This window comes from Lemur catta, chromosome 12 (genome assembly GCF_020740605.2).
Source record: "Lemur catta isolate mLemCat1 chromosome 12, mLemCat1.pri, whole genome shotgun sequence".
Taxonomy (NCBI): Eukaryota; Metazoa; Chordata; class Mammalia; order Primates; family Lemuridae; genus Lemur; species Lemur catta.
Genome location: NC_059139.1, coordinates 13,663,454 through 13,735,542, shown reverse-complemented (window position 1 = coordinate 13,735,542; position 72,089 = coordinate 13,663,454).

Sequence of the window (72,089 nt, the reverse complement as noted above, 5' to 3'; positions counted from 1 at the left end):
CCTTGTGAGAAACCCTGAGCTAGAGGACCTAATTAATCTCTCTGTGAGTTTTGACCCAGAGAAGATGACATGCTGAATATTTATTGTTTTAATCCACTAAATTTGGAGGTACTATGTTAAGTGGCAATAGATAACTAACAAAACGGGTGATCCTGAGAGAGAAAGGCTTAAGTGGAGGGAAAATAAAGCACAACTGGTTTATGAACATAATCCTGTAAAACTGCAAGGATTGTAGCTTTGGAGGTGGGAATAGAAAAAAATAATCTGTAAATTTGTTGCTAACAATGTGACTAAAAACACTTATTATCCAGGAGGCCATGTGCCTCAGAGAATAGGTGTTTTTATTCCTGGGTGGAGAAATAAAATTTCCCAAAAGCAAGGGGATCAAATAAGATGAAGTTTCCACCATTGAATTATGACATGCAGGACATGGGATGATGATGGGCCCTGGAGGGACTGAATTTGCGGCACAATCAAGCCCATGATGGAAGCCTTTATGTGGTATAGAGGGAGAGCATATCAGCTCTCTTGAATGATTGATAGATGGATTGATTGATTTGGAGGAGGTGTGGGTATTTTGTCTTGTTTTGGTGAGTACTTTGGAAATGTTCATCTTTTCTCCCAGATTTCCTGCAATATAGTTGAGGTAAAAGTAAATTTTTACTTGTTTCAGAAAGCATACTGAGCACGCTTTAATGTTATTATTAAATTGATAGAGAAAATAACCAATTTTATAAACCCAAGTTTTCAGCCTATTCTTTCAATACTTTCAGAATGATTCAAGAAGAAACTTAAAAAAATTGGATATTTATATTCGTTTTATGTTCTTTTATTGTGATTTTATAAGAGATTTTTTGATTAATATTGGAAGTTAATATTCTATAGTTTAGAAAAGCAATTTTGAACATCCAACTAGTGAGCCCATATAAAATACATAACACCACAGAATATAGGAAAAGAATAATGCAATGAACTTGAGAAACAAACTGTGTACTTTGTGCCAAGCTTATCAAGGAAGATACGATTTCAATACCAATGAAATAAACTCTCACGAATTGATTTTTCTTTGTGTGCACTCATCAGTGTAAATACAATTAAATTATAAAGCCTGTATTTGTTCAGGAAAGATGCTTTCTATTCATACTATGCTAACTGGCTGCTTCAGCTTCTGATATTTTGTTATGTAAAAACCTTGCAAAGTGTAGAATTATTTTTTCTAGATCTGTAAAGAATGATGATGGTATTTTGATAGGGATTGCCTTAATTCTGTAGATCACTTTCGATAGTATGGACATTTTAACAATAAACCACAATGAGATATCACTCACCTCCAGTGAGAATGGCCTTTATCAAAAAGTCCCCAAACAACAAATGCTGGCATGGATGTGGAGAGATTGGAACACTCTTATACTGCTGGTGGGACTGCAAATTAGTGTAACGCTTACGGAAAAAAATTTAGAGATATCTCAAAAAGCTAAAAACAGAAATGCCATTTGATCCAGCAACAGCACTACTAGGCATCTACCCAAACAAAAAGAAGACATTCTATAATAAAGACATCTTTACTTGAATGTTTATGGCAGTACAATTCACAATTGCAAAGATGTGGAAAAAACTCAAGCACCCATCAATATATGTATGAGTGGAATACTACTCAACTAAAAAAAGCAATGGTGATCTAGCACCTCTTATATTATCCTGGATAGAGCTTGGGCCCATCCTTCAAAGTGAGGTATCACAAGAATGGAAAAACAAACACCACATGTACTCACCATCAAATTGGTACTAACTGATCAACACTAAGGTGCTCGCATGGTAGTAATATTCACTGGGTGCCAGTCAGGTGAGGGATGGGTTGGGGTGAGTAAATTCACAACTAATGGATGTGGAGTGCACTGTATGGGGGAAGGGCACCCTTGTAGCCCTGATTTGGGCAAGGCAAAGGCATTATATGTAACCAAAATGTTTGTACCCCCATAATATTCTGAAATTTAAAAAAATCTTGCAAAGTGAAAAAAAATCCAACAATCCTAAATTTGTGGGCCCTTATCACAGAGGATTGAAACCTGTGCATTTTCTTTAAACTAAGAATAGTATTACAGTTTTTAAATCACGTGATAATATCATGAATATTTTTTTAAATAATTCAAAATAATTATGACCTAAAAGTTTTAAATTTGCATGTGCTGTGATTTAAATATGAGTTTATTTGCATTACAATAACATATAAAACAAGAAGATCAAGGGTTGCAACTCTAAGTTTTTTATTTCAAAACATAAATTGATTTTCATTTACCACTTTTTTGAGGACTGGAGATTCCAAGCACCATGTAAGTTTATAAACTGCTTTCAACAATTTAATAATTTTAATAATAATAAATTTAAGAATTTAATATTAACTTCAAGAATTTAATAATTTCTATAATTTAAATGTCATCAATATCTTCTAAATAACTATTAGTATCTCTGATTTACTATTAGTATCTCTGATTTACTATTAGTATCTCTCATTTACTGATGAGAAAACTGTGGCTCAAAGATTATCATCTTGCCCCAAATCATGCAGCTAGTCAGTTGTGGTTTGAAATTCAACTTTTACTGACATCATAGCTCATATTATTAACCAAGTAATTGGTTATGTTCAGGTGAGGGAAGGTAGTGCTTCCTGCTGGCTATGGAAGGCAGAAGGTGAGTTAACTCGCACATGTGAAGATGGAGAGAGCAAGATGGCACAGGAGCAGGCTATGGTCTCTGTATATGGCAGGCAAATAAGCTTGGGTTATAGTTTACCAAGTGAAAAACTACAGGCCATGGACAAGTTTTCAGGGACCTTGAGAGGGTTGGGCATTTGATATATTTTGAAAGTCCCCTATAATTCTTATGTGCATTCAAATCTGGTTACTCACTTAAACAATATAATATAGACATTTTTTCCTCTCAGATATATGCAGACACCCCAGATCAAACATCTTGATGATCATCAGAAATCCAGACTCAAGACTTGTTGCTTTGCCACCCCCAAGTGCTGCTGTTTCTCATGCTCTCATATGGTTGCTCCAGATCCAGCCATCACAGCTGCCTTTCCAAGAAGGAAGAAATCACAGGAATAGGACATGCTTCCTCCCTTTAAAGCAACTTCTCAGAAGTTACACACATCACTTTCCTTTATACTCCACGGGCAAGAATTGGTCACATGCGTCATGCCAAGTGCCAAGAAAGGATTGGGGATACAATATTTATTCCTGGTGCTCATGTGTCTAGCTGAGCATTAGAGATCTTTATTTACTGATGGAGAAAGGGTGAGTGGATATTTCAGTTAACTAGCTCTGTCTGTCAAAATAAGTACCTTATTTGATGACAATTAGTACAGGAAATGTGGCACCAGGCAGTTTTAATTCATTAAAATTAGAGTCTTATTTATTTACTTGTTTGCTCATTTTTTCCCCTCAAAGAAACACTGGAAATTTTGTAATGTAATTAAAGCAAATACCTCATTGAACACAAAACCATAAAATCGTGGAAAAGAATCACTGCTATTGTTTCCACTCATATACATAAAATTTATGTGTATTATTTATGCTGACTAACCTTTCCAACAGAGAGATAACATTTATAAGTTCTATTATTGGCAGGCATGGCATTTGGATTATTTCTTAAGAAGAGTGAAAATTAGGTTAACTCAATATCTGTTTAGGAATTGAGCATATCCAGAAACCCTATGCTCCCTTCACACAAATTCCCAACTATTTGAATACCTGTAATTCTTAACCTTGGCCAGCTTCTAAATACTATTCCTCAATCTCACAGTCTGCCTGATCTACTCGGCTTTAGGTGATTCCAGTATATAGTCAGTGTTGTAAAGTACTGATTGTCCTAACTTCTAATAGAAAAGTGTTACTATTATTAAAAAAAAAAGAAATGTTACTTAATACATTTGTAGGAACAAAAAAACCTTTTTACCTAGAAGTAAAAAATGATACAGTCTTGCATTATAGCTCAGTCATGGCCAAATATAATTTATAACTAAATACATATTTTTCAAATATTTATATAAGCAAATAAATTTTGACAAAAGACTTAATAAACCAGGTTAAATAATTATTACTAGAGTTGAATAAAGGCAGTTGGTAAACTAGCACTCCAAATAACAAAAGCCTTGATATAAAGTGTTTATCGATTTTCAAAGTATAAATACTTCTACCATGGCTGATTTTGATCTATCAACATGGTACCATTGAATGTGAAGTTAGGAAAAGATGTGCAAATGTACTAACAGGATGAATAGGTGGTTGAAATCTTCAAATTAGAGGAAATAGCAAAAAAAAAAAAAAAAAAAGCTCAAGGGAGGAATGTTTCTGGGGTTTTGGCTGAACAAAAGAGATATTGGGTGGAATGAAAAAGAGGAATCAGCTATTGAAGCAATTTTTGTCAATGGTAGGGAGATGGGGTTGTAGTCTAAAGGTTATGGAAAGCCTTTTTTAAAAAATAACTCAGGTGCATTGAATTACGGTTTATATATGGTCAAAGTCATTCTTTTAAGTATACAGTCTGATATAAACATAGATGATTATATAATAAATACCATAATCAAGATATAGAAGAGTACTGTCACCTACAAAAATTGCCTTTTGTGCTCTTTGAGTCAATACTTCTGTTGGCCCCAGGCTCTGGAAATCTCTGATCTGTTTTCTGTTCCTACAGTTTTACATTTTCCAGAATTTTTTATGCTCAGGAACAAACAGTATACTGTACAAGCTTTTGAGTCTGGCTTCTTCAACTTAGCACAGTAAATCTGGGACACATGCATGTTGCTATGTGAATCAGATTTGTTTCTTTTTATGCCTAAGTCATATGCTGTTGAACATATGACAGTATGACTTTTTCTGTTCACGAGTTTTTGAAATTGTGAATAATATGGTTATAAATATCCACTTACAGAATTTTTTTGTGAGGAGATATGCTTCCATTTCTCTTGAGTTAACAAAAGAAGCCAGATTCCTGGTCTTATAATTAGTATACCTCTAAATTTATATGAAAATACTTTTTTAAAATGGTTTTATCATTTTGCATTCCACTAGCACTGCAATATTTCTAGTTGTTTCATGTTTTGACTAGCACTTCTTAGTGTCATGCATTTTACATTTACTTAATGTTAGTCATTCTTATTGGTATATAATAGTATTACATTAGTTTTTATTGTCCTAACGAGTATTGATGTTGAAAATCTTTTCAAATGTCTGTTTGCCTTGTACATATTTTTTTATAGTGTCTTTTCAAATATTTTGTCCATTTTTAGTGTTTTCTTTTTGTGACTTTTATAGTTTCTGAAAAGTTATGGATAAAATAATTATATTAAACACGTATTGTAGAAGTATATTCTTCCAGTCCGTGGCTTGTCTTTTGATTTCCATAACAATGGCTTTCAAATAGAAGTTTTTAATTTTGATGCAATCCAATTTGGCAAAATTTTCTTTTAGATTATGCTTTTGATTTCAAAACTTTTCCTTATTTTTTTCTATAGTTTAAAATTTACATTTATGTCTTTGATCCATTTTGAGTTAATTTTTTGAAGGATGTGATACATGAGATAAAAATCTTTATTTTTTGCATATGGATATTCCATTGTTCCAATATGATTTCTTTGAAAGTCTATTTTTTTCCATTGAATTGTCATTGCACTTTTGTCCAAAGTCAACTGACCATATACATTAATTTCCTATAACAAACTACTACACACTTTGTTGCTTAAAACAACAGAAATATATTTTTTCACACTTCAGGATTGAGTCTACAGTCCTCAAATCGAGTTGTTGGTAGGGCTGCACTTCCTCCAGAACTCCTTGGGAAAAATCCTTCTATTGCCTCTTCCAGTTTCTGGTGGCTACTAAACATTTCTTTGCTTGTGGCTGTATCACACTGATCTCTGCCTCAGTGGTCATCTTGTCTTCTACTCTTCTGTCTCTGTGGAATCTCCATTTGCATAGTTCTGATTAAATTAAAGCTCACATGGATAATTCAGGACAATATCTCTTCTCAAAATCCTTAATTTAATCATATCTGCAAAGTGATATGAGGTTAATGTCACAAATTCCAGGTATTAGGATTGGACTTCTTGGGTGGCCATTAGTCAGCACATCACACCATATTTATGTGAACCTATTTCCATACTCTTTAGTATATACCATTTATCCACATGTGTATGCTTTCATTGATACAAGTATTGATTATTGTAGCTTTGGAGCAAATTTTGAAATTAGTGTAATTCCTCCAAATTTCTTTTTATCAAAATGATTTGTCTATTACAATTTCTTTGCCTTTTTATTGAAAGTTTTAGAATGAATTTGTTGATTAATTTCAGATATCCTCCTAGGATTTTTGACTAAAATTGTATTAAATCTCTAGATTAGTTTGAACAGAATTGATTTGTTATCAATATTGTCTACCAACCTCTCTACTTACTTAGTTCTTCTTTGAGTTCTTTCACCAGTGTTTCCAGACTTGGGTAGCTGTATCTGGAAGAAGGGCTTCAGGCTCCTTCCATACAAGGCAGAAAGCAGAAGGGAACTGGGTGTGTTCAAAGAGATCACATGACGAGATAGGATGCAAAGGAACGAAACCCAGGAAGCCAGAATGTTAACAGCCTGCTCTCTTGGGAACTAATCCAATCCTGCATGAGCAATAACTCACTTGTCCCAGAGGGAGGGCATTAATCTATTCATGGCCCCTGACCCAAACACCTCCCACTAGACCCCACTTACCAACACTGCCACATTAGGGATCAACTTTCAAATGAGTTTTTGTGGGGACAAATAAACCATATACAAACCATAGCAGTCTCTAACTGTTATTGTGGAACTATTTCTCCCTTCCATTTTGTCAATTTTTGCTTCATATATTTTAATGGCCTGTTATTAGGTACACACACTATCTGTAATTGTTATATCTTCTTGCATTGAACCTTTTAAGAATATTAATATTCTTCATCTCTTGTAAATTTTTTGACTGAGAGTCTATTTTTCTTATATTAGTATAGCCACTCCTCACCTCTTTTGGATTTTGTTTGCATGGAATATATTTTTCCACCCTTTCACGTCCAACCTAAAGTGAGTCTCTTGTAGAAAGCATATAGTCAGATCATATTCTTTTAACCATCTGTCAATTTCTGTCTTTTGATTGGAGAGTTTAATCCATTTACATTTAAAGTAATTACTGATAAGGAAGGACTTCTGTCATTTTGCTATTTATTTCCTATATGACTTATATGTCTTTTGTCCCTGAATTACTTACTGTCTTCTTCTGTGTTTGGCTAATTTTTTTATATTTAAATATTTTAGTTCATTTTTTATTTCCTTTGGTTTTACATTCCATGACGATTTTCTTTGTGGTTACTGTGGGTATTACATTTAACATATTAAAGTTATAATAATTTAATTTGAATTTATACCAGCTGAATTTCATTGATATACAAAATCTCTGTTCCTTAACAGTTCCATCTCTACCCATTTCAATTAATGTCACAAAATTACATCTTTATACACTGTGTGTCTGTCCTGAAACATAAACTAGTTAATTTTTTTTTTTCCTAGAGATCAGGCCTCAGTATGGTGTCCAGACTGGAGTGCAGTGCCTCTTCACAGGCATAGCACACAACAGCCTCAAACTTCTGGCCTCGAACCTCCCACCTTGGCCTCAAAAAGTACTGGGATTATAGGCATGAGCCACTGTACCTAGCCCTGTATTTACCTTTACTGAGATCTTTATCTCTTTATATCATTTGAATTACTATCTAGGTCTTTTCATTTCAACCTACAGGACTCCGGGAATATCTTAATTTCTCCTTCATTTTTGAAGGACAGTTATGCTGGATATACGAATCTTCATTCACAATATTTTTTCTTTCAGCATTTTGAATATATTGGGTTTGCATAGATTTAAAGGATAAACTTTCCATATTTTTCTTTGTGCCTCTGTACATAATATATACAACTATATAATATATTCTACACCTAAATAGTTTTGTGTTTATTTTACTTTTTATCTTTTTATTTGTTAGTTTATATAACCTTTATATCTTTTGAGATTTTCTAAGCTTCTGGGATTTGTGATTTGATTTCCTTCATTTCTTTTGGAAAATTCTCAGTCATTATGTTATCAAATATTACTTTTGCCCTGTTTTCATTTGTGATTTCAATTACACATGAGACTTTAACCTCACACCTCTTTGATGTCACCTTCCACTGTTTAGCACTCTTTTTGTTCCTTATTTGTATTTCATTTGTCTAATGTCTATTGTTTTATCTCAAATTTTCCTGTTTCTTTCCTTAGGTGTGTCAAACCTTCAGATGAATCAATTTATTTATGTTTTCATTTTGAAACAGATAGAATAATTTACCCACTGTGACATTAATTTGTGCAACTAAACTTATATTTAACAAATTTGAAATAAAAATTTATCCTTCCAACACATAAAACTTGTAAAAAGTCACCAGAACTTAATACTGGCTGTTATGATAGGCAATAGGCACTGTAGTAGTACAGACATTCATTTAACTCCAAATTCTTATTTTAGTTAATGTCTTTTTTAATGATATTTTCACTTTTAATCACCTGCTGAGAGAGGCACGTACATAAAGGGAGATTATTTTTTGTTTCAATTTCTTTCTTTAATAGTTTGGGTGTTTAAATTTTGTTGACAAATATCTTAGCATTAACATTAGTGTATATTTGAAAGAGGTGCATTCTATGAATAATTCATTAGAAATACATTTGTTACTGAAATAAATAATATCTTTAATGGTTTCATTTTTTAATAATAAATGTATCATTTCTTCAAAAGAGAAAAACCATTTATTAATTTTTAAATCCAGGACACAGTAATAGTTCTTTTATTTAGTAAGTGATAATGTAAATAAAAAATAAATGAAACTTTCAAATAATTGTAATATTATTAATAATTTACTCTGATAGGTTTTAGAGCTCTAATATAAAGCCTGTTGTAAAATTTGACAAAGCATAATATTTTCTAGGATATTAGAAAAGTAATATGTTTTTCTCTCCCTCAGAGTTTGGTTTCTAATCTCTAAATAGTATATAAATTGATAGAATGATCTTTTAAAATTTAAAATAAAATGTAACTGTTTAGGTATGATCATTGAATTTTTTTTCCATTCCTTCATTTGATAGTTTTTGCCTAACTAAATTACTAAATGAAGTTATTGTTATATTGTATTCAAAAGATCCAGGATTCTGACAAACATTCCTAAACCATTTTTAGCTCCATATACAGAAATATGATGATAAAATGGAGAAAGGCTTATCATTGCCTCTGACCCAGACCGGATTCTTTACTGCAGAGATTTAAAACTGTTGTGAAATGGGATATCAGTACTTTATTTCCAACTTGTTTATGTTTGCTTACACATATCCTGCCTATAATGGAACCCCATATAATTAACATGTACATTATAAAACAATTTCTATTTTCCATTTCTAATAAAAAATATAATTTTAGAAGTAACAATCAAATCTTTATACGTTAAAGATTAATACACCACATTAATTTGTAATTAGATATTGAATACTGGATGGATGTTTTCAATCAATGGAATTTTGAATATGAAATGGTTAGTTCAGATCACATGAATTAAATTGCAAGACAGAGAGCCTGTTAATTAAAAAATAAGCTGGTTTTACAATTTTGAAAGCTGGATCATTTATAAAATCACTATGTACAAAGTTTTCAGATGCCTCTCAATATTGATATTTCAAAACATTTCTTCCTTTTCTGATATTTATTTATAAATGAAATAGAATAATCTGCCTTTAAAAAGAGAAACATAGACTTTTGACAGAAGAGTGACTAATAGGCATAGAAAACTAGACTTTAATATCTTGAAAAAATGTGAAATGGAAGGCATAACACATTTGAATCAATAAGTTACAACCAAACCCTTCAACTGAACAAGTTTTATAAAGAAGTAAGAGTAAACATATATGAATTTGTGTGAGCACTCCTACATCTTTTAAAGCATATTTGCCTTTCTTTTTAACTCTCAGTTGAGTAGTGGTTACTTTCATTAGGTATCACAATTTTTCAGTTACTACGAAATTGATGTCATTTGAGTTCTTCGTCTCATATTTCTCTTCCATTTTTTAATATTTTGCATGCTTAGCAAATGTATGGTAAGAGTAGAGGATAATTTAATCAAGAAATACCGGGAAATTGATCCTTGTAAATACCACCGTTTATGGATTAGTGGACATTTTAAGAGCAAGGTGTGCTAGAAAGAAAAATAAGGTGATATCTTAAAGTTGTACCTTTTCCCCCATTATATTGATAGATTATATATTACCCCTTGCTTATTCCTGTTGCTCGGGGAAAATATTTCTATTGAAATAGACTGTGTTTTATGAAGCTTGTCATATTCTCTAAAAGTAAACACCAAATTTCTGTCTTCAATTTAATAAGGAAAAAGTAAAATTTCTTGTTTACTTTATTTCTGTCTTATTATTAGTATAAAAGACATATGACCCAAGTAATTTAAAATAAATCAGCATTAAGCAGAATAAAGAGGCCGGGTGCGGTGGCTCACGCCTGTAATCCTAGCACTCTGGGAGGCTGAGGAGGGTGGATCACTCAAGGTCAGGAGTTCGAGACCAGCCTGAGCAACAGCGAGACCCTGTCTCTACTAAAAATGGAAAGAAATTATCTGGCCAACTAAAATATATATAGAAAAAATTAGCCGGGCATGGTGGCGCATGCCTGTAGTCCCAGCTACTTAGGAGGCTGAGGCAGTAGGATCGCTTAAGCCCAGGAGTTTGAGGTTGCTGTGAGCTAGGCTGACGCCATGGCACTCACTCTAGCCAGGGCAACAAAGCGACATTCTGTCTCAAAAAAAAACAAAAAAAAAAAAACAAAAGCAGAATAAAGGAAAAACAAAATACATTTTTAAGACATTATATAGAGAGTGAATTCAATAGCAGGATAATAAATTTCCCAGCTTAAAAATCTGAATACCTTATACGTAACAAAAGGATCCACTCTATACCTAGTTTCTATTGAATAGAAACTGTAATATCATCAATTAAACAAATGCCAAAAATATATAATTTTAGTGGTGAAAAAAATTAAAATGTTTCAGCATTAGTCCTTAACAAACGGGCAAAGACAAAGTTGTCTTTTCCACATCTCCCCTTTCTTTTCTTTCTTCTGCCTTTACTAGCATTTTTTTCCCCCTGAACCATCTCTACAAAGTAGCCGTCCTGCAGTTTGCCCACTCAGGACAAAAGCCTACTTTTTGTCAGGTACTGTTTTGAACAACATTTCCCTACTGAGCATTAAATCAGTGTTTCTTAAATATGTACTGAAGTTTTCCACCGCTGAAGAGCTAACTCCACATTAATAATCCTTGAAGAATTAAATCAGATACAACCTCTACATCAGCACAATATTTCAAGGTGGTAAGGGAGTACTAGTGCTGGATTTGTCCTCACTTAATAACTTTATTAATGATGTGGATGAGTGAACAAATATTATGAAAAGAAAATTCATAGGTATTAAATATGTAGATTCTTCAGAAACAAACAGGCTGGAAGGTGATGCCTGCAAAATGACCTAGAGAAGTTAAAAAAAGAAATAGTGGTCCAATATAATTCTACTTTTCAGTAAGTGAGATCATTTAACTGATAAAAATAATCAGTAAAGAAAAATTCAGCAATGATTGTTGTACCACAAGGTGAAGAAGGAGGGGAAATTGTATGTTGCATAGTGCATTAAAACATTAAATATTTCCTGAAACTTTCTGAAGCATTGTTATTTAATTCATAAATAAACCAAAGAAAACCAAAAGTCGTTGTTCATTTGTTCCTGAGAAGATAAATTATTTATGTGGAAAAGTATATATAAACTCACATAAATAATATGAGTACTGTTTTCATTGTGAAGATATTCATAACATCCAAATGACTTGAGATCTTATGAACTCTGTATCTTCATTAATTTTGATCAATATTTCACGATCAAGATTTAGTTTGTAATAAATCATAATCTAATGCTGAGAAGGGGAAACCATTTGCTTTAACTTTCCTCTCAGTTTTACCCTCCCTTCACAAGTTATAGGCTGAAATTCATTCTCCATGTTTGTAGGTTATTTTGAGAGCTTGTTTGGAGGTTCTAGCAGGGGAGCGCAGCTACTCCTATACCCTTGACCAAAGAACGGTCCTCCTCTATCGGGGATAGGTCGTCCTCTTCGACCCAGCACGCAGCTTCGGGAGGGACGCACATGGAGCGGTGAGGGAGGAAGGAGACACCCGCCTAGCCAGCCATATCAGCCGAATCAACCCTGGCGATCAATGGGGTGACAGATGGCGCAGCCAGATCGCCCTCACATCCGTTTGTAGGTTATTTTGAAACATTTTCAGATGAAATTCATATAAACATTTTATTTCTAATTTTTGGAAAAATTTTAATCTACTACATCTCAGGTCTAAAGCTTAATTCCTTTTATGATCCAATGTGAATAAATATTTCTATTTTCTTGCTATATTAAAAAATCCAGAATCTCTATCTATAGCCAAATCTAAATCTGTATCTATATCATTTATACATATGTATACACGATATCTGTAGAAGAGCTTGAATATCAAGAATAAATATATGAGAAACTTTTTTTCACATAATATAATATTCATGACACTTCTACTTTTACCATGACTCGAGTTAATAAGATTTTATTGTCTTTTGTTAGATTTTACCGGTAAAAGGAAATATATCATGTACAATATTATAAAATAGGAATAAAACTAAATACAATGTTCTAGGAATTAAAAAAAAATGGTTGTACTTGATGTTTAGCAACATTTAATAAAATCTACTTCCTCTAGTATTTTTCTCACAATCTAGCTTGAATGGAATCTGCAGAGCTTTCAATGAGTTTGCTACTAAATTTTGCAATGTATGCAAGTCAGATACTTATCTAAGGCCACTTTTTTCTATATTCTAGGTTTCTTTAAAAAATATGGAGACATTTAAAAATGATGACACCTTCCTAACTTTTCTTGCCTCCCTAAATTATCACACAAATCCTGATTATTCTCTAATTATAAAGCAGTACAGAATTCACTCTCAATATTCAATTCAATTTGTTACCAATTATATGACTGCTATAATTAGAATTTTAAAAATTCTTGGTTATAATATTTATTTTTAATAATTTTATTTAAAATGCACTGATATACCAAATAATTAAAGTACTACCAAAGAAACTGTCTTTTAATAGTTTATAAAAAAGTCCTATAAATTTTAGCTGTCCTTGATTTCTCACCATTGTGTTTCATCGATTTTGTGGTTAATCATTAAACATTTATCTTTCTCTATATTAAAAATATTAGCAATTATTAAACCCACATTTAATATTCCATGCATTATTTTAATTTGATGCTTTATGCTCTTTTAATGATATGCACAGATGATAATGAAAATAATATGCAGCATTTGTGTCACATTTATTTTTATGTACATTAGAATCCCATCAGTCTTGATTCTAGCATTTCTCATGCTCATGATGATTTTTGAAGGAAACACCAACTAACTCTAGGCATGATTATTTAGAACAAACATTTTCTTAACCCTTTTTAAAATTTAATGGAGCAATAAATAGCTTTGGCAAACTTTTCTGATTTACTATTCATTTAACTCAGTAGGTTTCGTGAAATTTTAAGGCATCATGTTATGTAGCTGGATTTAATTTATGTAGCTACTCTTTCCTCCTGTGCGAAGGTTGACATTGCCACAGGCTACTCTCCTATCTCTCCTAACCATTCCCCTCACTATGCAGGATACCAGATGTAAGTTGTAAGCACCTACTAACTTGGAGAATACCTGCCCATGTTTACATTGTTACATTAAGAGAGGTCAATACAGAGGAAGGTCATCAGAGTAATATTTAAACTATGTAGCTCTCTCAAAAAACCGTATGTGCTATGTTTTTACTTACTTTCTATGCCACCTGGCATGACCAAGAGCCATTGAACACTTTCTCCAGACAGGAGATGACCTGTCAGGTATATTGCCTGAGCTCCAGGGAGTTATCATATAATCTACGTTTTATTGCCCTCTCTTACTTTATCAAATTACCCACCAATAGTTTTGGTAAAGTTGCTCCAACTTGTATGAACCAAATGTTTGTGTCTCATATGTTGAAACCCTAATCCCCATTATGATGGTATTTGCAGTCTTGGGAGGTAATTAGGCCATGAGGATAGACCCCTTGTGATGAGATTAGTTCCTTCATAAGAAGAGACACAAGAGAGTTAGTGCCTTCTCTCCTTCCCTCTCTCTCCCTCATACCTCTCCCTCCATATGTGGACATAAAGAGGAAGAGAGCTCTCACCTGGGACCATCTTGATCTTGGACTTCTGAGCCTCCAGAACTGTACAAAACAAATTTCTGTTGTTTAAGCCATTCAGTCCATGTTTCTTTTCATTGTTGTTGTGTTTTTTCCATTTTACTATAGTAGCTTGAATTAAGACACAACTTTTCCTAAAACTTTAAAATGTCAGATTGGAGTACAAAATTCTATTCTGTTGAGCTTTCCTTCAAGTGTATCTCTGACTCTAAATTCATAGTGACCATTGTATGACATGGTGAAATCTAACCCCTAGCATTTTGTACACTGTTAGTATCTACCCAATCTAACTTGAATAAAAATGTTGACGGTGGTAAAAAATAATAGTTTCCATCCGGTAGGTAGAAGACCAATTAAACATAATAGGGTATCTCTCAATCCTGCCTGACCATAATCCCATCAATCTTTAAGATTCAGTTCAGAATCCCTTCTTTCATGCCTTCCTTGGCCCTAAGCATCTTTTATCTCTGTCATAGTTCCAGGCACCACAGAATCACTTTGCATATGTCTACATATAGGACTAACCAGAACAACAGTTTTTCATTTGTTTGTTTGTTTTGCTGTCCTCCAAATTAAATTTGGGATTGGTTGCTGATAGAATTCGTATTATGTTTGTTTCTGTATATTAAAGACAAGTTAGATTTTAATTAATGTTAGATATTTAACATTTCATAATTGTATAAATAATCATGTGATATTCAGTAGATTTTAAACGGCTTCAGTCTTAATGCTTTTGAATTCTAAGAGAAGAAATTTAAAGAGAAAGAAAATAGGTGAGTTGTTGTAGAGGCTAATGCATGGAAAATGAATTCTTAAATCTGAAAGATTGAATATAATGTCAAGCATATGATTTTTCAAAGCAATTAAACTGGGCTTTTACTGATATTATTTAGATTTTCCAGACAAAATGTGTAACAACTCAGCTAATTCTTATAAAATGACTTTGAAATCCCCAAACTCAAATATAATCCCATGGAGTAATTATTTGTGATAAAGAATTAATATGTTTTATACATTAATTATGAAAAACAGTGGAAGAGAGAAGAGAAAAATAATCTTTATTGTGAGTTAAACAGTTTGAAATCATTTTATTGTTTCAAGAAATTTTCCCCCAGGGCAACTTTAGTAGCAAAATCAAAGTCAGGAGCCTAGGTTCTCATAAACAAAGTTTAATTGTATCTTCCTCCCTTTGTCTTCTCTGTTTATTAATTTTCTCACTTGTTTCTAAGAAGTGAGAACTATGCCCCAGGGAGAGTAGAGGTCCATGATGCCATTCTAAGTTCTGAGGCAGAGGATCTAATGATAATTGTCATCTTTTTGAAAATGTGAGGGGAAAGTTTTCCATGAAACTCTCCTATATTGAGGTGTCTGTGGAAAACTATACCCATTCTCTTGGGTCTCCTGAATCTTGCTATTACTGTTTGTGCTTGAATTGGAAGTTATGCCATCTGCATGTCTGTGGGGCTATTGGAAACATCCTTCTTTGGGTTTCATACCATGGCACAGAACACTTCCTTTTTCCTTCTCTTAAAAGCTATTGATACGTCTGTTTCATATGGTTAGTGACAACATGACAGCCCTCAAATTTTTCAAGTTACGTGGTTCTCAAACATTGTTCTAATAGTTTTTATTAAATTAACTCATTACTTCTAACATAATTTATTTCTAATAAAAAAATCATTACTAAATAATAAATGATTTTAGATTTATACCATGCAAGAAATGAAAAATTCACACGTTTAGGCTGCATTGCATACAATCTACAGAATGACTTCTCAGCCTCAGTTTCTTGCATATATTTCTCATACACCTAAACACAAATATCCACACTTCCCCAAACTTCTGGGTCCCTGGCAGAAGACAATGGCTAGTGACTTTATATTCATCTATCAGAGAAACATGAATCTGGACATGCTTTAGGGAACACAGGACATGGTGGAACATTGCTGGATAATAGGAACCAATATCTTATTTTGTAAGTGTTAGAATTCCCCAGTTTAATATAGCTTTGCCTATATTTTACAAACTCATTGGTTTGGTTTTGATAATTAATAATATAAAGGTGATCCCAGGGCAGAAGAAAAAGATAACATTATACAGTGAGAAGTGAGTTCCCCATCTCAGTACTGTCATTTTCTTCCTCAGATGAAGTTTAGATTTTTGTCACCAGTAAAAGAGAATAGAGATTTTACAGAAAAATTGCCAATTTGGGGCCAAGCAGGTGAGGGCAATACTCTTAAGTATCAATGGATGAAAAGATGGAACATTTTTTTGAGTAGGACATCCATGTAAGACTGAACTTCTTACATATTGATTATTACAGTAAAGAGAAAATATTTATTTTAAGTAAGCTACTGCATTTTAGAGTATCTTTGTTAGAGTAACTTACAAGTGTCTCAAAATGCTCAACTTCAGGGAACACCATTTTCATACAATCCATTCCTGATGGCATGTCCACGAGTATATTCCCAGTAACAAATGACATATAACATAGGGAGCAGTGTTGAAACACTTAGAAAGGTTGGGGAAAAGATAATCTATATCTCTATGGTTTGGGCATTATATTTCAGTTTTAAGAAATAATCAAAAAACATCAGGTTTTAATTATAGGCTTATAATTTATATTATTCCTGATGAAATTACGGAATAATGATAACCAGTAGAGTCTGTATCGGAATAGTGAACTTTAGCAACCAGACAATATGGTAAGCATGACAAACGATGGTCAGGAGAATAATGAAAAATAGAAGAGAGAAAAAATAGAATTAAGATCGACTCAAGCAATAGAAATGGATAAAATATTTTGAATTTTTCAAATGGGAAATTTGACAGCACATTATTAGGTATAAATAGTATATTAAAAATTTTGTAGGTTCTACAATTTCTGTCGGCTAGTGGATTTTTTTTTTTGTATTTCTTTGTGCATGAGAGCACATGTTATAAGCTAAGATAAAGCCTACATAGAGAGAAATAGGACTGTGAGAATAGGAAACAGAGGTGAGGAGATGGATTTTAGAAAGGGTCTTACACTGTTATAAGTACCCATTACTATGTTTTCTTCATACCTGAATAAAACATCTTATTTGAAGATTTAAGTCAGTTATTTTTTGTGTATGTATTTAATTAATTCTCCCCACCCCCCAGTTTGAAGACCATTGGCCCAAGAAACCTACAAGTACATGGAACACTGTATTAATAGTAGGCAAAGGCAGGTATGCTAATAGCAACAGAAAATATGCTATGAGCCCCTTTACATACTATATCGTCCAGATTTTGAAAAGTTGAGGCATGGGTTAACTCTTCACCAAACTCGTTTTTACCTCTTTTTGGGTACATACATAGCATTACTATATTTCCATGTCACTGAGTCCTAATTAATGTGCACCACTCCCAGAGCTGGCCCACATGAATTTCTCATTGATCTTCTGGTTCTTTTCACATTTTTCAGGTGAAAATGGACAAAGCCCTATAGGAAGCTGGAGCTAGAAAATACGAGGTCAATTTGCTAAAGTACCACGTGGAAGAAGCCACCTACTGGCCAGAAATGCCTTTATTTGAAAGTTGTTAATGAGAAACACATTTTAACCTTTTAGCCACTTAAATCTTGGAGATCCTTTGCCAGTTAGTGTTACTCAAACTGTTACAGGGTCTACAAAATAACATTTCATTTCCCCTCTCTCAAATTCAGAGTGAAGTGAGATATGGTCCTATTTCAGTGGGGGCAACTGATCTCAGGAGTTTCCAGAGACATCAAGGTAAGTGACCCTTATTGTAGGTCTGAAGCGCTGTTCTACTTCTAACCACACACAAAAACATCAAGCGGGATTTCCCAGCCTGCAGGGACTAAGGATGATTAATAAGGGCTGATGTTATGCATAAATGCACCGACCTATACTGTGCCCTTCAGTCAAATTGTATATTGTATAATCGTGATAAATGAAGCGCACCAGGCCTAGATAAGCTAGTCCCTGGCATATGTCCAGATAAGTCTAAAATAAAAATGGTTTAAGCTGTTTGTAAAGGTATACTTTGATTGGAATGTGGAGCTTCCTGAGGGGGTGATGGAACCCTCATCCCCTCAGAAGCGATGATCTGCAGTGGTGGTCTCCCCCATAAGGATATTGCTATCCAGCCCCTTGAAATATGTTCTAGAAAATAGCGGTCATCACTCTGCCATGAACTTGAAGGTGCTTCTCTGCTCCTATAACATTTAGGCAAGTAGGCTTTATTTGATTTGCCCACGTGGTGTCAGTGTCTGGTCTTTCCATAAATTTGAACTTATTATTGACATTTCTAAGTAGAGAGGATACCCACAAGCCCAGATAGATTGCCCTGTTTTATGTTAGAAGCAAATAAAGTTTTTTTATTAATATAAACAACTTATGAAGTTTGATTTTGTTTGATTTTGTTTTTAATGATTCCCTGAAATGCTATGATAATTAGAGTGGTTAATTAAAAGTTTCTAGTATTTTTAAAAGTCATCCAAGAAAAATCCTTTTTCAGAATACTACTCTAGATAATTATCTAGAATACTATCCTAGATAATTCTAGTGAATAATCAAATGATGAAATTGTTACTGCTTTGTAGGATTTTAGAATCATGGAAATCATATGCTTTTAGGTACAGAGCTGAATAATTTTATTTTCTATTTCTTAATTTAAATTTTTATTATCTAGGTCTAAATGCTTCTGTCCATTTTGCAGCAGTTTGTTTTTAAATAATATGCTTCTACCATTCTTCCAAGGTATTTGAATTTTTTAGCTGAAATAGAAACTAGTTGACAGTGGATGTTAATTATTTTTGATATTCCAGTTTGTCTAATTTTTTTCCTTGGAATGGAATGAGTAAACTTAACACACACACATGCACATGCAGGCACACGCACACCCACAGCCCTCAACAAAAAAACACATACCAGCAGCAAACTACTAGGATTTACCATGGGCACTGCATGCTAACTGTCTGCACTCCTATGCAGACTTTTATGCATATTTCAATCCATTAAATATCACCTTAGAATAAAAGCAAGCACAATGGAAACTAAATGAGATAGTTGCAGAGAACATCAAAAATAGTAATTTATGCTCCCCTACAATATCAAGCTTGTTCAGAGTTTATTTTTGGTCCTTTGGATTCTATTTAAAATAGAATTCAGTTTGTATATGCATACATATGTAGGAGTTGGGGATAGAATTAATTATCCCAAACAGCCTACACTCACTCCCCTAATATTTCTTATGTTAACATGCAAATCTGTTATCTTCATTGCTATAACACTGCAACACAATTAGAGATCATTAACTTTCTCCTTTATAATCAGCAAATTTCGTAGGCCTCAGATATACATGAACTTCTAATTTATTCCTATTTATCTCACATTCTCATTTATCAAAGTGTCAAAACAACTTTTTATATCATTGCTATTTGTTTTAGTTTCTGCAAACTGACTGCTAGAGGATGATCATTTCTCCTAAATTGTCTCTTCCCCTCATCTTTCCATTTTTTAAAAAAGAAAGGAAAAAAAACACAATAAAACTCAGATACTTTGGCCTGTATCATTTATTTTATGTGCAAAGAGACTTATTTATATATGCTAAGACACACTAAAGTGGAAGACTAGCTGGCTCTTAATTATGTCTTTTCTACTTTATAGAGGAAAAGTGTAGAAGACAGATCCTGAGGTATTATAATTCATGTGCATTAATGATTAAGAATACTCAATGTGCCAAGAACTGCTGCATACAAAAAAAATACTTTTATGGATTACATTACCTAAATTCAGTTAAAGTTTCTTTCAACTTCATGTTCTTGTAGATGTCAAATTGCATATTTAAGTTTTGTAGTGATGTCAAATCTGGTGCCACAATTTAATGTCTAATAGGTTTTAGTTTACTTCAATTTATTTGTTTTATAGGTTGCCAGAATTTGCTTATGAAAACCACTTTCAGGCATGAAAATAAAAGTATAAGGAGGCTGGCACATATCTTTTTTTTAAATTATAAACTTTATGATTTTTTAGGGATCTGTATTCTTTTAAATCTTCTGGTTTGCCTTCATTTTGTCACCTATAAGAACCCCAAAACATCCATTGTAGTGTATGGACAAGCACTTAAGGAAAATATAACCACTTTTTGTGTCCCATGAAAAGAAAATGCTCTTTGGTCTCTCCTTTCACTCTTCCTCCTCTCCAACCTATTTTGCACAAGATAGCCACAGTGATACTTCACAAACACACATATGAGCATGTCAACCCATGCTTAAAAAAATGTACCTACCTGCAATTGTCACTAGCACATTGTTTTGAACAGAATATATACTCAAAAATATCTGCTGGAAATTGAATGACCCCAGCATGAAGCCCAGACACTGTACTATCTCACTTACCAGCATTCAGTGATCTTTCAGCTTCATTACTGACCGTCACCCAACGTCCCTAGGTGACAGGAGGCCTCTTCCATAGATGTAGCAGGAGAAGAGATGAGATCATTGTTTCATTTCCCATCATGTTCCGTCTGCTTGTATGTCATTGCTCAGGACTAGCCACAAGGCTCTGCCCAACTGCACGGGTGCTGTCTCTGTGTGCTTTGAAGAGAGAAAAACCTAATATCAGGGAACACCAGTAATATGTATCATAGTGTCTGAAATATGGATATCATGAAGATTTAATGGATAATAATCAGGATTCATTTCACTGCAAAAAGATGTAAAAACAGTTTGGCAAATAAGAGTAGTTAGCTCATGAGTAAAATCTCAAGAAAGGCAGAGGTGCTGCTACATTTTATGTGTTGCAGAAACACGGACTCTCCCAATTTACATGTTCTTTCTACTGATTTACAATTTGTGTCCTGCTCTGGATCTCAGCTTTATGTCTCAGACTGGCCTCTGCCACAGCTGTATAGATAGAGTTGTCAATTTCAATCTCACATCCTCCCATATTCCAATGAAGTCTTAGTCTCTGTTTCAAGTTCAAATGTAGGACACTTGTTCCCAGTTTAACCTCTGGACCTATCTAGTAAGTCTGTGAAGTCGGAATATGATCAATGCTGTTGGAATGAAGAATGCTTCTTTGGCCCAATCATCATGTCCAGGAGGCAGAGATTAAGGACTATGTAACTTTACTAACTCTTCATTATCAGAGCTTCTTACCTGGAATGCTGAAGTAGTTTCTACCTTTATGCTATGTGAGACTTGAATATACAAATAGGCAATGGTCATATCACACATAAATCAAAATTGAACCCTGATCTCTGCAGCAACCAGTCCAAACCACAACCTTTGCAGCAATTGGTCCAAAATGGTTAGGAATTGGTCGAGAACTGCCAACTTCCCTAAATTTGGACCTTCAGCTTCCAATTTAGAACCAACCAGAGAAAGCTAATTATGAGCCCTAACCAATCACATAGAATGTCTTGCTACTAGTTAGCTCACCTTCAGATTCCCCACGCCACCAATCCCCAATCAGGGCATTCCTGAAGACTTCCCTCTTTCCCGTGATAAAGCTTTCCCATTCCCTGCCTGTCTTTGAGTCTCTGCCATATGCAAGGAATGGTGGCCAACTCCCTTGTTATAGTAAACTTTGACTAAGCCTTTATTTGTTCTCATTTGTGCAGCCTTTGCTTATTTTCACAACTATTAAGGAAACTTGCAGCAACCCTTACATTGAATAGACCTAATTATGTCAAACGTTTACTTATTACCTAAATAAACATCCTTCTGGACAATGTTACCAAAGAGAGGAATTGTACCTGATTTAGATCATAGGAGGGCTCTTCATTTTTTACTTGTAGTTACAGGTGAACAAATTAAAAAGAAAATTAAGACTCTATTTGACATCTTAAGATTTATATGTTAAATTAAATATATATATTCCAGTGAAATAGAAATGGACTCTAAGGTTAACACTCTGGTATATTGCTTTGCAAGAAATGCTGCCCTTAATGAAATGCTGCCCAAATAAAATGCACCTTTACCTGTCAAAGTTTCTTTCCCTTTATGGAAAATCACTTGTAAAAGAATTACAACAATGCAAATCTCATCTACTTATAGAAAGCATTACAATGTATTAAAAATTATTTATGTATTAAGGTTTATACGATAGTTCCAAAATAGCTATTTGATGACTACTAACTTTAAATAAAGAAGATTAGCTATTATATTGGTTGGATATACCTAAAATAGTAAAGAGAACTTAGAATCAATATTCCTAAGTTATCAGTGGAAGAATTTACCTAGAGAGGAACAAGGGTGCTACTGGAGTTCAGAAAACAACACCCAAAAGTGAAGTCCTCAGAAGCAGCCTTAGAAGCAAAACTTTTTCTCTGACCTTCTGCCCTCCTTTCTTCCAGTCCCATTCTCCCCTCAGGCTAGCCATTGAAACTAGAGTCTCTCTTCTCCAAGGTGAGTCATAGAAACCAGAACCCTTTTCTCAAAAGCCAACCATAAAACCTAAAAATATTCTGTGTAAAAACTGGCCATAAAGAAATTATCTGATCTACCTTGTTTGACTATAGATCATAAGACTCTTATACCAGAAGGAGTTTTGCCCCATACCCAGAAAGGAGGGATACATACTCAGATAGGCCAAGAAGAATCTAGAATCTGGACACACAGGCCTTGGTGGGTTTTCCCACTCATTCTAATAGGATTAGATCACATACCTTTTGTACAATCATAATTCTACATGACTGTGTATACTTTGTTGAACCTTAGCATAACATGGACAATTTTCCCTTTATCTTTGCTCTTTCCTCTGCAGACTCCCTTGCATGCATGTTAAATAAATTTGTATGCTGTTTCTCCAATTAACCTGCTTTTGGAGACTTAATTTTTCAGAGAACCTTCAGACAGCCATACCCTGTACCCCAACAGTACCTTATCTGCAGCCTCTATAATCACCACAGCTCTGATCAGTCTGTAAAGGTGGGTAAAACATCCAACCAGCATCTCAGGCTCTTTAAACACTTATACATGAACATTATGAAAATGTCTGAATCTTAAGCATATCCATATGTGCTTTCGAATGTTTGTAAATGTCTTTGCTGGAACAAAGCCTAGGCATAAAATCTTATGGATGTGTTTTTCCTGCTGGGTTATCTCTTCAATCCTATCACATGATGAAAAGACTCATTTCACAAGCAAATCCCTTTGATGATTTTGCATGGTTGTCCTTTTCTCTAAAGTGGGATTGCATTTATAAGCTGCAAAGTACAGAAAAGACAGAGAAATTAAGTCATTTATTAAAAGCAAAGTTATCTGAGCTTTCAGAAGGACTCCATCACCCTTGGTCTATGGCACTTCTGTTAGTGCTGATGTCTGTGTGCTCCTCAGCTTTACTGAGCAACCCATGAGATAGAATCCAGTTACTCTAGTAACCAATTCTTCACTGTCATGTTTAGTTTATAATATACAGCCACAGATTGATGTAACTATCTTTCAATGTGACTAGCTACATATATATTTATCTTAGAATTAAAATTCAGTGTTGAAATGATTGTCATAGGGACACTTCAAAACACATTAAATTGAATTTATAAGTGATTTAAAATGAATTTAAAATGGATAGGGAGATATTTTACAGAAAATAAAACTGATTTGGTTAATTTACCATTTAGGCTTCCAATCTTAATCTGAGATCTGCTAAACCCTGACATTATGGGAAGACCTGAGGAGTACTTTGGCCAGGCACATAATTTTAATGAACAAGTTTAAAGTGTCACATTTCAATAACTCTTTCATAATTCTTGCTGTTCCTCTTTCAAATCTTCCTTTTCAAAACAATCCTTCTCCCACAATGCTGCTTCTTTTTTTTCGTTTGTTTTTTGTTAAAGGAAAAACATTTCCCAACCTTCTCAAACTTGACTTTAGTGCTTTGTCCCTGGGCATTGAAATCTCCAGGACGCAAAACAAAGGGACAATTAAAACATTCATTTCCACTTTTAAAAAAGTAAATGATACTAATAATGGGGTAATAAAATCTTGCAAATGACTTTTTTAGACTTTTAATTTCTTTCAAAAATTGGAGAAGTACCTAGTTGAGTTGTTAGCAGACACCTGATCATAAATCAGTTTTTATGGTGAATCGCTGTAATTTTTGTCACAATTCTACAAAGAAGTTCAAACAATTGAGTGACATTGTTATAAAAAAACACACTTCCACTCTTATCTACTTATTTCTGAGAATAGTATTTTTCAGTTCTTAGAACCGTAAAAATGATTATACAGGAATAGGAATGAAGCGAACCCTGCCACATTCTAACAATAAGCGAGACTCATCTATGAAGATGTGAACTTACAGGCAAAACATTAGCTAGGGGATGAATTAAAAAAATTACTTTTGAAAATAATTATATTTCAAAATCTGTCACGTTTATGTTTTAATTCAATATTTAATGAATAATATTTAAAATAACTCAATTCAAAGGAAAGAAAACACAAAACTGTACAGCAACAGAAAATTTAAATTTTAAATTCTTTTTTTCAGTCCATATAATTGTAAACTAAAAATAAAATCCTAAGCCCCTCTGCTGACTGAATGCTCCCCCCATTGGCCAGAGGGACCCCAGAAAAACCTTAAAATCTGGCTGTGATGGGAAGGGAGGTCAGACACACCTCCTTATACACCCTCTCTTTGGAGTTTAGATACAATGTTTGACCAGCATTAATGTTATAACAGAGATCATGAGACTGACAGAATAGACTTTTTGTGACAGTAAGGTACTAAATTATTAACAAGACCTAAGGCATATAAGGCAAAAGTAAAATCATACCTGCAGATCATCAAATTACTTAACACTTCATTTTGAGTATATTGTAGCTTGCTCACTGGTTAACAGACCACCTTATCTTAACTTAAGCATTCCTTTCTATTGACTCCCAATCTTTAGACAAAGTTTTATTTCTTTGACCAATTACAAATCAAAGAATCTTTGAACCCACCTGTAACTTGTAAGCCCCCACTTTAAGATGTCCCTCTTTTTTGGGCCAAACCAATGTATATCTTTCATGTATTGATTTATGATTATACCCTCAATTCCTGCCTCCTTAAAATTTATTAAGCCTAACTGTAACCCAATTGCCTCAGGATGACTTACTCAAAGCTTCTTGAGTGTGGCTCCCTGGCCTATGGTCAAATATATTTAGCTCAGAATAAACCTCATTAAATTACTTTACAGAGGTTTTTTTTGTTTGTTGGTTTGGTTTTTCCCATTAACATGATCAATAAATGATCTTTAAGCACTAAGGCAATAAATTTTATTGGTAAACATTCTGTAGGGGACGTGGAAATAAAATTCATATTAAGGACACAAGATTTCAGCGTAAAATTTCTGACTGTAAAAGGAGTGCTTGTTCCCACCTCTTTTTTGGGGGCGTGCAGGGCAGAATCTCACTGTTGCCCAGGCTGGAGTAGAAGCCACATTTTCATAGCTCACTGCAACCTCAAAATCCTGGGCTCAACCAATCCTCCTGCCTTAGCCTCCCGAGTAGGTGGGACTACAGGAGCATACCACAATGCCTGGCTATTTTTTAAATTTTTTTGTAGAGATGGGGTCTTGCTGTGTTGCCCAGGCTGGTCTCAAATTCCCAGCCTCAAGGGATCCTCCCACTTTGGCCTCCCAAAATGCTGGGATTATAGGCCTGAGCCACCATGCCTGGCCTCCTTCTTTTAATGAATATAAACCAGGTGCAATTTCTACATTGCTTTACATATATTTAAAAGTGTTGTAACAGTATTATCTTAAAAATTCAACAATTTTAATATACATGAAATTATATCAATTACAACTACTTAAACTCATAATAAATATAATATAGCTGCCAAGAAAAATATATGTGCATGGATCATACATATTAAAAATTATCTTAGCAGTAAGAGCGGAAAAAATGTTTGAAAATGATTTTCCTATCTAAGGAGGTAAGGGAAGACTTTTCTCTATTGCCAAAAAGTAAAAGACCCTTTCTCTCTTCCTTTTTCTTAGAGTACTTTTTCCTGGAGAAGATGTGTGTTTGTATATAAATGCTATCTCTGTCCCTTTGATATACATGTGAGCATTTTTAAAACCTAAGTGAGCCTACTGCCAGAGTTATAATCTCAAAATGTTTTTTTCTTAATGCCCTTGGAGTCATCTTTTTGAACTATAAACATCAGGAAGAATATCACCCCCTTATTTCCCTGTCACTGTAAGAATGAAAGTTTAGCCTAGCCATCTTGCTAGAAGGTTTTTTTTTTTTCTTTTTTTGATAAAGGCAAATAAAACTAGGTCAGATGGGTACTCCAATTATCACATGAATTTAGGATGAACTATTAAAGAACGTATAGCCAATGAACTGTCAGGTCCTCTTCTATGAGGACAAGTTATCATTAATCTTGAGTATGTGCAGGTAATGTATTATATCTGCTTGGCTATATAAAAAAATGGAGTTTCCTTCTGTCTTGCAATCTCATTAGTGGATTGCCTGTGATGCACATTACACTGTTGTTAAATCTCTATTCAGCAATAAAACTACAATAAAATGTAGAAAAGTTTTCTTTCTTTTCTACATTTGTGGGGAGAATTTTCTGAGTTGTTAAGAAAGTTTATTTTTAATTTTTCCCCCAATACCTACAAAATGTAAAGATCTTTGCACATGAATTAAATGGTGCACAGGTGAATTCAGAAGGAAGATGGGGAAATTATTGCCTTATTATAGCTAGCTGAATGGTTTGATTTCTTTGAAACTTTTAAGAGAACATCTTGAAAGTGAAAATTTGAAAAGGATGTCTTTAAGCTTCCTAAGCTCAGTCTCTGAATGTCTAAGAAATTAAAATACTTCCTGCAGAAGAGACAAATAGTAATTTGCACTGCTAAAGCCCTGGGGTGTAGAACTCTCCCCACCACCATTATCCCAAATCTAGGTATGTTACCTGAGATGCAAATTAATGTATGTGACAGATAGGCAGTGGGGAAGGCTTTTGATCTGGTAAAGGAAGTATTATTAGAAATTTAGATCATTTTCCAAGAATGACTCTAACAACAAATGTTTTTAGATGAATCATTTGGAATTTGTATAGTGCATACTGTTAATAAATAGGAGATTGTGATATAATCACAATTGCTAAGGAAGTTAAAAAATAAACCATTGAGGCCAGTTGCTGTGATTTAATTTCTAAATAGATCATAGGAAGGTTTTAGACAAATAAACTGAAGAGCAGTGAAGGTCACATTCCTGAATGGCCAAAAGAAGTTTAGTGAAAATATCCCTGTGCTGACACATAGATTAGAGGATGCTTTGTAGGGAGGATACAGATCAGTGCCTATGTAAACACTCTTCTAGTGCCCCTCTTAAGGGATACTGAGATAAAAGGCTTTTTTCCTTTCTTTTTTTAACAGGGAGTACACGCTAGAGAAAGGCTATGGCAGGGTAATTGATTGAGTCATTAACCATGGCTGTTTTCCCCACCTGCAGAGAATGAGAGGCGATATTTGCCAAAGAATGAGAAGTGATATTACCTCCTCCTGAGAAGGTGGTCAGGGATTTGTGTCTTGGAGATGGGAGCCTAATTTGCCATAGGAAAGGAAAATCAAAGGCTTTTGTAAACAATCAGGATAATGTAGTTTTAGAGCTAACTTTGTGGTGGGGGTGTGGGTGTAGATTGAAAAGGCTAAAGGAGTAGAGAGGGTGAATTCAGAGCCTGGGGTTGGGATGGCTGATCACAGATTAATATAGATCTTTTCCCACTACTCTGCATAGCACCTCAAAAGCAGCAAGATCTCCAGACAGGCTGGCTGTGGAAATTTGCCAACAGAGCATCAAGTGGTAAGGTCTTGGGCGCTACAAAGCAGTATGAGGACTGTGGCAATAACTGAGCATACTCCTTGAGTTCTGAATGTGTCTTCTTTTGAACGGATCATGGAGGCTGTGTGATGGCAATCTCAGGGATGACAGCAATAGATTGTTATAGATGTCTTCAAGATTCACCACAATAAGCATTTTTTTAGTCTATTAATTCTTGTCTTATTGTTGGTGAATCTGAGTCAAAAACATTATAAGATCTTATTTGTTTTGTTAAAAAGTAGGCATGACCTAAGTCAGAATCAGTACTCTTGAGAAGAAAATGCAGCAGTAGAGGTTGCTTTTCTTGACCTTAAGTTGTGATACAATGCCACCCAAAAAAGTCTCAAAATTATTCATTTTGATTATATATTCCTGCCTTGCATCTGAATGGGAACTGGTTAAAAAAAAAAAAATAACAGTGATGAGGAAACAGATATTTGTCTATTATAGTTTTTGTATTATGCCACAATATTCCTGATTTTTTTCTTTCAAAGATCAAGGCCACTTTAGAGAAAGTGTATGTTCTTGTGAAACCCCTCAACTGTCTGTGTAGATGAAGATCTGATGTTAAACTACAAAATACCCCATTCTCTGAAGCTCTATCTGAAAAGCGTTTGGGATATGTCCCCTAACCATATAGGGTGAGATTATTTAAATTTATCTACATGCCTTCTCCAATTGCAGCTCTTTTGGGGCCCAGCTGAACTCACTATTCTTTTTGAAATTTGGCATATGCTGATCTCAAGTTAAGAGAAATTAGAACAAAAGAAACTTTGTAAACACAATAATCGTCATAGGAAGAGACAATTTCTCACAGGATAAAAAGTCATGGGAAATATACTGTCAGTCTTCAGGACAAAGATTTGATTTTCTTATAGATTTCTTGTATGAGGCTCTGTTAAGTTGACGGACTGTTTTACTCCCTAACCTACACCATACTCAGGATGTTAATCGTACCCTCACCCCCATATACAACAGGCGACCTCCTGAAAATTAGACAGGATAACTAACAGCCAAGTAGGAAGACTGTGAAGAAAATAAGGCAAAGATACTATGGGTAAAGAGGCTATTGGATTTTGGAAGAAGGGACAAATGGCACATCATTCAAAAAGGGTGATTTCCCTTTTAATCAGGTGAGGGATATTTATACTGGAGTAGCTCTTAGATTCTTCAGTCTGTTGATGAATTTGGGCACGAGTTAAGAAAGTCATAGGCCATCTACAATACATGACTCTTGTGGAATGTGTGTGTTTAGGAATGTATGGACTTAATTGTGGAAAATAATAATAATAATAATATTTGAATTAGATAGAGTTTGAATTCCAACCCTGCCTTATTTTTGGTTTGTGATTCTAGAAAAAAAAAACACACCTAACTTCCTCAAGCAAGCTTTCCAAGCTAATGTTTTCATATTTATCATAAACTTTATAATTCTTTTCCAAATGACTACTTTAATTAATTTAAGATTGTTTCTAAATAGAATTCATCATTTAGGTCATAAAGGAAAATTCATTAACACAAATGAGGAACTAGATATATGATGTCTTTAACTAGTTTCAGTAAATTATCATATCTGAGCCATTCTAGTACAAATACTTAGGGATTCTGTCAATTATTTTTATGGCTTTAGTTAATATTCTGAACATTTTATCCCTTACTTGAAGGGACTTTTTCTCATGCTCTTCCAAAATTGGTCAGTATTTATGTGAGTATTCCTAACAGAACACTTCATGTTCAAGTTTTCAGCTGTAGGCCTGGCGTGGAAATGGAGGTGCAGGGGGAAAAGAGACTAGTTTTCCCGGGGACTTGCAAATATTCCTACTTTATAATCATTAAGAACTTAATGAAACTTTTATTTAACCCTCTCTGCTTTTATTTTTAAATGGTACAAAAAAAAAAAAAAAAAGAAAACCTTATACAAGCAAATAACAGCCTCCAAAATGCTAGCTTAGGTCCAGCAATATAAAGTGGCATTCAAACAATGGGCCCAGCAATTTGAATTTACTAATAAACTCATGCCAGCTAATTCAACATTTCATCTGAAGATTCAATACTATCAGTGCTGTTTACAGCACCTGTGGCAGATGGTCAGTGGAGGAGGAACTGTCCCAGTCAGCATATCTCCATCTTTAAATCCCCACATACAAGTCACAGATGGCAGTGGGAGTGCCACCTGGTGCATCAGGGGCTCTAAAAACAGACCTCAGTTGACCTGAGACATGCTATTAAGGATGTGACTGCCTTGTTTGTGAAAGAGCCAAAACCCAAAACCTTCCCTGGGATAATCAGAACACTGAACAAAGAACAGTGTAAAGTCTAAAACTGTACATTTTCAAGGCGAGGAATTATATGTATATGATATATTTTAATCTCCCCTCCAACAAATCACCAGGAGTAAGAGAAAAAATCAGTGCATTATTTAATATCATTGAATCTAGTAGCATGAATTTCTACAGATAAAAAAGGAAAATAAAAGTATTATCACACTACCCTTCTCCAAAATTACTGCCATTGTTATTAATTGGAGGTCACACAGGATGGAACTGTCTTGCAAGCATTTCCTATTAGTCTGCCAACAAGTATTAGAATTAACCACTAACATTTATTTAATCGTCAGGAAATGTCCTCCTGAAGATTGATTCTGGTACCTGTGTCCCATTCCACATTATCCAGCTGCTTGGCCAGTTTTGCCCCCCGTGGAGATGCATGCCTTTTCCAGTTCACCATGATGCAGCCTTTTCCTGTTGTCTTACACCTGCGCTGCATCACTCATGAATGTCACCTGCCTGGGCGCTAGTTTTGGACATTTGAAACACAGAGTTCTCAAACTTTTAAGGGGCCTCAGATCACCTAGAAAGCTTATTGAAGCAGATCCTCTACCCATCCCCAATTTCTGATTCAGTAGCACCTCTGGGCTCAAAGATTTGTATTTTTGAAAGTTTCCAGGTGATGTTAATGATGCTTATCTGGAGATGAAATTTTGAGAACTATTCCTCTAGCATTGAATTTAACATACCAGTATTTATAGGAAGGTCTTGGCTCAATATCACATACTATGAGGAATATGAGAATAACAACATCCCTCAACTAACTTTACCTTCTTTAGCAAGTAGAACTGCACAAAATACCACATACCACAGACTGTATGACAGAAATTAATATTTTCCCATTCTGGAGGCTGGAGGTCAAAGATCAAGGTTGCTGGTGAGGTGGGTTCTTCTGAGATCTCTCTTCTTGGCTTACAAATGGCCACCCTCTTGCTGCCTCTTCATATGGTCATCATTGTGTCCATGAGTTCCCTGTGTCTCTTCCTCTTTTTCTAAGGATGCCCGTCAAATTGGATTAGGCTTCTACCTTAATGGCCTCATTTTAACTTATTCACCTTTTTAAAGACCTTATCTCTAAATATGGTTGCATTCCAAGATATTGGAGGCTGGGATTTCAATATATGAATTTTTGAAGGACACAATTCATCCCATAACAGTGACATAAAACAATTCATAGGAAGTAGAAACTTAAAATTATAATTGCTCACTTTTATACAGATTTTGGCTTGCCTAGCCACATCCTCTGAGGAACTGGAAATTATATCTAGGCATTTGTCTAATGTTTGAAAAAGTTATGACAAGTTAATGTTGCTGTATGCTGTAATTAGATTTCCTCTTAAGAAAACCTTCCTCTCTTTTCTGAGTGTCTGAAACTATTCACAGTTGTATTATATATTAGTAGATTTCAAATAAGTCCAGCTGCTCTTCAAAGGATTAGAGATCAGACCACGAGAGAGACTCGTACATCGATGATTTTTGTACTTTCTCCATCATCATCTCTCATGTAGACTAATGCATCATCCTCCAAACTGGTCCCTACAATACTTAAAAGTATCTCCGCAGCCCTACTCACTGCTTACCCACATTGGCCTTCTATTCCATTCATCCATCCAGTCACACATTGATCTTGAAACTTTGTGTGGTTTTCCTTTCACTAGAAGCATTATTTCCTTTTCTCTACATAGCTGACTCTCTCTCTACATTCAGCTCTCTGAATGCCTATTTCTGACAACATATTGGCACCTGCACACCATATTGACCACCCATATTGGAACCCTCCCACCTACCCACACACGACAGTATTCCACACTCCTTCATCCTGCTTTTTTCCATCTTTGCAGTTTTATATGATTATTTTGTCTCCCGCATTAATTTGAATACACCTACAACACCTCTTTATTGACTATTTTATTTCTAGTGCTTATCACCGAAAAGCTGGTATGTAATAGGTATTCAGTAAATATTTAATAAATGAATAAAAGAAGAAATGAAAAACTGAATATTTAGCAGATAGTTACCATAACACTGGTTGTTAATTTTATGTAGTGGCCAAGAAAGCGGCTTAAAAAATGTGGCCATCAAGAAGATGATGAGGAAAGTTGACAGGCTAAAATTTAAGATTTCTCTCGAGAATTTTTAAGAGATGAGTTTATATAGGTAAAGTGGGGCAGGAATATTTTAAAACATGTACAAGGGAAAATTCATCATCATTATTGACATTTTTGTTAATATTCCCAACTAATTATGCACATTTATTATTTTGTACCAGAGTTAAGTAGTTTAAATGTGTTACATCATCTCATACTGACATCAGTCCTGTAGATAGGTTTTATAGTTGTATAGATAAGAAAACCGAGGATCATAGAGGTAAAGTCACTGTCCACAATCCTCGATCTGGAAAGGGTAGAGGTTCCAGGAAGCTGGGGCCTTCTGACAAAAAAAATTTTATAGCTTTGAGCTCTATGCTACAATGGTGAGGAGGGGCATTGAAAAAATAAAATCAGACTGGAAGCATTATTTTGAAATTGTAAAAAAGTAGCAATAACACTTCAGAATTTTAAAAAATACTGTCAAATTCTCTCATGGGATCCTCATAGCAGCCTTGTTAGATAAATGGGAATTGTGACTATGGAAAAGACAAATCAAGTTTTTTTTTGTTTTTTTTTTTTAATTTCAATTCTCCCATCTGCCAACACTGCTCGTTCTAATGGATGACATATTTTAAATGCAATTGGCCTTTACTGGGATTTAAAATTCTGTCATTCCCTATTTATCTGACATGTACCAATATAAAAATGTGAGTATTCATTTGACAGGAGGAGTGGTGCTAGAGCCTTGGTGCACATCATAATCACTATGGGAATGTGAACATATTGAGATCCATCAACCTACCCTAAGTATTTCTATCAGAAATTTTGTGATATGGCAAATCTCAGAATTAAAAAAATGAGGTTTCTATTGTACATAATCTTTAGAACTGATGACTTAGATTTGTGACAGCCTTATTTTGTTCTTCCTCTGTGCTCCTTTCTCCAGCTTAATATATCCTACCTGATATTTGACATTCTATTTAAGAATAAAAGGGATCATAAAAATGACCAGTGAATATATATACACATATATATGTATGCATACATACAATCCCTTTCTTAGATATTTTATCCCAAATTATGATGCTTATTTTTATCCTCATTGTCCCTGTTAACCTTGATATATAATTGCAAATGTAGTCCTAACAGTAAATAGAACAGATACTGGCATCTTACTTTTATTGATGGGGATAATATATTAATAAAGATTAAAATTTTAAGCATTAATTTAACAACTATTGGTTGAATACATATTCTAGGTTTAACACTGTGACAGATGCTGGAAATACAACATCAAATATTATGTGATCCATATCCTTAAGGGACTTTTAATACAAAATTCCATTAAAGTATAGCAGGTAATATTAAAGTATTCTTTGCAAGACATAGTTGCAGCAAAATGTAGGTTATAATTAAGAGCAGGGGATGCAATTCAAGACAGAAAAACTGTGAGCTTTCACAGTCAAAGTCATACAATTATTTATTGCTAAAATAATGATTAGTAGCCACTTCTTATGAATCTGGATTAAAGAAGTTTTTATTTATTTATTTATTTTGTAGCTAGTTTGTAGCTGGTTATAGGGGTTTACATGACAAACCTAGAGAAAAGCAGCTGAGGTGGCACAGGAGAAAGAAATCCTCAAAGAGCATTCTATTGACAAATGAGACAAGACTTTGTAATATATAAAAAAGATGATACAGAAGAGACAAAAATGAATCTGAAGAATCAAGCCAGATAAATGAGTGAAATCTGTTTTCACACCTGAACACAGGTGGGGGATTTGATATTGGGGAGAAACTTTCTTGCCTTGAAGATGCCATCACTTCAGAAAACATACGTATGCTCCAAGTGGACTGTGAAAATTCAACCAAAGTCTTATCGTAGTTTTAATCACTAACTCAACCTACTGTTGCCACTGAGGAGGCACCAAGAAAAACACTCCTTTTCCCACTTACGTTCTGAATTGAGAGACAAAAAAAGGAGGGGTAGATGGAGGCCAAAATATCTAGTTTATTACTGATGGGGCATGATTGGAGGATAACAGCCTAAAAGCACTTCCTAATCCTGAACCCCAGGAATAGGCAGAATCACCCACACAGTCCCAGGATCGACAGGGATATATATACCTTCTGTGGCTTCTTGCTCCCAAGAGGAAAAAGATGCAGCTCAATTGATCATTTATAGTTATTTTTTCCCAAAATATATCAATCAGATAAATCACAGCTCTCTCTAAGGGGCAAAGGCACAATCAGGGTAATCTCTATATAAGCCAGAGACCATGTCCAATGTTTCCATATCTCTTACATTTTATTTATCGCTTTTTTTCCTGCAAGAAACTCAATAGTCAGCTAGAAATGTGTTCATCTTTAAAGCTGTTGATTATATCACTGAATAAAACTTCTGGAGGAAGGCAGTTCCAGAGTCCTTGGTTCAATATCTCAACAGGGGAAAAATTTAAATTCCTGTGATGTCTTGGGTTAACATCACTGTTTCAATAGATTTACTGCAGTTGCAAGTCTTCATGTGACAGCAGCCATAAGCCTGAAAGAATTAAGTGGTCTTATTTTTGAGTTCCTTTGCTTTTACTCAAATATGTGAATATACACTTTCCCAGAAGCACTGTATCAGATGTCTTATGATGTGTCAGTAGCCAGAATTTGGTCATTTTCCTAACCATAATCTAATAACAGGTAACCGAGAGTGGAATGACCACAAATGAATGAGATCCATCAGAGTTTATCCTTGGAGCTATTGAAAGAAACCGCCTTTCCTGAGCTCATTGTTGGTCTCTATAAATTTGAAAAGGAAACAAAATCAGAAATTTTTTGGCAAGGAAGTTAAGAGTTGGAATAATGTTTATAAAATCATCTCTTTTCCCTCTGTCTCATTTCCCTTCCTATAATAAAGATAAAAGTTTTTGGGGAAAATATAATATTATTAATTTATGGATAGAGCCAAATGCTGAAGCCTATAAATATTGTTTCCTACAAATGCAAAACATTAATAAAATTCAACTTTAGGTTATGTTGAATTATTCCAACAAAAATGAAAACGTTACCAAAGTCAATTTAACCAACTAATCCAATAGAATCTCTTTAAAAATGATATTGCCTACTCAATTGAACTATTAGAACCTCTTATTCTTTATGAACAAAGTATTCTTTTCCTTTTCTTAAAGCAGTCACCTGAAACAAACATGTAATATAAAGTAAAAGTTTCTTTGTAATATGTCAAAATAAATACGTATATCTGAAATTTCACCATTTTTACATAAGCAACTAGAAGAATTTTCCACACACAGTATAGTAAAATGAGTCACAACTAAGTCATTAACACTATTATCACATTATGACTGATTATAATACTCGAAAAAAGGAACAAAATAGTAACTGATTTCAACCTGCAAGTGTAAATAAAAAATAAGCACCCTTTGATTTAAACCAAGCTTTTGAAAAATGTGTTTAATTTAATTGGTATACTTTAAATAGGATGCTGCAAATGTTCAGAATACCATGTGGTTAGGTGATTACCACAAGTCTATGGTTCTTAATTATCCATATGAAGGCCAAATGAATCAGTAATCAAAAGGGGGCAATTATCACATTTACAGAAGAACATGACTCTCTGGATGGAGTTTTCTGCAAGCCTCATTTGCTATTACAAAGTCAGTAATAAAGCATTTCAATATGAATGAGAATTGAATGATGCAATATTAGCCAAGTGCTGTCAGTTTGGGGGATGTAGACAATATGGTAGAGAGTCACACATTTTTTCCAAAATTTATTTTGGCAAATTTATGGGTAGAGAAAATGTGGAACTTGGAATCAGAATAAAAATGATTTCATTCTGAAAGTCTTACTTATGGGAACTGAAAGAAATTCCTGGTACTATAGATTCCACTCAGATAAATCATTTTATTAAGGCACAAATAAAAAAGGAAAGTTTAGAAGGGTTGCCAATTGTAAATTGTCCTCTTTGTTGCATAGCTATGTAGAATATATAGACACTGAAAAGATTTTCTGTCTGGAGCAGCTGTAAAAATGCAGCCCACATGTCTCAAATGTCCAGCAGAATAAACTCTCTGTGGCAATTGGCATATGTGCATGCAGTTAGAAATCAAAGAGAAATGTAGGCTTTTCTTTCTAAAAAATATACTTTACTATTAATCAAGAGAAATGACTCTCAACAGCACTATTTTCGTAGCAGTTATAAATATTGTAAATATAATTGACTCATTGATGCCTTGGATGTCCAAAAACTTCCTATGAGTCAGTATATTAAATGGCTAATTATAGGCAATGATAATTCTTTTTCTGAGACATATCCCAGCAGTGTTTTGGATTGTAAAAGGAAATAAAAGGAAAAGGAATAGCTACATGACTCATGTTTTAAAATGAGTGCCTCTTTTCCTATGGAGCAGATGAACTTTTCTAAATAGCCACTAGCACCAGATGCTGTTTGGTTAATTCTATGCTATGCAACGACCCCAAATAATATCCACATGTCAGTTATGCTCACTAGTGGATAATTTCCTTTATAACAGAAAAAAAAGTTTAAACCCAAACATCGCATACAACCCATATATATATATGTCCTTGTCAAGGGACACATAAATCTTTGAGAAAACTGGAGATATGTTGCTACACACAAGAAAATAATATGTAAAGGAGAATGATTGAGGGTCTAAAACCATTTAGATTTTATGTTAGCCAGGGTTTGAACTTTTGTCCAATCCACCTAAACTTCTATTCTCTCCTCCTCTCTCTCCATTTTTATGTTGATTTTTCTGACTTTTCAGTTACCCCAAAACATGGCTATAACATCAAAATTGCAGTGTAATGACAACTTTCTTGGTATAAATTTAGCCAGTCATAAATTGATTGCTTCTACCTTTATTGCCATACGGTTTATGATTCCAGTTGTACAACTCACCCAACTTTTGTTAAAACACTGATGATTTCTAGAAAAAAAAATACAGAAGTCCATTGAGACATTCAGAATTAAGCATATGTGCTGACTTGATGAACACTCTCTTTTTGAGACTATAATTTGAAAGAAGCATTCATTGTTTTATGTATCTTTTAAAATATCTATGATAATCACTAACACAAATAACTGCTTCACTAAAGGAAATGGGTACGTTATTACACTATTTGCATTTAATAATCAATTTTATCATTTATGTTTTGTCAATTTGTTCTTTTTATGCTTCTGGATAAAAATTAAAAACAGCCCCCTTAGCTTTATCAAATTACTTAAAACAATTACATAAATGTTCTATATGTGTTGGCTTTTAACAAGTCATTAGCAATCTAAAGTAGGAAATCCAGTTCAGTCCAGTGTATTGAATATATTAAATTCTCATCCAACTTGAGCCTGTCTAATTTTGTTACTCTGGTGGAGGTAGCAGGGGACTTAAAAGAAATGGTCACAAACTAATGTGATTGGTTTTCTTACGAAATGGGAACCCAATGCTGACACTTAAATAGAACCCTTGAAGTATCCCTGCAAAGATAATCCTTGACATCACTCTTTGTGGTTTCTAGTAATGATTCTGGCTAGCACTTTGTGACCCTGACCCTTAGTCCTCATGGTTATTGTGGTCCACTCTGACAGGTGGTGGCACATCCTATCTTTAGGCTGCCCTCTTGGCTTCAGCCCATCTCCTCCCCCCGCCCCCCCCCCAGTGTACATTTACTGTTGCAAGACACAAAGCTTTGTCCACCTATCAGTGAAAGCACAGTGTATTCCTAATGAAGCCTCCTCTTCACTCTCCCCTAGGAAGAGGAAATTATTCTTAAATGTTTGGGTCAGGTATGGTTTTTCTATGTTCATTAATCTCCAGGGCCACTCATGTCAGCCGCTTCAAGCCATTTATTTGAGTGCCTCTCCCCTACGTTAAAGTGTGGTATTAGAGACCCATTCCAGTATTTTCCTCCTCAAGGACTGATGAGTAGTAAGTACACTAAAAATCTCTGCAATTAAATCCTTTTCCCCTCAGCATCCTTAGCCTCAATGCTTATGATTATTGATGGCCAAACCACCTCTACAAAGTCCAGAGCATCCTGATCAGCTGCTAGTTTACTGCCACACTTTAAGATTAATGGTACTTGTTATGGCCTCAATTGTTCTATCATTGTTACATATGTTGAACCACCCTTACATCCCTGAAATGAAGCCCACTTGGTCATGTTGGATTATTTTTTTTTTGATGTACTATTGAATTCAGCAGAGAAAGAGCTCCAGCTGCCTAGTGCCCCACCTGCAGGTCTAGTAACCCTGCCCAGGTCCCTTGCTCATGCCCACAGTGCCATACGCTGCCACAGACTTGCTTGCCAAAAGGTTCCCCCCACCACATGCCACCACTGTCCTCTGGATGCTCTGTTTAATAAATAGTGCTGGGAAAATTGGATAGCCACATGCAGAGAAATGAAACAGGATCCCTTTCTCTTGCCACATACAAAAACTAATAAATTAACTTTATTAACGAGTGGCAATTTGGGTAGTTATTTTAGAAGTTGAAAGTTGCCATTTCTCATAGTTGGTTCAATTAGAGACCCTTGTCCTGACATAACGTAATTACCAAATGGAATGTGTCAGCCTCATCTAGATGTTGCTGCAGAGAAAAATAAAGTGGTTTGAGAAAATTTTGTGGGTACTGGGAAATTTAAATATTATACGGAAATTAGGTGACATTATGGAATTTTAATTTTTAGGTGTTATATGTGGTTCATGAATTATGTGGGAGACTTTTTTTCTTAAAACATGCTAAAATATTTTGTGGCAAACTATTTTTAGATGGCATAACAAAACACATAATGTATAGATAAATAAAAAAGAGTAAGTATATAAAAATATGTGAAAATTCTTGATTCTAGGTGAGGGATATATGCATGCTCATTATATTAATTTTAAAACTTTATATTAAAATTTTCATAAAAAATGTTTAGGAAATTTTTTCACACAAAAACTTTGTAAAGACACCTACCAAACTTATTGCCTTCTGATTGTTAATAGTGTCTCTGAGCTGATTATGTTGAGATTCCTGCTGTTTACCAAAAATCATGTATTTTGATAGTTCAGGCTGAGAATCTAAAGTATGTATTTGCAATATCCCACTAAATAGCTTTTCCAATTTATTCACATTCTCATACTCAGAAATCTGAAACTAGACATTGCATTACATTTTCTATTTAATGTTCTACATTATTTCAGAATAGATCCTTTGGGAAAAATGCACATACACACATATATGTATATATATTCATGAACACAAATATATTGACAATTAAGCAACACTTCCTTCTAGTGTACTAAATGAGAGAAAAAGGGCTAAATAATAATCCTAGTTATTTTAGCCTTTTATGAAAGAAATAGTATTTTAGAAGCTTGAAAATGACAGAGTGCTATGCTGAAACATTCCATGAAATTCATGAATCATTGCTTCTGTAATTCCATAGCATTATTAAAATTTTAAAAGGAGAGAAACAAAAAGAAAAAAGTAGTTTCCATCCTAGTCTGCAAACAGGGATTAAGCATCATGGCACTGACATCTGGACTTCCAAGCAGGTGAATGGAAGGCCTATCCAGGATTGACAGCATAATGACTTATATTTAATTCAAAATTACTATTCTTGTTATCTCAAATTCCTGAAAAATTGGCAATCGGGTGTCGCAAATGCTGAATGTGAACAAGATTATCTCACAAAGGCTAGTACCGTATGTGTCAGATTTAAAATAGAAGGGTAATTTTCGTTTTTTGCTTGGATGATAAAATGTTCACTAATACTGACTTTGTTGGTATTTGCAGTGCTAGATAATTCTAAGAAAATAATCATATATAGAGTTTATATTTTTTAGCTGTAATATTTTTTCAATATGCATTTATCAAGAATGAATAATTTTATATGGACAGAATTGTATATAAACACAGAGATATGTATATGTATATGTATGCCTATGTATAAATATATATACACACACATATTTGTGTAGGTATAGATGTATAAATTATATATTATATATCTATAATCTATAATATGTCTATGTATATGCATGTGTGTATATATATACACATACACATTGTGTGTGTGGTAAAGCATGTGTGTATTTTTTAATCTTTATTTTGTCAGGTTTCAACTCAAGAGACCAGAAAATATTTTGAGTATTCAAAACATAAATTTAAAACATGGTATTGTTTCCAATGGTAATTTAGAGCTGAGGAAGTCATCAAGGAGGAATACAGAGGTTAGTAGCAGCAGAAAGCCACTCCTCCTAGAGAGAATAAAAGAACTGTCAGGGTTACTACTTTCAAAAACAAAACCAAGTCAGAGACAAAATCAGCAAATTCTGTTTATTCATAAATTCGTAGCTGGAAGGGAACAGATTGCTGTCACTTTTCTTTCAGCAGGAGTTCAGGTCCTTGAGAAAGACACTCCTGCATTGTAGGAGGTACCCATATATCTCAAATGGACCAAGGAAGGACTCACAATTGTCAGCCCTTTTCAGTAAATGCGCTAAGAAAGGGAGGTCAGAGGCCTTTGTCAAGTGTTGGCTAGAAAAACCAGCAAGTTCTTTTGACAGCCCTGAGCTTTACGACAGAAACTCAAAAGGAGTTGTCCCAGGGACACAGCCTAATGCTGCTAGAAGTCATATTAAAGTTTAGTCAATTCTCTTAGAGCAGAATTTTAGAATGACTAGACCTCGGACATTCCCTAATGTCATCAAAGTTTCTTTGGCCCTATGAATTGCCCCAAAGCAGAAGATTCCAAGAATGTGATGGAAACTTTTCAATTGGAACAATATATATGTCAGTGGGAATTAGTGGAGATTAATCACCATGATAAAATAATCATCACTGTGCTTTGGAGATGTGTGTAAAAACCTAGTGTTTTTGTATAATTTCTAAGCAGAAAGCCTCAGTCATGACTGGGATTGAATTTCCCGTCAGCTCAGTAAAATGTGGCCTTGCAATGAAAAGAAATTTTAAGATTTAAAGAAATTTTAAAATACATTTCACTTTATTTAGACCCAGGTTTGTGGCTATAAAAGACATCCTTATATTAATATTTCACCAAAGACATTCTTTATTTAATAGCTGGTCGTGTATATTTCCCCTGAGTGAGAAAGGTTTTCTTTCTTTGACACTAAACTTTTAACGCTCGTCAACAATACAGAGCTCTAATTAACTAACTAGCCCACATAAAAACCATTTATAGTGGTAGAGATTACTAAATCCAGGAATGAATGAATCATTTATGGTAGCCAAGTCTGAATTAACATCAAGTGGTGATTCAAAACTCAAATTATATGCATTATCTGAAGTTTTAAAGTAATGTTTGACATTTGAAGGTCATATAACAGAGAGTCTTCAAAAAATGGAGACAGCTTTACATATCTTTATATGAGATTGAAAGGACTGCATATTTTTTCTATAGAGGTTTAAAGTTTAAAGGATAGTGGAGATTGTTGTGTATTCAACTGATTATTATTTGTGACTATTTCCTGCTTCATTACCCTTTTTTAGAAAAAGGTAATGAATGTAAAGTCTTCTGTCAAAATGCAGCTCCTGTTCCTATATTACTCATACCTGATTTCAGCATAAATGTCATGCATTATGCGATGTGAATTTTTCAACACAGACTTTTTTCCTTATCTTTAATTTATTCATATTTGATAACCCAAAAGAAATGTGCCTAACTGCTTTCTTACTCTCACAGCCATGCATCCTCTCTGTTTTTGTGATTTCAGTATGATACATTCTGTAAAATACAGTTCACATGTACATGATAGCATACAAAGAAATCATAAGAAAACAATGAAAAGCTTTAAAAAATATCTTATCAAAACATAGTACCCAGCACTATAACTTTTATTTAAAAACTTCCAACACAGGCACTATTGCAGCAACTTACTCAATAGACCTTCTTGTCTGATCCAAAATATTTATACCTACACTGTGAATTTAGTAAAAAAAAAAAAAACATAAAGAACTCTTCTCAAACAATTGTGTAACTGTTTGCAAATCTTTATGAGAAATTTGCCTTTAAGAAGGAAATTAGAATTCAATATTTAAGACATTTGAAAGGAGAAAGTCAATAAAGTGATAAAGATGAGATGGATAGTAAGAAGGAAGCAGTGACCCTGTGTCTTAGTAGGTTGAGCTTGTGCAGTGTTGCATAACAGCTATTGAAGAGGGCTTTTAAAAGGCCATTATTCTGTTCTAGTGGAAGTATTGAGAAACTATTTTTTATAACTGAAAGTTTTTAACTCTCAATTTTTTCTTGTATGCCTGTTTCTTCCATTTCTCAACAGTGAAATGATACACTGTGAAGTTTTTGCTCTTGCTCAGCACTTCTGTGATTGGAAATGGTCTGCTTGAAAAATGCCAAACACCTCCCCAGGCTGGTTTTAGTGAGAGAGTGGTAACCTTTCCTCCCTGCCAATGCACAGATGCAGTGTTACTTAGAAGGCCTTCTGCACCATCTTTACAAGGGTGTAAAACCTCAAGAAAGCAGGTCTGAGCAGAATTTATTGCTTAATAGAAAGTGGAGACGAGCAGGAAGTCCCAAATGCCAGCCAAGATTGTTCAAATTTACAGACATATGACTGTAGAATATTTATAAATAAAATGCAAGTTTGATAAAATTGTCAGTATAAAAATTACAAAACAAAAATATCACAGACATTGACAAAAGATCGATATATATCTGAAGCTCTTAGAAAAACATGGGGTTTTATACAATTTTGGAATAGGTAAATTATTTGAATATTAAGTTATACAGAACCTGAATTTTGAAGGAAACCATGTCTTTTAATGAATTAGGATTTCCAGAGAGATTAGGTGAGTCTTCCTAGACCATGCAAATAGTAAATGCCTGAGTTTACAATGTGTGGAGAATAATATATATATATATGATATATATATATATATCTCATATATATATAAAAGTTATATGCAATTTAAGCTGAGATGTAAAAAAATAAAGTAGGTTAAAAAATTAGCTTATTGTCCTAAAAATAAAGAATCTTTGCATGAATAATTTTCTGAGGCCTATAGTTTGCTTTCTTATTTTATGGAATTTACTATAGTGAATTTTTTATGCAATAATTAAATTTTAGATAAAAATCTAACAGCCCCTCTTGTCCATATCTTATTTGACTTCAGTCTGACCATATTTTTCCTTTTAAAAATACATCCTTCTTTATTTTCATGCATCACCCCATGGTTTTATGCATTCAGGTCAGTGCACCTCTTCAGTTTTCTGAAATGTCTCCTTCTCTATCTATCTAATAAAATTTTATGTTCTACAGTGATCTCCTATAGGCACCTTTTCATTCTCATTCTACACATCTCCCTGTGGGAAGACAAGAATCTTCATATTTTAATGAAAAGAACTACAATCAAACCAGTTTCAAAAATAGAAAAAGGGGCAGCATAATTTTGTCTATTCCCATCACCCATGACATTCACCTGCAACATCAACCACCACATCTACATATCTAACTAATGCATTTCCTTTTTTTTATCCTTTTCCTTCCTCCCCCAATCATCTTAAACTCATCAACTCTTATGGAGATGTCTGCAAAACTAACTTATGATACATTCCTGATAATCCAATCCTACCATTCTTCAAAGGTAAATTTTTTTTTTTTTTTTTGAGACAGAGTCTTGCTTTGTTGCCCAGGCTAAAATGAATGCCGTGGCGTCAGCCTAGCTCACAGCAACCTCAGACTCCTCGGCTTAAGAGATCCTACTGCCTCAGCCTCCTAAGTAGCTGGGACTACAGGCATGCGCCACCATGCCCGGCTAATTTTTCCTATATAGATTTTTAGTTGGCCATATAATTTCTTTCTATTTTTAGTAGAGCCGGGGTCTTGCTCTTGCTCAGGCTGATCTCGAACTCCTGACCTCGAGCAATCCACCCGCCTCGGCCTCCCAGAGTGCTAGGATTACAGGCGTGAGCCACCGCGCCTGGCCCAAAGGTAATTTTTTAAATGACATTGAGAGAAATTTTTTTTCCTAAAAAAAACTGTTCATTTTTTCTTTGGTTTTTAGCAGCACTATTTAGTTCATTAAAATTTCAAAACTCAGAATTTCTGAAAACTTTTACATTTAGCTTTCACATACTTCATTTTATTTATGTCTAAGAATGTCACTTAAAAAGTGACTGAAAGACTGAAAGATTGAAGAAAATTGGAAAGGGAGGAGGGAAAATCATTGAAGTGGTCATGGTCATAGTTGCAAAACACATGGTGAAGGAGAGTTGGCAATTTCAGACAAGTTGTCAGACTCAGAATTATAGATGGATATGAGTTATAATTAAAAATCAATCATTGTAATTTAATACCATAACAGAAAAAGTTACAGATGCAGAGAAAGCATTTGACAAAATGTAGTACCAATTTTTCTTACAACCTTGTCAAAATTCACACAGCCAGTCTGTAGGTTCAAATCTAACTGTAAAAGTTTTTATTTCTGAAAAAAACGGGAATTAAATAACTTTCTTATAAAGAAGTATAGTTTCTCCTCTGTTAGAAATTACATAATTATTTTCAACCTTGCTTGCTCAATAGTAACAAATGGAGAGTTTTCAAAAATACATATGCTACTTCCCCCTCCAGACAAAATAAATCAGAAACTCTGGAAGAACTTATGTTGTGGGATTCTTCAATTCATATTATCAATGCAATCTTTTGATTATGCTAGGGAATTTTTAAAATTTTATGTTGACATTTACTTTGAGTACAGGTTTAATTTAAAAGCAGGTCTTAGTCACTCTTGATGGTTTCTCTTCTCAGTTTCTCTACTGTTTCTCAATGGGGTTCGTTGATCTAGGTATCTGCCTTATACAGCCACCTCCTTCTGAGACATACAGATACAACCCACTTGACTCACCCCACTGGCTCCCACACTCTGCATGGCCTATGCAAATATGCCACAGTGACCAACTCTTAGTCACAGCATGAACTCATGGAACACATGCCTGCCTACTGTAAACCCACTCCTGGTTGGGAACCCATCTAGGTAATACCCTAGGTCCCAGTGAAGGCTTCAGCCCATAAATGGCTCTTTCTCTCTTTTTTGTTCCCCACCTACTGGTTGAGTGAACATGTCTTGGGTGGCTGTCCGCTTTTTGTTGGCCCTATGAGGTGTGCTGCTCTCTTCTCTCTTAAGTCTGTGAGTAATAAAATGCTTTTGTTATTTTATGTGTTTATGTGTTTTTGTTGAGTTGCCTCCTCTGTGTCTCATCTAATCAACATTTGAACCTAACTTTTCTCCAAGGATCTTCTAGAGATTGGCTACCTTAGCAAGAATAAACTGGACACAGATCAGATGAAAGTCACAAAGCTAACTGACAGTATAAAAAAGTTTTTTGTGAGATAGATACCTGGTCATAAGTTGGACCCTTGGGCATTAGGATGTCCACTGGGAAAAAGAGGTATCCCATGAAGAACCCATTGCAAATAACTATGATCACATTCCCTGGAGCCCTGGCAGGGCAGGAATAATGTTTATAGTCACTGTTCAGTGAGAAACCTCAAGGCCAAATTAGAGACAAATTACAATTATATTTAGGCTATTTGTATTTTGCAGTCATATCAAAGAAGTGTTGTTAAGTTTTTATTCCATCACATTGGGTATCAAACAATATGATGTGTTCTATTAATAATAATAATTTTAATCACTTGATAAAGGTGATGTCTGCCAGAAATCTCCACTATGAAATTATATTTTTTGTTTTGTAATTAAAAAGTATTTTATGGGAAGGTATTATTTGATTCTGTAAATATAAAATAAAGGTATTAGTATTTAAGGACACATGCAAAAATATGTATCTTATTCTTTATGGCAAGAAAATAAAACAATTGAATATGCATTGATAGAAAAGTAAATGCATAAATTATGCTACATATACAGAATTTAATAACATGCATGGATTTAAAAATTGAATTCTATGCCATTGATTTATAAGGCTATTCATAAAGTATTGCATAAAATAAAAATGTGGAGAAAAACAATATGTATTAAAGTTATTATAATAGAAGTTTTTTGTAAAGCAAAATGTATATGTGTTTCATAAAAATTAAATAAACCCTACATATGATTTCTTATTAAGTATACATTTGTTATTGAGGTAAGGGATTATGAGGGGAAGGAATCATTTCAGGAACAGAAGAAAATTAGGGTGGAGAAACAAGTCAAAGAAGAAAAAAACTACATAAAAAACAATTAGAAATAATTACGTTTATGCATATATAGTAAATTATATGAGTGGTATACATATGAGAAATTGAATAAAATAATACAAAATAAATTATATTAGAGGCCCCCATTACTACATATTTAGACATTTAATTGGTACATGGGTTGACCATTTAAATGAAAATTGCATATTTATAGATGTGTCTGTATATTTCTAGCCTGTTTTATTAATGTCAATATATAGTAATATTATCTCTTTACATTACTGATATAGTGTGGTAAAAACACAAAATGTTTTAAGAAAATACAAAATATTTTAAGAAAAACTGTGAGAAAATATGTGAATTACAAACATATAAGTGGAAAATTATCAATTTAAATTGAATTATAAAATAAGATCATACTTGTGCTAAAGAGTAGTTGGGAAATAATTACCTATAAATTTTCATGTGACTTTTCTCAAAATGTAGATTGGATTAGAGCAATTAACTCAATAGATGACTTTATTTTAAAATGACTCTTTAGACTTAACTGAAAGGTATAATACTCTTATCTATAAAATCTGTACGGTAAACTTAAAAAAAGGGATGAACTATTTCATTCACAATAGTAGGTATATCTGCCTTCCTATATAGGAACGCATACATCTACTATAAAATATTCTATGTACTGACATGCTATAATATATTCTCTTTTCTTTTTTATAACATAGGTTCTAATTAGAATTCAATGAGATTTTATCCCTTCAAGTGGCATTAACTTTTGTAGTCTCTGGGGTTTATCTCATTTCAATCAGTTAATCATAATTAGTGCATTTCTTTTTTAATAAAAAGGGCTTATCTCAGGTAAATAGTATGTAATACCTGGAAAATCAATTATATTGGAATAGAGAATCTCATAAAATTAAAATGCAGTTGGTCAAATATGTGAAGTTAATTTTAATGGTCCTGTGAGTGAAAGACAACTAGGAATGTTGATACTGGTAATTGAGGCAACCAAAAAATGCATCTGACATTTTGATCCAACTGTTATTGTAAAGAAATAGAGGAAACTCCATTATTCATTTGTTGTTTAAAATTTTCCAAATGCATGAGAGAGTATTATTTAAAAACACTAGTGCTAGGCATATTTATGTACTAGTGAATTTTCCTGTGTTTTAAAATTGGAGACGAACACTAGAGAAGGAAAAGTTTAGAACTTTATTGTTTTGGGAGAAGTGGTTACAATTTTGAAAGCCTTCAATATCCAGAAAGGTATACGAAACTGCAGCTGAGTGGGAGCTGGGTACGCAGCAAAGAGTGCACAGCCTGTCCCAGGGCATTAAAATTCAATGTAAAGAAAAGGAAAAATGTTCTGGTCAAACAAAATATGTCCCCAGGATAAAACTGCTTAGCAGTGTCTCCAGTTTGTTAACTTCTGCCTAGTAACAAAATATTAATAATGGTTAATTGATAGTAAAAAAAAAAAAACCCTCATTCTGTTGCTCTTTTCATATGATCTTTTGCAAATCTGAGAGAATTCAATGTTTATTTGCAATATTTTTCACTTTGATATTATCCAGTATGTCATACTAATATAAAAAAATCATGTGTCAGGCCTATTTAACAGAAATAATCAAGAGTCAATACGTTCATATAAGAAATATGTGTTGCCTCTGCTTCTGGCTGAGATGCAGTAACAGAAACAAGATATACCCTACCCCAACCTTAAAGAACAACAACAAAAATAACAAAATGTAAGGAATCAAAAAATTTAGATGACATTAAAGATGGGAACCAAAGGAGTTAATCTTTTCTACTGCTCCAATTTACTGCCCTGAGAGATTTTCCAGGATGCAGTGAAGGGATGAGAAAACCAGGTGAAATCTGATGCACTCTCTGAGCTGAGGAGATGTGAGAATCTGGGGAGAACAATGAGCCTGAAGTTTACAGGACAAAATACAGAAGAAAATACTCTGTCATACAGAGACAGAACTCTGAAGATCTGCAGAGGATCAAGCTCATTTATTCAGATGAGTAATGACTGGCACATGTGGGAAAAAAGAACATACAAAATATTTGAGTTTACAGTGCTTGGAATAGTGCCTGTTCTCATTAGTCACTCCAGAAAATTTATGATTTACAAGGATTGGGTGCAGAACCCAAAAGGAATAAGGGATCTTTACACTGAGAATGTATTCAGTCCAGCTTAACAAATCTTAAAAGCAAGATCTAAAAAAATCAGGCAAGAGAAGGAAATAAAGAGTATCCAAATTGAGAAAGAGGAGGTCAAACTATTGCTTTTGCCTGATGATATTATCTTGTATCTAGAAAACCACAATGTCTCCACCAAGAGACTCCTGGAATTGATAAGTAAATTCATCAAAGTCCCAGGTTACAAAATCAATGTACACAGATCAGTAGCATTTCTATATACCAATACAAGTCAAGCTGAGAGTCAAATCAAGGACTCAATACCATTCAGAATAGCTACAACAACAACAAAAAAATACATACGAATATACTTAACCAAGAAGGCAAAAGATCTCTACAAGAAGAACTATGAAACACAGAAGAAAGAAATCACAGATGACACAAACAAATGGAAAAACATCTCGTGCTTATGGATCAGTAGAATCGATATTGTCAAAATGTACTTACTACCCAAAGTGATTTAAAGATTCAATGCAACTCTCATCAAAACACCAATATCATACTTCACATATCTAGAAAAACATAACTCTACACTTCATTTGTAACAATAAAGGAGCCTGAATAGCCAAAGCAATCTTAAGCAAAAAGAACAAATCTAGAGGCATCATATTGACAGACTTTAAACTATACTGCAAGGTTATAGTAACCAAAACAGCATGGTATTGGCACAAAAATAGAGACATAGACCAATGGAATAGAACAGAGAATCCAAAGGTAAAATCATCTACATACAGCAAACTGATCTTCCACAAAGCAGACAACAACATACACTGGTGAAAAGAAGCCCTGTTAATAAATAGTCCTGGAAATATTGGATAGCCACATATAGAAGAATGAAACAGAATCCTATCTCTCAACACTTGCAAAAATTAATTCAAGTTGGATAAAAGACTTAAATTTAAAGCATGAAATCATAATAATTCTAGAAGAAAATGTTAGAAAAGCTCTTCTAGATACCAGCCTAGGCAAAGAATTTATAATGAAGACCCAAAAGGCAATTACAGCAACAATACAAATGGGACTTGATTAAATTAAAAAGCTTCTGCACAGGTAAGGAAATAATCAACAGAGCAAAGAGACAACTTACAGAATGGGAGAAAATATTCACAAACTATACATCTGATAAAAAAGGCTAATATCCAGAATCTACAGAGACCTCAAACAAATCCAAAAAAAAAAAAAAACCACAAACCACCCCATTAAACAGTGGACAAAAGACATGAATTGAAGTTTTTCAAAAGGAAATTAGCCAAATGGCCATAAAACACATGAAAAAATGATCAATGTCACTAATTATCAGAGAAATGCAAATTAAAATTACAATGAGATGTCACCTTACCCTGTTATAATGGCTTTTATTAAAATGTCCAAAAAAAAAATAGATGCTGGTATGGATTCAGAGACAAAGGAATGCTTGTAGACTGTTGGTGGGACTGCAAATTAGTACATACTCTATGGAAAACAATATGGAGATTCCTCAAAGAACTAAAAGTAGACCTACCATTCAATCCAGCAATCTGACTACCGGGTATCTACCCCAAGAAAAAGAAGTCATTTTATCAAAAAGTCACCTGCACTCAAATGTTTATTGCAGCACAATTCAAAATTACAAAGATATGGAATCAACCCAAGTACCCATCAATTCCAACTTGTGGATTAACAAAATGTGGGATATGTATACCATGGAGTTCTACTCAGCCATAAAAAAGGATGAATTAATGCTTTTTGCAGCAATCTAGATGATTAGCAATCTAGACAAAATAGATGATTATAGCTTAGACTAAAGTTATAATGATACCTTTAAAGACTACTAGATTGAGGCAAACTGTATTTTAGAAATGGAAATAACAGTACAAGGTGGATCCTGGGTTTGGGTACAGTTGAGATACTGTCTTTTTAAATGTATTTCTCTAATATATTTCAAATTTATTCAACATTCCATGTGTACAACTACATAATCTTAATATAGACTTAACACAATCTATATAATAGACTTCAATACAATGTTTTATTATATTTCAATCTTATCTTTACTGGTCTACTGGCTTTAAAACTAACCCCCTACAAAATGTATTCTCTATTCTACCAAAACTTTCTTGTTTAATACCATTCAATACTCCCCAAAATGATACACTGCTATATTGCATGCAAACTTTTCCCCATCATTCACCATTTCACAACCTTAATTTTCCAAATAGATACTAATTGTCATATTTTATGTATATATTTTTCTTTGCTTTTGGATATTCCTGTAGACTCCTTTTTTCCTTCTTTATCTTGTCAGACAAGCATATTCATTCCCATTAGAGCATTCACAAAATAGTTACTACCTCTTAAGACAACTTACTTGAATTTTCCAAGAAAACACTAAGCTCTCTTTCCCTTGCACTAATTCTGTATTTTGTAAATGCTTATATTATACCTCAAATGTCTACATATTATTTTTATTTGATTACACACCTACCTCTCAAGAAACCAAACAAAAAGTAATGCCCTTTTCGTATATTACTGGTGTGTTTCTATTTCTAGAAGATGTTCTTGTTACATGGCAGATGCTTCTGAAATGGTTTATTTCTTGTGAAACCTGAAGTACATGCTATGTGTTTGAAAAAAACTCACTGTTTCATAAGGTTATATTTTAAAATGTAATGTCTGCATTAAGGTTACAATATTTACCTTCTAAGTTTGTAGATGAATATCATTTCCTTTGAAAGTTTTATATAAGCAAGAATTCACATATTCTCAAGGAGTTTAATTTATCCTTTAGACCCTGATAATCATTGTGATTAAATTCTCCAACATGATGTATTAGTAGACACTGTTGAAAGTTTTCTAGAAATTTTAAGAATAAAATAGTTAAAATTGCAAAAGCATAGTTGAAGCCATTAGATTTCTTTGCAATATTGACTTTACACATACAGAAAACCAAAACTTAATTGCCATTTATAACTGATAACTTTGCGTCTATTATCTCTGAAGAAAGTAAAATAGGCTTTTATAGTATGCAACAGAAATTCATCCAGACACATGTAATAACATTTGCTTTGCTTGCTTATTAGATTAGCACTTAGTGGAAATGCAGTACTGGTTATATACCTACATTAAAATTTTGTGTCAGTAATATTCATTAAATAATTTTTAATATCATGGGTAGAATATTGAAACCATTCTTCAATGTCCATTTTATAGTTTGAATAATCCATCAGAAAAATGTGAAATTATGCATGTTTTCAATTCTATTCTATTCAAACAAATGTGTCTTTGTTTCCCGGTGTGGTTACTGTTATGCAATAGAGTGCTACAAAGGACAGAATTTGTCTTAACTCTATGCCCTATTATTAAGCATTGATATAAGGGAAAACATGCTAAAGAAAACTTTCCAACAACTTTACAGCCCCCAGATACCAACTATGGATCTTCTCACAGACTTAGAAAATCAATGCTCTAAAATTGGTACTTCTGTTTACATTGTCCCATAAACTCTCGAATTGATTTAAAAGTTTAACTCTGTACCATGTAGATCTATGGATTGCAAATCAAATTATTTGTTATGTAGGGGTAGGAAATGAGATGCAAAACACTTTTGGCTTTGCTGGTTTTGTTGATTTTCATTTTACTTTGACGTATCATATATTTGAATTGCATAACTTGCTTTTTTCATTGACAACCACTTACTAAATATTTATTTTATCTTGAAATTACAAATTCTATAGACTAAAAGAAACATTGAATCATTTGTGGATCCACTCTCTTCCCTACTAGCAAATTGCTTCTGCAGTACTATTGAATGGTTTGAACATTAAGCCCCATTCTAGATTTTGCCCCAGTAACCCATTACCATGTTCCAAACTCTCTCAAAATATAAGAAACTGAAACAATTATTCTGAAGTTGTTGATATAGCCATTATAAGTACTAATTATTGTCACAGTCTAGAATGGACATTCATATTTATTAAGTTACTATGTATTTTGAGGTTTTGGTTTTGTTTTGCTTTGTTTGCTATGGCTTTTCAAATTAAGCTTGTATTCATAAGTACAGATTTAAAACTGGTTATGTTCAATAAATTAACTTTCTAAAAATTAGACAGTAGCGTACCATCTAGGGGATGGACACGCTTGAAGCTCTGATTTGGGGGTGGGGGGGGGTAAGGACAATATATTTATTTTTCCAGGAACTTTATTTATCTTGCTTTTATTCAGTTTAAAATCACAGCAATACATCAGTGAAAAATAAAAACTTAGTCTTTTACATACCATATGCCAAAAACATATCTCATTAGAATACTGTGTAATAAAAATTAGTTATAAGATATTTAGGCCTACTTAGATAAAGCAAAGTATCAAGCAGGACTTGATTTTTTTAACTCAAAAGCAGTGGGAGGTTGAATTTTTCTCTTCATACACTAATTAATGACTTGCTTTAGAATTGATGTCCTTGTGAGAAGACAGAACTACACATAAAAAGAATATTTATAAATTGGCCAAATAAATGAATCTAGAGAAAAATATTCACTACTTAAAAGATAGTTGAAAATTATTAATAGATTATATCTACAAATATGGATCATTTGTATACATGGTGTACTATAGATACGTTTTTTATTGTAGAAGTTCCCTGAGACTTGACTAGTTTTTCCAAGGGTCTTTCCAGAGTAAAAAATAATTAATTAATTTAAATAATTTAAAAATGACTTAAATCTAATAAAAAGTCATTGAGTATCATTAAGTAGGACTGTGAGATGGCAATAATTTGGTTTTCATTACATAGAATTTAATAGTTATTTGAGAAAATAAAAAAAATAATTAAATAGAAAAATCACCATCTTGGCACCACTACAGATATTCTGTTAAGAATGGGAAGTGATGATTGACATGTGAAGGGGATTTTAGTTTCTTAGTGCAATTATTAGATTTGATTTTTTTTTTTTACAATTTCAAAAGATTAAATTTCTTTTTACCAATGTGTTTTGACAATAAACCAGGACTGTCACTCTCCTAAACAAAAAGGTAAGAGCTATGCAACTGGAAGGTTTCACAGAATGATGCAGCCTTCTTTTCAAGAGACTGGTGACAGTTTACTATGATGCTAATACTTCTTAGCTTTAATTCAATTGAATATATTTTGAAAAATGAATGATTCATTCAAAGGCTGAAACATTTAACACTAACAGTCTATCAGCATTTCTTAGATTCCTGTTAGCACAGAAATAGAAAATGTTATGAAATATCACTGTGACATTATTGAGGCAACTTTCTTTTTCTGTGCTTGTGGATTGATACTTCAGATCAAGTGCTGCAGATTGCATTCTAAGTGTATGAAATTGATTTTCAACCTCTTTACATCCTGATGATGTTGTTTAAACAGTCATGTGAGATGTATTTCCTGCAGCAAGATAGAGTGCTTTTTGTTTTATGTGGGCAATAGTTTAAACAGTAGGTTGACATTAAAAGAAATAAATATTCAAACGAGGTGAATTTGAAAGTAATTTATATTAAAGGTTTAGAATAACTTATTGTTCTTAAGTGTTAGAACAAATATTATATCATATTTTCTGGATGCTAATATGGCTAGTATAGGAAGAAATGAAGCATTGATTTGACATTGACCCAAATAATGATGCAATTATAACCTTTGCAAGAATGAATTAAAGCATATTCTAACCTTTTCATTGTTTCACTTTTCTGTATGAGAAGATCATTACTCAAAAGGGAATAAATGATTTTGCAGTAGGCTCTTGCTCAGTTATATTTCAATTTCTCATTACAATGAAATGTAAAGGAGAGGAAAAGGAGGATGGGTGAGACTCTACCAAATGCTCACTTGCAGTTCCTCATATGTAATACTCAGTATAGTTTAAGAATCTAAGAGAACAACCCATTTTGTTTCAGCAACAAATCTGTCATTTGTTGATGGGGCAAATGTATAATATATTTTACCAGCATATTGCCACATGTAACTTTTACTTGCAAAATGCAAGGCAAATTTTATTTTAAAGAGAAAACTTCATAACCTGAGAATTTAATTAAAAAATACCAAGTGAACAAAAATTATGAGAGCCTGTGAACATTAAACTAGATGAAAACTGCAAACCTTTATTATAAAAATTAAATTATAACACTCTTTGATTTGTTGAACATAATAATGCTTATTGAAATGAGTCAAATGACATTTTTTCTTATGAAGGTCTTTCTGATATATGGCATTTGAAACTTACTTCATTGTTCATGATCATTAATGCTTAATTTCAAAGATCATTTAATATGTACTTTGTAAGAAGTCTGGATTTAGACTCTTAGGTTTGCTTGCTTGCTTGAGTTGGTGAATTTAAAGAAAGACACTACTTCATTAAAATTCAAACAACAGATGAAATCTAAATTGCCCCAAGGTGAATTCTCAATTCTATGTAATTTGTTCATTTTTAAAGAAATGAAAAAAAGATTGTCTTTCATTTGCTCATTTGTTTCCCAGGGCAATTGACCCATTTTAAATATAAATGGTGGTTTAATACCATCATTTATATTTATGCCAAAGCATGCAATTTTTGTCTCTTTTTCATGTAATTTAACTTAAAAATGTATATACTGATGGCTTACAATGAGCCAGGTTCAAGTCCATTTTCCTAAGACACATCAGTGAACCAAAGACACCTCTTTGATGGAGCTTTATACACTAGAGATGATGGGAAGACAGATAATGATAAACATAACACACACAAGATAGGTTACATTAAAAAGCAATGAGCCTTCTATAATGGAAGCTAAAATAGAACAAGCAAAGGGCTTGCAATTTTAGGGAGGACCTGGAAAGTGGGTTTTAATTTTATTTAAGCCAATAAGAGTAAGCCTCTTTTTGGTGATATTTGACCAAAAAATTGAAGAGGTGAGGGACTTAACCGTGAAGATACTTGGAGAAAATTGGTCTACGCAGAGCCAGAGCAAAATCCCAAGAGTGGAACTTGGATGGTACATTCAGGGAAAGCTATGAAACCAGTGTGGTTAGGAAGCAGAAGGGTAAACAGAGTGACAGTAGGTGGAGATGTCTGAGAACTAAGTGTTGGGGGGTGTTATCATGTGGAGGTTTAAGTCATTAGAAAGAGTCTGGATTATACTCAGAGTGAAATGAGGAGCTAATTCAAACTTTTTAGCAAAGGAGTGAAAAGATTGCACTTAGATTTTTAACAAGATGTCTAGCTGCCAAATTATGAAAGACATATAAGAGTCAAGTCAAGTCAGCTAATTATGAGACTTGCTGTAATTCAGACAAGAAACGATGGAAAATATAGCAAATCCAAATAAGTATATTTAGTTGAGGAAATATATGGAAGCATTTTTTAATAGAAGACTATTTTGTTTACATACTGATCACATCACATATGCAAAGAGTTTTAAAAGATTATTATTTTAAGCTGCAAGCTTGGGAGGATCCATTCATTTCTCTTATGTGAGAAATCACTTTGGGTAACATACTTTTGATGTCATAACTAAATTTCAGTGTGAATTATTTGATGTGCAGATTATATAAAATGCCTTGAAATATACCATATTGGTACATAGTAATACTGAAGAGAAGAATTTAGCAGGGCTCAATTCATAACTCTGGCATTGCAAATTTATTTTCCTTTTATTCCTCCAAAATATGTTTCTGAGAGTTAGGCCTGCTAGGCCTGTTAGGAGGCTGAACAAGTATGATGATTAGGGGTGGTTCACAGATGATTCCAGAGTTCTTTTATAATATTGAAGTAGATTTGAAAAATAAAACCCCTTTACTCCAATTCCTTTTCAAGTCACTCTTGTGTATGTCTTGTTTAGTAAGTTCTGTCTTTCAGAGACTTTTGAAAAATTTAATATTTGCCTAATTAGCCATTCTCTCCTACTCTATCCAGTCATGCTTCTATTCTGCACCACCACAGTTTGGTACTTTTTATTCAACTTCTTAACTGTCATACGAGTATGTATTGAACAAGTATGTAAGCCCAATATTTTTACATTTATTCTTACATCAACAGTTTAAGAAAATTGTGTACATTAAAATGGCCCTTTGTCCCAAAACCCCATGATATATTTAGTACTATAAAGTAAAAAAAGTCACCATTCAAACTCCTACTAATATTTTTACAAGATTATAAAAACATTCTAATTAATATTTTTAAAAACTATTTTACAAAACATATTTTTTATAAAATACATAGAGGTTGCATTAGTAATTAATAATTATTGATAATGAGCTAAAATGTAATAACTAATTGTGGAGTTGGAGCTTAGGCACACACATTTTGGGGAAGGAACACAAAAAATAATTAAACATCATAAATAACATCTGGAATACAGAGTCCCTTCAGCACCATCACTATCTATTAATAATAATACTGAATTTCCTTCAGTACCTCTCAAGTTCCCTCCAGATGTCAACATTAACTGCTACTAACAATGTTTCTATTTCATTGCTATATATGTGTGCAACAAACAGCATGAGTGTATTTAGCTTAATTCATCCTAATATTTTGCAGTAGTATGTGAATAAATATGAATAGGCATATCTTTTTTTTTTTTATTTCAGCTCATCATGGGGGTACATAAGTTCAGGTCATATACATTGTCCATGTCCCGTCCATCCCCCTGAGTCAGAGTCCCAAGCGCGTCCATTCTCATTCTCCAGACAGTGCGCCTGGCACTCATCATGTAGGCTTATCTTTTTTTATTGGGTTCTGCTTTATTGTGTTTTGGAGACTGTGTGATTTTTACAAAATGAAGGTTTGTAGCAACCCTGAATCGAGCAAGACTATCAGCACCATTTTTCCAACAGCCTGTGTTTACCTCATGTCTCTGTATCACATTTTAGTAATTCTTGCAATATTTCAAAATTGATTTATGATCAGTGACCTTTGCTGTTACTATTATAATTGTTTTGGGGCACTATGAACCATATAAGATGACAAACTTAACTGATAAATGTTGTGTTTGCTCACTGTTCCACCAACCAGCTATTGTCTCCTCTCCCTGCCTCTCCTTCAGCCTCCCTACTCCCTAAGATGGCCATCAGTACATGAATCAATTAACAAAATTTAGTGTACATATACCATGGCGTACTACTGAGCCATAAAATATGGTGAACTAATACCTCTTGTATTAACCTGGATGGAACTGAAGACCATTCTTCTAAGTGAAATATCACAAGAATGCAAAAACAGACACCACTTGTACTCACCATTAAATTGGAACTAATCAATCAAAGTTATGTGCACATAAGGAAATAACATTCATTGGAAATCAAACAGGCAGGGACGGAGGAAGGGATGGGTCAATTCACAGCTAACAGGTACAATGCACACCATCTGGGGGATGGGCACACTTTGACTCAAATGGTACAAAAGCAATTTATGTAACCAAAATGTTTGCATCCGCCATAATATTCTGAAATAAAAAAAGAAAATATCACAACTACCAAAAATAAATAAATTGATTGGTTGATTTAAAAAAAAAAGAAAAAAGAAATTAGGCCAATTAATAACCATAAAATGACCTCTAAGTATGCAAGTTAAAGGAAGGGTCAACCATCTCTCACTTTTAAGTCAAAAGCTACCAAAGATTAAGAGATTAAGCTTAGTGCAGAAGGCATGTCAAAAGCCAAGACAGGCTGAAAGCTAGGCCTCTTCTATCAGTTGTGAATGCAAAAGAAAAGTTCTTGAGGGAAATTACAAGTAATGCTTCAGTGGGCACAAGAATAATAAGCAAGTGAGACAGCCTAATTGCTGAATGGGGAAATTTTAGTGGTCTTGATAGAAGATCAAACCAGCCACAACATTCTCTTAAGCTAAAGCTTAATTCACAGCAAAGTCCTCACTGTCTTCAATTTTATGAAGGCTGAGAGAGGTTAGGAAGCTACAGAGGAAAAGTGTGAAGCTGGCAGAGGTTGGTTCATAAGGTTTAAGGGAAGAAACCATCTCCATAACATAAAAGTATAAGGTGAAGCAGCAAGTGCTGATGTAGAAACTACAGAAAATTATCAGGAAGAGCGAGGTAAGATCACTGATGAAAGTGACTGCACTAAACAACGGATTTTAAATATAGACAAAACAGGAATATATATGCATTGAAAGATGTCATCGAGGACTTTTGTAACTAATGAGGAGAAGTCAATGGCTGGCTTCACAGCTTCAAAGGACACGCTGACTCTCTAGTTAGGGGCTAATGCAGTGGGTGACTTGAAGTTGAAGCCAACGCTCATTTACCATTTTGAGAATTCTACGGCCCTTAAGAATGATGCTAAATTTACTCTGCCTGTTCTCTATAAGTGAAACACAGCCTGGATGCCAGCACATCTCTTTACAGCATGGTTTACTGAATATTTTAAACCCACTGTTTAGACCCATTGCTCAGAAAAAACGATACTGTTCGAAATATTACTGCTTATTCACAATGCACTTGTTCACCCAAGAGTTCTGATAGAGATGTACAAGGAGCTGAATGTTGTTTTCATGCCTGCTAACACGACATCCTTTCTGCAGCCCATAAGTCAAAGAGTCATTTAGAACTTCAGATCTCATTGTTTAAGAAATACATTTTGTAACGTTATAGTTGCCATAGATAGTAATTCTGATGGACGTAAGCAAAGTAAATTGAAAACCTCCTGGAAAGGATTTACCATTGTAAATGTCATTAAGAGAATTCGAGATTCATGAAAGGATTTCAAAGTATCAATATTGACAGAAGTTTGGAAGAGGTTGGTTTCAATCCTTAAAGATGATTTTGAGACATTCAAGATTTTAGTGGAGGAGTAACTACAGATGTGGTGGAAACAGCAAGAGAACTAGAATTAGTAGAACCTGAAGATAAGTCTGAATTGCTGCAAACTCATAATAAAACTGGAACAACTGAAGAGTTGTTTCTTTGGGTAAGCAGAGAAAGTGGTTTCTTGAGATGAAATCTCCTCTTGGTGAAGAGGCTGTAAATAGGGTTGAAATGACAACAAAGAATTTAGAATATTGCATAAACTTCTTTGATAAAGCAGTGGCAGGGTTTGAGAAGATTAACTCCAATTTTGAAAGATCTGCTATAGGGAAAATGCTATCAGACATCATTGCAGGCTACAGAGAAACCTTTTATGCATGGAAGAGTCAACTCGTGGCAAACTTCATCATTGTTTTATTTTAAGAAATTTCCACAGGCACCCCAAACTTCAGCAACACCTCCCCTGATCAGTTAGCAGCTATCAACATGGAGGTAAGAGCCTCCAGCAGCAAAAGATATGACTCACTGAAACTCAGATGATCATTAGCATTTCTTAGCAATAAAATCCTTTTAAATTAAGGTATGCACATGGTTTTTTAGACATAATGCCATTACACACTTAACAGATTACTGTATAGTATAAACATAACTTTTATATGCACTGGGAAACCAAAAATTTTGTGTGATGTGCTTGATTTCAGTATTTGCTTTATTTCACCGATTTAGAACTGAACCTACAATATCTCTCATGTAAGCCTGGAATCACAAAGGTGAATTATTTATCAAATCCTGTGAATCATAAGGTATGCTTACTAAGAATGTTAAACACAATGCTTAATATTAAAGAGAAAAAACCAAAGAATTTGATTATGAAATTTTATCACCTCTCATATTCTGAGTGCCTGCTCCTTGAAAAAAGTTTTGCTAAGTCACATCTTCAATTTCCAGGACTTTGCAATTTATTGAGATGAAAAACTATGAATAGAGAAGCAGGTTATTAACTAGCACACAGACAACAAAGGAGGAGAGTTGGAAGTTAGTATCATAATTCTTTAGACTTTAATAGAGAGTTATTAAATCTTTATCCAGAGGATATGCACTTCAGTTTACTAAATGGCTCTCTGTAAACCTAGTGAAATGAATAATTTGCCAGATATTGTGAAAAGGGCAGACTATGATGTTTTATAGTATAGGCTGAATCTGTTTGTTTGACTCACATCGCTTATAAGCCAGTCTCTTGAAACCTTATCAGCTGTGTCATAACAATTTTAAAAGCAAAGCTGTTGCCAATTTCCTACAATTTCATGCCCTTGTATCTCCAACCAGGATTTGTTGACAGGACAGACAGAACAAAGCATCACACCACTGAATAGCAATTATTGCTCTGTATTGCATATTAATATAATAAGTGGGCCTTAGTCCATAAAATTGAAACAAATTACTTAGAAGTAATTTTTTTAAAGAAACATAAATACTTCGAAGCTAGTCTGAAGAAGAGTTAATTACCCTGTGAACAACTCAGCATAATTTTCTTCTGTAAAAATATTTTATATTAAAAGCCAGGTGTTTTATTTTATTTTTTCCTTTGGATAGATGCCCCATAATGGGATTGCTGGATCAAATGGTAGTTCTACTTGTAGCTCTTTGAGATATCTCCATATTGCTTTCCACAGAGGTTGTACTAGCTTGCAGTCCCACCAGCAGTGCATGAGTGTTCCTATCTCCCTGCATCCACACCAACATTTGTTGTTTTGAGACTCAGACTCTTCTATAATTGTGGTGGCAAGATCCTAAGGGTGGGTTCCAGAGTGTTCACATCCTATAGAATCTTCCCCCTTTGGGTGTGGATAGGACCTGTGAATTGCTTCTTGACAATATAATACAGCAAAAATGAAGAGATTTTATAGATATAATTAAGTTTACAACTCAGTTGATATTGAGTGAATCAAAAAGGAGATTATCCTGGGTGGGACTAATATAATCAGGTTAAAGCTCCTAACAGAGGAACTGAGCCCTCTTTAAGGTGGCAAACCTCCTTGGTGTCTTAATGAAATAAAAGGCCGTGATAGAGAAGCCCAAATGGCAAGGAATTACAAATGGCCTTTAGGAACTCTGTGCAGTCTCAACCAACAAAAACCTAGGGCCTTCAGTCATACAGCCACCAGGAAATAAATTCTACCAATGATCTGAAGTTTAGGAGTAGATTGTTCCCCAGTGGAGCCTTAGATGAGATGCAGCCTGGGTGCACCCTTGGTTGCAGATTTGTGAGATCCTCATTAGAAGACCCAGCTAAACCATGCCCAGACTCCTAACCTACAGAAACTATGAGATCATATATGCATGTGTTTACAAGCTGCTGAGATTGTGGAAACTTGTAACACATCAATTTGGTGTGCATAACACTAACACAACAATCTTAGGTGTTTTTCAGATTCCTATACTTTCCTCTCTTAAACAGCACATAATATTATAATTATTTTTTAAATGCATGTGATTCCCTTGGGTACAGGGACTATCTATTATTTATTTCTTTACCGCATGCCCAATTCTGACATTTTAAGGCATATTGTACTCGATCATTGAATAAATGGATGGATGAATGAATGAATGAATTGATAAAGCAGCCCCTCTTTCAGTCACAGTAATGAAAATGTTCAGGATAGTAAGGTAGAGGAAGAAGGGGGACAAGTACAGCAATCTGCTTCTTAAGTTTGACTGGAAGAATTAGAGTAAGCAGATGGTTATTTATCCATTTGCAGTTCAAAAAATATTTTAAGATTATATCATTTCAGTCACGGAAGCCTTACAACTATCCTGAATGAGAAACAATTATGTATATTTTACTCTTTTAGCACAAGGTCGGTCACACACACAACTAGGGAGCAATACATTTATTTCTTTTGACCCTAGATCATAAGCACTACTTAGTCTATTATCACAGGACTAATTACATTAGGTTATATAGGGGATATTAACAAAATATCCACTTGACTGATATCAATGTTCATGTGCTCGTAGGATTTGTTCAATTTATCGGCATCAAAGCAGGAGACATCTTGCTAGCAAAGTAAAGACATTTACTTGAAATTAAGAAGTGAAAGGGCACTTGCTACTCTTATCACAAACCTAGTTTCCTCTAGCCCAAACCTCGCATTTTTGTCATTGTGAGTAATTAGTGCTTCTAACTACATTTAATAATGTTCAATATTTTAGGAACACTAATTAACCTACACAACATTATCTCATTTACATTTTACAAGTTGAAGAAACTAAAGCAGAAAAAATAACGATTAAGAACCTAGCCCAGGGTCACTTCCCATTAGTAGCACAGTAAATATTATTGGTCAAGATCTCTTAATTCCTTTTGCAGAAGGAACCTGAAGCCATACCCGTACTGTGAACACTTTGCTGCTTGCAACTCCTATAGCCTTGCACAGAGTTTTGCTAATTTCTGTTGATCAGATCAACAGCCTTACAGTCTTTATATCTCATCTCACTTCCAGCTGCCCCCCAGGTTCTTGGCAGAACCCCAGACCAGCTATACCAGCTTTCATTCCAAGCAATGAGCTGTAAGTCGACACCTCCTTGAGGGCAAGTAGCAGTACCTGAATATCTTGAATAGTCCAATGTTCCAACAATTCTCTTGCTTCCTGAGTATACTGGTCTTTTGCATCATTTACAGTGGAAGCATTTTTTTACATTACACTGAAATAATTTAGAATGCCACTTTGATTAGATACCCTTCGTCTCTCTTGTGGCTTTCCAACACTTTCTCTTTTTTCCCTCTTTGTATGTCCTATATCTGAAGCAAGTGTTATTAGCCTAATTTATCTGCCAATTTCCTTGTTATCACCATCTTTTAATCAAGAATTTACCTCTGCATCCACCAAATTCCTGTTATGTTCTTAGCAATGTCAGCATCCTCAAAGATAAACTGATCAATACTTCCACCATTTTTTTCCAGCCACACTTTAACAAATTACTCATTTTACCTATACTCCAAAACTTCCTTGGAGACGAAACCTTAGAGTTTCACCTCTGAAATCTCATTTTGACCTGTCATTATCTAAGCATCACTTCCCACCTTTCCAGGTTACATAATAACCTAAACAACGATTCACCCAGACAATACTTCTAATACCTTGTCCTTAACACTTTACTTTCCATCACTACCCTCTGTCTTGGTTTGGGCTCCACTAAAGGAGACACTTAGATCTAAGTGCTTGGGTGTGTGTCGATTATTTGAGAGGTGATTCCAGGAAGAACACGTAAGGATGTCGGGAAAGTGAATCAGGAAAGGGAAAAAAGCAAATAAAACATATAATAATGAGCCACTCATCACAATGGACAAACGGGGCACAATCTTACTGGGGGCCCTCTGTGGAACTGTGTAAAGCACACTTCAGAATTTTCCATGGATGGATGTAGAAGTTGATGAATTTAGCCAATGACTCCACACTCTCATTGGTTGAGATTTACATCTGAGCGTTAAATTCCTGTCACTGTCAGATTGTGCTGAATATAAGCTGAGCAAACTTTTGAAGCATTAGAAAAAGTCTTGAGACAGATAAACTGAGAACAATGGCACTTGTGGTGTGATACTATAAGCACGCGTGTGAACTGTTCACTGTACCTGCAGGTATATTTAGAAGTGGAATGAGGGGATGTGAGGCCGAGCCTCAGCACCTCTTCAAATTTTCATCTTGTTTCCCGGCATAGGTTGCATGGTGCAGCCTTCTCGACACTGACTGGATTCACTCTTTGTTCCCCCTGATTATTCACCCTTCTGTTGTTCTCCTCTGGCAGAACACAGATCTTGGGTAAATCTAGCTATCCACTTTCTAGATCTGTACCCAAATAGCTGAGTATTGTCAAAGAAACTGTAATGACTGGATTTTTTTCAAATTTATGATCATATTCTCAAATTTTAACTCCATAAACACAGATAATTCTCTGACAATTCCCTCATATGCTACTTTTTTCATTCCCCACAGTTCACAAAGCAGGTACAGAACATGTGGATCCAAGTATCCAAACCCATGTCATCAGCCACATCTCATATTACTCAGGAGAAGTCAGTCTCCCAGATTTAAATCCAGACATTCCACCAATGCTCTAGAGCTCAACCATTCTCACCTAATTTTACAGAACTCAGTTTTGCAGTTGTTATCTTTCTTTGTCCATCATCACATACACACACTTAATATCTCCCATTGTAAATAGCAAAATAATTTTTTTAAAGCCCCTTGAATGCACATAGAGTTCTGGCTACCTCCTCATTTTGCTGCTGCTTTTTACAGCAAAACTTATAGAAAGAACTATGTATATGTATTGTCTCCACTTCTCCATCACCTATTCTCTGTCTCAACTATTCCAACTTTGGCCCCACAAACACTGAAATACTCTAAACCACATCACAAATAATTAACAATTTTGCCAAAGTCTGTAATCAGTGCTTGGTCTTCTTTAGCTTTATCATAGCATTTTGACATAGTTGATCAACTCCCTTTTCTTAAAATGTTTTCTTCAGTTTTCATTGACTCTCACTCACCTGGGCTTTTCTGTTTGTTTGTTTTTTGAGATGTTGTTGTTGCTTTTGTGGTTATTTCTTTGCTTTTGCCCATTGTCACACTGGATACATTTTTCCAGTCTTAGATAAAATCTTCCCAATCTGTCACGTGGTTAATTATAGGGTGATGCAGGGCTACGTCCTAAGCTCTTTCCATTTCTCCATTTATACCATCTCATCACAAAAAAATAATTCAGTCCCCAGGGTCTCATCAAATATTTTCTGATGACTTCCATTTCTATCTTCAACTTCATCTCCCCTAAATTCTAGACATATAAAATAGCTTGAATATGTAACAACATATCAAACTTAAACTGGCCTCTACCAGTCTTCTCTCCTACCAGAGGCTTCTCCATTTCAGTTTAAAGATTCTGTGTGGGTGGGTGAGTGTGTGTGTGTGTGTGTGTGTGTGTAAACAAAATATATTCAAATAATAAAGTATGAGGATTGTGAATGTAAGTACTAAGAAAAATAAATAATAGAAAGTTTTTTAAATTATACCTTTTTATTGAAAACATTGCATATATTTACCATGCACATGTTTAAAATATGTATACATTGTAGAATTATTAAATAAGGCTATTAACATATGCATTCTCACATATTTAATGTATTTGTGTTGATAACCTTTACAATATACTCTCTTAGAAATTTTCAAGTATAAAACACATTATATTAACTACAGTCACCATGTTATACAGTAGATCTCTTAAACTTTTTCTGTCTAAATGAAAATGTGTATTCTTTGACCAACATCTCCCCAAACTGTCCCTCATTCCAGAGCCCCTGATAACCATCATTCTACTCTCTACTTCCATGAGTTTAACTATTTTAGATTCTACATATAAGTGAGACCATATGTTATTTGTCTTTCTGTTCCTGGCTTATTTCATATAACATAATGTCCTTCAGGTTGATCTATGTCATTGCTAATGACAGCACTTCTTTCCTTTTTTTTTTTTTTTTAAGTAGATTAGGTCTCGATATATTGTCCACACTGGTCTTGAACTCCTGCGCTTAAGTGATCCTCTTGCCTCAACCTCCCAAGTAGCTGAAACTACAGGTGCATGTCAGTGTGCTTGGTGATTTCTTTTTTCTTCTTTAAGGTTGAATAGTATTCTATCATGCATATGCTACATCTTCTTTATCCATTCATCTGTTGATGGATTCCTGGGTTGATTTCCTCTATTGGCTATGTGAATAATGCTGCAATGAACATGGGAGTACAGATACCTTTTCAACAAACTGACTTCAAATCCTTTGGATATTTATCCATCAGTGGTACTGCTGGATCATATATTAATTCTACTTTTAGTTTCTTGAAGAACTTCCATGCTGTTTTCTCCTGTGTCTGTACTAATTTACATTCTAACCAACATCGTGCAAGGGTTTTATTTTCTCCGCTTCTTCTCTTATACTTGTTATTTTTTGTGTGTTTGGTAATAGCCACTGTAACAGGTGACAGGTATTATCTCATTGTGGTTTTAATTTGCATTTCCTTGATGATTAGTGATGTTGAGCATGTTTTCATATACCTGTTGGCCATTTGTATGTATCTCTTGAGAAATGTCTATTGATGTCCTTTAACCATTTGCTAATCAGGTTGTTTGATGTTTCTTGCCACTGAGTTGTTTGAATTCCTTAAATATTTTGGATATTAACCCTTTATCAAATGTATGGTTTGCAAATATATTCTCCCATTTCGTAGGGTGTCTCTTCATTCTGTTGACTGTTTCCTCTGCTGTACTGAAGTTTTCTAGTTTTATGTAATCCCATTCATCTATATTTGCTTTGGTTGAATGTGCTTTTAGAGTAAAATCAAAAAAATTATTGCCCAGGCCAATGTCATAGAGCATTTTTCCTAGGTTTTCTTTTAGTAGTCTTACAGTTTTGGGTCTCACATTTAAGTTTTTAATTCATTTTGAGTTGGTTTTCTATGTGTTGTAAGATGAGAGTCTAATTTTATTACTCTGCATGTGGATATACAGTTTTCCCAACACCCTTTACTGAAGAGTCTGTCATTTTCCCATTGTGGAAAACAGGCTTGACATATATGGCATTTATTGTGTTGAATTAAATAAAATCTTAACCTAGAGAAAGAAGCAAATGAGTAATGACAATTTAACTCTGGACAAATGCAGAGGTGCATATCTAAGTCTATTCTGAATGTTAAGTTAACCAAAATTTGTTGACCACAGAGCATAACTTTATGGTAAGTGCTGCACAAATTAATTTTGCCATGCTAACTACTACAAAGTAAATGGAACTGTGAAAACAAATAAAAGAGTTTAAGAAGTGAAACACTTTTGTTAAAGGAGATTACACACACACACACACACACACACACACACACACACACATACACATGCGTTTTACTGTCTAAATTCAGTCATTGTATCTAGAATGAACTTTTAGGAAATGCAAACTCAAATTAACCTTATTCTTTCCTTATATTATTAATATTATATTACAATATTATGCCTTAAAAAAGGACATACAATCATTGAGTGATAAAGCTGGAAAGAACACAACATATTAAAGAGAAAATCCTCCACCTCACTTTTTGGATGACGAAATGATCATGGGGAACCAACTTCATGAAAATGGCTAGGGAAGCTTGCTGTGGGACCTGATGTCACCCTTCTTCCACTTTGACAGTGTCATTGGCAGCTGGAACCCCTTCTTTGCTTGTGTCTTTCCTCCATGAAGTTTTTCATCCATAGGTGTGTAGCTTTATTAGAGAAATAGGTCCTTGCCTGTGTCTGTTGGTGTCCTTGGAGTAGTCACACCATTCACAATTTTATGACCACCTTGCACCTTCTAATGTCATCATAGTCAAGTACCTCCATGCTCAGTTGCACTCTGTGCCTATATTAGGAGTTGGTAAGAGGCTCAACTCAGCTGAGTCACCCACCAAACTTGTCTTGGTATTGCCAGCATGGAGCAAAGGCTGCCGCAGCCACAGCCCACCCAAGATGCTGACACACACCAGGCATGGAGGAAGACAGAAGTCACTGGGCAGGGCAGCGAGGTTGGGGTCCTGTGGGTTACCAAACTCTAAATGGAAGGATCATGAGGGAGTTACAGCTTCAAGTACTGGACACAGGTTCCACTATCCCATCAAAATTCACTTACAAAATACAAATTCAAAGATAATGGTGTTAAGAATTTAAGGACTGAAAGTAGATCATTGCAAGCCTTTCTGAACGCTAGGCCCTATGAAACTTTAATAGTTGCTCATCCAAAGATCCATCCCTGCCTGGAGATGTTGGGAAATCTCAAAAATAACTGAAAATATATTCATCACACATGTTGCTTGATGAAGCTGAGGACAGAGAATCAGCTGATTTTAAGAACACAGTGATTATTTCTTGTCCATTTCAAAGTGATATTTATGCAAAATATGCATGCATGCTGACATAGTCAATTGTTTTACAATACACATCATGAGTAAAGACTTTTGCAATAAAGTCTAAATGACATTAACATTCTCTAATTCAAGAATATTAAAACGTCAGACTGTTTTGCATTCATGTGTACCATGTATCATGTGGTACATTTGCATAGCTTACCTAAACTTTACGAGGTTCAGTTATTTTGTTTCAAAATGCATATAATAGTTGAGCATAACTTATTAAGTTGTTGACAAGATTAATAATATAGGGCAAGTCATAGGCATGGGTCAATTACATAGAAAGAGCTCAGTAAATATTAATAATGTGCTATTACTATTATCATTACTATATTATACTTCTAATATATGTTTGCTATTGAAAGCACTGCAATAGATGTTCTTATACCAAACATTTTTAATAATGTCTGATTTAAAGTGATTTCTGAAGAGGAATGATTAGATTAAGGATTATGTTTATTTTTAAGACCCTTGACAAACCAGTCAACACATATGCTTCCAAATGGTTTTCAAAATATAATATAATATAATATAATATAATATAATATATATATATATAAAAACATATTATTCCTCCACTTGCTGAGTAGGGAATGCTTCATTTTAAAGATGATTCTAGATGAATACTGTAACAGTCCAATATTTAGTTTAGTTTAGAGGGTTGTGTGTGTGTGTGTGTGTGTGTGTGTGTGTGTGTGTTTTCCTCTAAGCTCTTGATGAGTGAGATTTTGAGAGGGTTAGTTTCAAAATCAATAGCAGATGGCTCCAGAAGACATGCTTCTGTTCTTACCAAATGTCTCTGGAATAACACAGCATGCCACCCTGACAACATGAAATAGATTTAGAATTATCCCAAGCCATTCTAAGCAACTAAAACAATCTGAGTATTCTTGCATGATGTACCTGTAAAATTAATGTAAACTTTTGACAAAGTATTTGGCCATTTTTTGTATTTTTATAAAGTGGCTTGGTGAGTGCCATACTCCTTGATGTTCTTTTCAACATGAGGATCTATTTCAGGCCATCAGACATAATGATTTCATGATACCAATTCCTATCTGCTACTGATCCAACACATAGCTAAGATAACTTTATGATCATCTTCTGTAATTGCAAAATGCTCCCCAAAAATATGGGATTTATGAGTAAATAATGCCCTCTAATGGCACATGGCTCATTTCAGTACCCTTGACAACCTCTCCTCTGGATACTCTTTCAATTCCTGTTTAAACCAAGAGCAAATTAGAAACAGCACAGCTCACAGGACAATTATGCTACCCTAAAGAGATGAGTCATAACTGTGGCATAATATAATAAGGAATCAAATTTTGGCAGATATTCCCTTGCAAAGAAATCGGTATCATCTGAGTAGACAAGAGAATATTTCACATATCTCCAGCTGTTAGTGGAACAATTTGGAATAGAAAATATGATTTCACATAAAGCATGTATTTTCTATAAAAAGTTGTTCTTTCAATAATTTTGACATGCAGTGGCATTGAGATGTTTTCTTGGTTCAAAATATGTTTTCTTGGTTCATAATTAATTCTGAAAAGAGGTAATTTTAAGGTTTCCACTTTGACCTTTATCTGACCTTTATACATCAGATTTCTCAATTGAGGGGGATGGTGTGACTTTGCCCTACTCATTATTAATATCTGATTTTTCAGAATGAAAGAGAAATATACCAAAACGTGAGTCATGCCACACAAACCACATAGTAGATGATGCAATTGGGTCTTGAGAGTGGATTTACATGATTTGTTTTTATTTAATTTTCTCAAAAGAATAAAATGTTAATTATCAAACAAAATATGCTGGCTATTAAGTAAACTGAATAGCAAAGTGAAACAAAAGGTAATGAAGGAAAACAAGGAGAACATGTAGAATGCTGTGCAAAATATCACTAAATAAATTTTTATTGCAACTATTATTAGTAACGTAGTAATGATCGAGTGTCAGGCAGATATGGGTGGGGGAGGGGATGGGTGTATACATACACAATGAGTGCGATGCGCACTGTCTAGGGGATGGACACATTCGAAGCTCTGACTCAGGGGGGCAGGGGGGCAAGGGCAATATACGTCATTCAAACTTTTGTACCCCCACAATATGCTGAAATAAGAACAACAACAACAAAAAAACAAATACTAGCTTTCTTTATGATATATAATTATTAAATAATCAATGAAAGACCACAAGTATTGATGAATACTACACTGAGAATTGTGTCCTAATATACTTTCTGCTGAGGATTGTGATGGTATTTAATAGTTATTACATTACAGAAATTTTTCTGTGGGAAATATTTTCTTAATTGAACGAATGTTACAATTTTTTTTTTTTTTTTTTGAGACAGAGTCTTGCTCTGTTGCCCAGGTTAGAGTGCTGTGGCAATAGCCGAGCTCATAGCAATGTCAAACCCCAGTGATCCTCCTGCCTCAGCCTCCCGAGTAGCTGGGACTACAGGGGTATGCCACCAGACCTGACTAATTTTTTCTATTTTTAGTTGTCTGGCTAATTTTTTTTATTTTTAGTAGAGATGGGGTCTCCCTCTTGCTCAGGCTGGTCTTGAACTCCTGACCTCCAGCGATCCTCCCGCCTCGACCTCCCAGAGTGCTAAGATTACAGGCGTGAGCCACCATGCCCGGCCTGGAATGTTACAAATTGATATGTATTATTTGGGGCTCTTCTGAAATATTATCTGAAGTCTCATTATAACATAATAGATTATTTCTTTCTGAAAATGTTGGAATATGCTTTTCTTCAAAGTAGGTATGTTGAACTATACAGATCTATAATACTACAATTGCAAACTGATTTCTTCCAAGAGACATTTAATCATACTTGAAAGATGTTCTTTAAATCTCTCAATTCACTTTGCTGTCTCATTCCATTTTCTATTTCAAAATTTCATTGGAGTTTCTGCTTTTTAAAGAATAACTTTTAATTAAATTATTCATTATTCTTAATGTTTTTATTTTAATTTTACTGATAATTTTATAATTTCACACATTGTATCTTAAAGGCTATAACTTTCAGCATATTGTGTTAAAAAAATCTTGGTAACACTGCCACATCAATCAATCTTAAAGAAAACATATCAAATTTTCAAAAAGCAGAGGCAACGGTATTTAGATGTTTCCTGAACCATTATCTATAAATTATTTAAATAAGACTTATAAGAGTATATAGTCATTTAAAAATGGAATATTACCATTTTTGGATTATGTCTCAAGTTTTGTAACAAAATATATTTTCTACTTTCGTAAAGATTATCTGAGGTAAGTTTCCTTCCTGCAGTCTCTCCTGTGTTTCTTTCCTCATTTTCTAATTATATAATTAT